Source organism: Hylobates moloch, unplaced genomic scaffold (genome assembly GCF_009828535.3).
Source record: "Hylobates moloch isolate HMO894 unplaced genomic scaffold, HMol_V3 SCAFFOLD_173, whole genome shotgun sequence".
Lineage (NCBI taxonomy): Eukaryota > Metazoa > Chordata > Mammalia > Primates > Hylobatidae > Hylobates > Hylobates moloch.
Genome location: NW_026652448.1, coordinates 942 through 56,143, shown reverse-complemented (window position 1 = coordinate 56,143; position 55,202 = coordinate 942). Strand labels below are relative to the sequence as shown.

General features: G+C 44.6%; 1 protein-coding gene across 1 annotated transcript; it reads right to left on the bottom strand.

The window, feature by feature from the left end:
- Positions 1–3,682: 3,682 nt before the first annotated feature.
- LOC116464095 (HUWE1-associated protein modifying stress responses 1) lies at positions 3,683–30,868 on the bottom strand. The gene is made up of 4 exons (XM_032147364.2): positions 30,464–30,868; positions 29,734–29,814; positions 19,129–19,404; positions 3,683–5,725 (listed from the first exon to the last, which is right to left on the bottom strand). The coding sequence occupies exons 1-4, from the start codon at positions 30,687–30,689 to the stop codon at positions 5,481–5,483; spliced, it is 828 nt and encodes a 275-aa protein (XP_032003255.1). The 5' UTR covers positions 30,690–30,868; the 3' UTR covers positions 3,683–5,480.
- Positions 30,869–55,202: the final 24,334 nt, after the last annotated feature.

Genomic DNA, 55,202 nt, shown 5'->3' with positions numbered 1-55,202 from the left:
ACAGCAAGCACACCAGCACCCACCCCAACAGTGGCAGTGCACAGCAACCACACTAGCACCCCATACTCCCTCTACTTGGGCTAAAGAGGAGTAGCTTCCCCACTTGAGGGTTAAGTGCTAGTGAAGTATGGCAGCCTGTACTTGCCGACCTGTGGCATCTCCTGGGAGGGCACTCAACTTCAGTTCGAAAAATTAAAATCTCTCTCACATGTGAATAAGCCCCTTCCCTTAAAACTCACCACTTAGTTCGTTACCTATCCAGGCTGCAGTGAGCTATGATCGTGCCACTGCACTCCAGCCTAGGCAACAGAGTAAAACCCTGCCTCAAAGAAAAAAGAAAGGGCTAATTTTTCTTTTTCTTTTTTTAGACGGAGTCTCGCTCTGTTACCAGGCTGGAGTGCAGTGGTGCAATCTTTGCTCACCGCAACCTCTCCGCCTCCGGGGTTCAAGTGATTCTCCTGTCTCACCCTCCCGAGAAAGTGGGACTACAGGTGCGCACCACCACGCCCAGCTAATTTTTGTATTTTTAGTAGAGACGAGGTTTCACCATGTTGGCCAGGATGGTCTCAATCTCTTGACCTCGTGATCCGCCCGCCTCGGCCTCCCAGTGCTGGGATTACAGGAATGACCCACCACGCCTAGCCAAAAAGAGCTAATTTTTCAATGGCATGTTAAGAGAAGCTAGTAGCCACAATCCAGAGTTCTCCAGGGCTCTGCTGATGGGAGAATTATAAATGGAGATGTAGATGTATCCAACTTCCAAGGAACACAAGTCACTAACATTCACATTTTTAAATTTATTTTTCTATTTTTTCTATTTATTTCACAGATGATAAAACTGAGCCCAGAGAGGCAAACAGACCTAGGTTCCCAGACCTGGTAGTAGTCAGCATTCAAACCCACGTGATATCAAGCAAAAAGTCTTCCTTCATACGAGCAGGTAAAATAACAGATTAAAACTGAAAGGTCACTTCTGCCAAAGGAAGTATGAATACCTAACACTGGCTATGATGTAAGGGAACAGGTGCTCTTACTTTCTGATGGAAGTATTAACTGGTACCTTGCAGAAGGTACTTTGGCAAGACCCATCAGTATTTTATAGATGAATTCCTTTGACCCAGATGGTTCATCTGCAGAAATTTGTCATAGAGAAATTTAAAAAATAGGCCAGGCGCAGTGTCTCATGCCTGTAATCCCAGTACTTGGGGAGGCCAAGGCGGGCAGATCACTTAAGGTCAGGAATTCAAGACTAGCCTGGCCAACATGGTGAAATGCCGTCTCTACTAAAAATTAAAAATTAAAAATTAAATTAGCTGGGCGTGGTGGCGCACACCTGTAGTTCTAGGCAGGAGAATAGCTTGAACCTGGGGGAGGCAGACCTGGGATCGCACCACGGCACTCCAGCGACAGAGACTCCGTCTCAAAAAACAAGAAAAAGAAAAAACTTCACTGCTGCATTACTAATTATAAAAAATCTGTAACCTGCATCAAGGCTCATCTGTACAAGGGAATACTATTCTGTCATAAGATTTCACCATATTTGAAACCCCGTATCTAACAAAAATACAAAAATTAGCCAGGTGTGGTGACAGGTGCCTGTAATACCAGCTACTCAGGAGGCTGAGGCATGAAAATTGTTTGAACCCAGGAGGCAGAGGTTGCGGTGAGCCAAGATCACACCACTGCACTCCAGCCTGGGTGACAGAGTGAAACTCTGTCACACACACACACAAAAAAGATTTCACCATATTAATTCTAATGTATAAAAGACCTGTATATACTATAAGCTGCTGTGTGGCTTGATTTTTGCTGTTTTAAATCTTTTTTTTTAAGCACTAAATAAAAAGAGGGGCCATTGAAAATTTGACTTGCCACGTCACAGGCTGTCTACTGAACTTCACAAGGAGCCTGCAGGTCCCATTATAGGAAGTAAAACCCTGGATCTTATCCCATCAAACCCAACAGTACAACACATGGTCTGACAGCCAGCCTGAGTGCTCGGGCCTGCTCCTCTCTCAAATGCTGCCCCCACTAAAACATCACACACCTCAAATATTCCAAAGGGAGGCTAGAAGCTGGCCTTATGGGGTAAGGTCATCTAAACCATCAAAGCCCACAACTTTCAAGAAGGGGTAGCAGGCACCATAAACAATTATAACTTTAAACAAGGGGTTCCTCTGGAAGGACCTTTCTAGTCACTTCATTCCACAAGTCCAGAATGTATCTCTGAAGATTCCCATCCTCACCATAACTAAATACCTCAGCCATCAATCTAATGAATGAAGCGCCAGGTTATAACATACTACATGAAGGAAAATGCAATGGATTCATCTGCTAATATAGTCACCACTAGAGGTAGTAGCCAGGCCAAAAACTTATTCATTCTGTTCATAATTTTCTAAAATTATGGCTCCATTTCAAAATCATCTCTTGGCGTCTTGCACTGGCCTCTGAGGTTGACTAGCTCTCTGGGTTGGATGTTGGCCATCCCTCTCACTATAAAGGAAGTTAGCCAGTTTTCACTGTTGAATGGAAATCTTCAGGCCCAAAGCCACAATTATTCGAGTTTAATGAGTTCCAGTAGCCCTTAGAAAAAAACATTTAGAAAGCTAATTCTTTTTTAAAAGCCTAAACTTCATTTGATTGCATCAAAAAGTTATTCAGATGTGATGACCAAAACAAAACTGCAGACAAGCCCCAATGGTTTTTTTGTTTTTATTCATTTTATGATTAAGGTGTGTATCACTACTCCAGCTGGGTAAACCACATTGAAGAATCTGACTGCAGGTCTTTAGATTCAGCCAAATGCTTTCCATTAATTTTGCTCTATAAAATATTAAACATTGTAATACTTCAGCCATGCTCAGAACGCTGCAGTCTAAGGATGAATTTCAACTTGCCCATGCCAAGTTAGGGCAACAGGAGCAGAACTAAGGAGCTATGACGTCTAAAAGAATCAGAGAATCTGGCTTAAGTCGAAGAGAGGTTCTGTTCCCCCAAACTAAACTGTCTAGTTTTTAAATCCACCCTTAACTGTTCAAGAAACTGAAAAAGTCAACTTGTTTTTAAAGTACCACACAGGTATGCAATCTTCCATGATTTGTTTTGCATCTAAACTAGCACGGGGAAACACTTGAAAAATCTAGCTGTCAGAAGTTTTTCCTAAGAGAAATCGTTACGCTTCTACTGCTGAGCTTCATGTTTATTCTGTGTTTGGGGGAAAGGAGAGAGCAATGGGACAGAGAAGGGAAAAGTTGCAACTGGGTGACAAATGCATTAGGTGCATTTGAAAGTAAATGCAATGGAAAAAAGTAACAAATGCTAAAGTTTTGTAAAAGTTTAATGAAGCCAATAAGGCATATAAATTGTGTTCTGGCAGACATTAAGACCTGCTTTCTCTTACCAAAGAAAATGGCACATGTTTTATCAAAATTTGACAATTCAGAGTAAAGGGTACTGAGATTAAGCTTCAGAGCACCAACTTAAACAAAACAACCAAAAAATTGTTATCCAACGTGGAAAGAGGAACGAGAACCAAGGCATAAAGGGGAATTAAATATGTGTTCCTCCATCTCAAAATCCTTTTAGGAATAGGAGTTCTGGCCACTTGTGAGCAACACATTGCACCACCAAACCCCAATTCCAGAATCTAAATTTACAACGATAGAAAAACAAAGGTAACTCCAAATGCATGTCTTGTATATTCCAAAGGGAAGCTTGAAAGTATTCATAATACATAGGCTTGTCTAAGGTAATATGACAGATTGCTATAATTCTTCCTGCTATTATAGTCAAACAAAAAATGATCCACTTTTGCAAAGATTTAGAAATATCTTTCATTCCTAGTTTTAGTATGGAATTCACTTTTTTAAATAAGGGCTACATCTATAATGAATACAGAACTTCAATTCACACAACATTTCTAACATTCCATTCACATCCCACCCAGTCAATGAATGAATATTTATGGTTAACTCAGCAAAGTTTCTTCACAGAAAGGTATTATTAAATGGCTGAAGAAATTGCAAACTTTAACAAAGTGCTGTGAGTAATTACTGGAAAAACCCTTACACTGATTTGCAATGGTCTTCTAAGGATAAAAATAGGAAGTAACTGATACTGGACTACAAGTTTGCAAGGAAACATTTTTCACTGTCCTACTTGATATATAATATAATAATATGATAGAATAAATTACAGTACCTGGCAGGCTGACATCAGTTCTTCATCTAAAAAAACACTATCATTCAGTTCAGGATATTAAAAATGAAGATGAAACATGCTCTAAAACATTGTAGCTACAAGAGGTCTTATATTTACTCAAAAGAGGAATCTATTGAGAACTTTTATTTAGGTCTACCTAACAGCTAGAGAATCTCCATGCGATTCCATCTTTTCCAGAATGAGATTCCAAACTCAACTTTTTAGGAGAGGGATTGGAGGGACAGGGAGAGTTGGGTTTTGCTATTTTAAGTTGCAATCACATTATTAGCAGATAAAAGAGAGCTTTGTCGTCTTCCACCCATTCCAATGGAAACTGCACTAAGCAGGGACTCCATGAAAAATGTAAAATGATAGACTAGAAAACCTACTCCACCATCCATCTCCCTCTCCCTCTAATACTGAACCAAAAAGGAAGCCCATTCTCAAAGTTCATGACCGCTCTACTTTAGGTCACCTCGAATGCAGTCTACATGTTTACATTTACCATAAGGAAAGTACCCTGCATGGGAAGTAGTGTTTGTCTTAAAACTGAGTACTTTAGGCCTACAGGGTTAATCTGGGGGCAGTTTAATAATAATATTGCTACTTTAGAGCACTAACACACACAAAGTGAATCCAATAAAGCTCTGTGCATTGATTCAATATTTAGTATTAATTGCATGACCATCATAGCACCTCTTTACATCACACAATCACCAGAATTAGAAACTGCTTTGAAAACTAAAAACAGGGCACGGTCCAATAATTAGAATTGCACACTGTTACTATATAGAAACCAGGTGCATGGTACAGTGCAGCTGCAAAAATGGAAGCCAAATCATGTTTTTAGACAATTTTAGGAACCTGGCAATACTGCTGAAGCAAAATACTCAACGCAGCAGGAAATGGACCCTCAAAAAAAGAAAAAAAGCATTCTATAACCAAATAAACATCCGATATTTCCTTTCCCTTTGAGAATAAATACAGTTAAGGTCACTTTTAGCCTTGGAACGGATATATGTTTGCCTATGATGATCTTGTTAACGACTACACAATATCTGATGTCCTCTGCTAGGATTATAGTTTTAAGAAAGCCATAATTACAAGGGAATCTACTATAAATACCTAGAACTTCCTTTTATGGCAACCACTATAGAATTCACTTGTCTTAAACAGTGAACAAGGGAAGATGGCCTCATGTTTCCTTTGCAATTACAGTATATGTTGAGGATCAAGTGGCTTTCAAGCAGCATGGTGGGTGTGAAAATGTTTGCAGTTTAGATCATTCTGTTGCGTTTATGGGTTGGTGAGTCTGTAATGACATCGCCACACTGGGCTGAGGTACGCTTTCTAGTTCCACCATTGTCCAAGTGGAGTGCCATTTCTTCTGATATGAAAGTGTTCAAATCGACATCATGGAGTCCATTTCTCCTTCGACTAGCATTCGATCCACTGCTTACATGTGTAGGAGAGCCTGGGGTACTCGAACGCACGCTTATACTAGCCATTGCACCACTAAGACCTAGGAAGAAGAAAAAAGGTTTTAGAGTTGCTCAATTATTTAACCCTTTTGAAAGCAACCCACTTACTTTCCATGTTGTCACAATGTCAAAGCATGTCTGCCTATTTTCTTTATAAGGGATTACTAGTAAGCAATTAAGTTTTATTCTGGAAAAACATATCATCTGGCCTTGACATATACTTTATTGGTAATACTACCAATATCTACAATATTGGTAACTACCAATTACTAAAAGTTACTATGTGTCAACCACCGTGCTAGGTGTACAAATATCTCATGAAATTCTCCCATCTATGAGGTAGGTACTGCACAAAATTTACAGATAAGGACAGGAGACATTTGCTTTAAAGACAAGACATTTTTGGTTACCCAAAGTTACCATTCCAACAGACCCCTCTGATGAGTGTGTATGTGTGTGATGTTTTCAGGAGAGCCAGAAATCACTTCCAGGCCCAGCTGGGCTTGTTCCAACATCCCCTCTAGATAAGGTGATCACATAACTTGTCATTCAAAACAGTATTACTGTTGAACCCGAAAAGAGTCACTGTTAAAATTTCTACTGGGACATCAGGTACAAAGTCAGTCTGCCCTGGACAAATCAGGCTACGTGATCACCTAAGGCCTGGCATGTATTTGGTAGATGTCCTTCAGGACAGCCTCAATCATGATCCTCTCTCTCATCCTTCAGGGAAGTGGGGAGGGGAGAGGGTTGTGAAGAATCCTGCTGCTTTGTTTTCAACATTAAGAGTTACTGAATCCAGGGCCAGGCGCAGTGGCTCACACCTGTAATCTCAGCACTTTGGGAGGCCGAGGCGGGCAGATCTCTTGAGGTCAGGAGTTCACGACCAGCCTGGCCAACATGGTGAAAACCCGTCTCTACTAAAAAATATAAAAATTAGCCGGGCGTGGTGGCAGGCGCCTGTAATCCCAGCCACTCGGGAGGCTGAGGAGGAGAATTGCTTGAACCTGGGAGGCAGTGGTTGCAAAGAACCGAGGTTGCACTCCAGCCTGGGTGACAAGAGCAAAACTCCGTCTCAAAAACAAAAGAAAGTTACTTTACTGAATCCAGAACATACCCAGCACTCATGGATACTCATTCCTTTCCTTAAACTCTTACACAGTTAAGGAGCCAAACTTACATTCCACTCCTAAATGTTCAGGATAAACCTGTGAAAGGTATGAGTCAGGCCAGGAAACACCAACCACAGTGTTGCATTTTTAAAAACCTACCGTCACTGGCAGTGATCTTCTGCCTTAGGAATTTCCCCTTCCACTATTCTCGCCTCACCTAGGGATCTGTTATTGCTTGACTATCAATTAATTTTCAAAGGATAGGACTTATAAGATTTTCAAGTAAGCTTAGAGGTTTCATTTGACAGGGGCCCATTCTTTCTAATAATGAACTCCCTAAATATGTAGTTTAAATTTGAATTTTAAGTTGAAAAGTCTCTGCCTCCTATCACATCAATCTATTACATTCCCCTGGACGTTTTCCTCCACCAAATATTCTGTGAATGTTCTCAAATCCACGGCCTGCACTATCATCGCACGTGCTGACAATGTCCTGCGGGCCACACCTCCCTTCTGAGGTGCTCAACTCAGCACTCTAGGTGCCCCCCATTCCTTTCTGCACTGATCCAACCAATCCCCTGGCTGCTCTCCCTGCAGAAGACACATCCTCCCTTCCCGCTGGTGGTCAGAGGAAATCAAACTGTCCCTCTTTAGCCTCTCAACCTTTCCAAGTAGCACCTATTAAAAAATAGAAGCATTAACATGAGAATACTTCCTGCATCAGGTACTATGTCAATTACTTCCTATGACACCTATAATATCTCCATTCTGCAGATGAAAATCCAAGTTTGAAAGTTAATTCATCCAAGGTCAACAGGTAGTAAACAAGAGCTAGGACTCCCACTCAAGTGTAATCTATATTCCTATTCGATTATTCTGATCCTCTTCTAAGCCTAGAGTATTTTACCAAAAGGTAGCTTCAGGTCGGTCCTAGGGCCAGCCTGCCTCTTAGGCCTCATCTCTTTAAACGGTTTCTCTCCCTTCCCCTCCTGCCCTCTTCACTTCACCCTTAGACCGAATCCCCACTACCAACATCATGCAATTTGCAGCTCTCTGAAAGTGAGGCCTGCAACTATCTGTCTCTTCCAACGTTTGCAAATGTCTCTCTCTCCCAACATTCACTCCCTGAGTGAGCCCACCTGTTCCCCAGCACCTCCCTTCTGAGGCTCCTTCCCTGGTTCTCCTACCTCTCCATTTTATTTTCCTGCTGGCTCCTCTTTCCTCCTCCTTGAAATTGAAACTCTCTGCTCCCTCCTCAGTCGCCTTGGTGGGGTTCCCTTCTGTCCCTGAAAGGCTAGTGTCACCCTGGGTGATATCCTCAACCCCTACCTTACCCACACACGTTTCCCAAAACTGGACTAAAGAGCTCAACAGCCCTCCCAGATTTCTAACTGCCTACTGGACATCTCAAACTCAACACCATCAAAAAGGAACTTCACTTCCTCTTCCCCAACCGGCACAAGCTTACTTTTAAAAAACAAAATAAACCAAAAAAAATCTTCAGCCATCTTTCTACAGCATGGTACAATCAACCATCTCTTCCTATAGAAAATATCTTCTCATCTCCATCTAATGACCTAAGCACAGTGCCTGGCACTTATGAATTCTGAAAAAGAATAATACGTCAAAGTCCTACCCCCTCATGTTGAAATCCACTGAAATCAAAGGCTCAACTGTTGATGTTTATTCACCTCTCCAACACCAGGAAATAAACCCAGATGGTTCTCTTCACTTAAATCATTGCCATCAAGTTTAAAACTCAATTATCCCCATTGTTGGCTTTTTTTTTAAAGTTCTACAGCAAGACTAAACTTGAGGGGAGAGGTGTGCCTTATTTCACCTAGTGTCTCAGCCTGTAACATATTACAAGGTGCCCATGTTCTTCAAGGATAACCTTTCATACTTGTTTCATAATCCAAAAGGTAATTATAATGGCAAAATATGGGCACATTCAGCAATAAACTGGGCTACTTCAATAATTAAAATCAAGATCCCCTTTATCATTGCAAATGATAAAAAGAATTCAACAAACCCCACCCCAATGCCCTTGTTAACATAGGAGTCTCATGGCAGCATGTTTAATAAATACCTAACAACAAATATGGAAGGCTCAAAACACTATCAGAAGTGGACCAGGGATTTCAAGCAAATGTTCCTTATTGTTTCAGTTGCTATTCTCCATGAAAAAGATGTGTTAAACATCAATTTGGTCAATCTGAAAATTCCAGCAGCTTCTGGGAAATCATCTTTTTCTACTGGGTGTATGACCTGGGTGTTTAGCTTGATAACTGTAATGTGCAGTATGATCTATGACTGACTCTCATAGCAGTGAAAATATTTTCAAAGTTTGTCTACCTAATCTTCCCCAAAAAGACTTTTCACAAGGGTCAAAAATAATTAAGATTAACCACCAAAAAATGTGCATTTTGACAGCCCAAATTTTATTTTACAAACCAATGACAGCTACTAGAAGATGCTTTAGAAAACCTTAGCTAAGCCACATAAACAATCAGACCTATACAAGTACAGAAAAATCTAAACATGCTTCAGAACAAAAAAAAAAAAAAAAAAAAAAGAAAAAAAAAAACCAAGTTGTACGTCCTGAGGGCATACAACTTAATTTCTACCAAAAACATACTTTTTCAAAAGGGCTACTGGAGTATCAATTGACAAAAGCAGAACAAGTAGCATGATTAGACAGAGAAGTCTTAATTGCTTAACACAAGATAAACTCAGCAGTTTTAAAGTTTCTGTATCCATTTTAAATGATTAGTCCAGGGGTGGAAAAGATGAGGATGGTTTCGTCATACTCTGAAAAGGAAACTCCCACTGGAGCTAAAACAAATTTACAGTCCAGGTTATAAGAATCCAAGTTACATGGTAAATTATTAACTATTATTTTCATACCAAGTTCATGCTTAGGCAATAAGAAAATCCTGTTTGCAGCATTAATTACATGTAATTCAGTTTCCAGGCACATAGTTAGAGGTCACACACAGGCAGAGAAAGAACAAATGCCAGCCCAGTCATCTCACTGCCTCAGTCCAGCAGCCAGCGGCCCAGGACTTCATCTACACTATCTGCTTCCCAGCCACTTAAGCCCCGTGAGGGAAGGCAAGGCAGCTAGCCCTGGAGGTGAGAAGACACCGTTGATCCACCAGCGCAGGTGCAGGGCCCTCTGCAGATCTGTTCCACCAGTGTTATCTCCCATAGAAAACGGGATTTAAAATCACAACTTAAATAAAGTAGGTAATATCCTGACCGGGGGCCCTAAGAACCTGGCATTCTTGCATTGGAAATGAATTGCACTATTGAGATGCACAGCACTCCTTTCGCACAAAGTTGTGTTCTGAGGTGCCAGGACATCCAAGCACCTGCAGTGTCAATGTCGCATTTAAGATGTACCAGGGGAGTTCAAACATTTAAAAAAGAATTCTACTAGGAAGATTTCAGTAATTTGAAGTAGATACCACTCCCCACCCCAATCTGTAAATTATAATACTGAATTTTTATTGAAATAAAGCACACTAAATCAAACCAATTACAAAGATACATGTGTCACACCAAGAAAACATTTTCAGTTATGCTGACAGCCCCAAATGTTTTCCATTTTTCAAAGACAGTTTGTAATGTCATGGGAAAATTGCTCACGACGTTCAAATGAAAAAAGCAAGATACAGTATCATATATGCAGTATGATCTCAACTATGTAATAACTTTAATATTTATACATAGAAAAAAAGACTAGAAGAAAATGCACCAAACATTGAACTGCAGTTAATCTCTATATAGTGGGATAACAAGATATTAATTTTTTACTTCTTGAAAACTTTCAAATTTTCCAAGAAATTAATCATAAAATCAGTGAGAAAATTGAACTTGAATATCAAAACTGCTTAAACAAGGACTAAGCTGAGTAACCTGGCTTTGAGGCATGCTACATGGCCCTTTTCACTGCAATGAAAAAAATCTCCAACAAAATTTTACCACAGGTTCAAGACAATTTTGCATTACTGATGTTGGAAGCTTTATGTCCTACCTCCACAAACTTCAGCAGCTAACATCCAATCTTAATACACAGAAAATGCCAACTTCATTGAAAACTTTAATGCTATCTTGATTGCCTTAATTGTTCTTTTCAGGGGCTGGTTTGAACAAAGGGGCATAATTTACAAATTCCAGACTTCACAGAAAATTCAATTAAAGAAGATTCTTTGAAATAATTCATTTTAAGTAATTAAGAGATTGCTTTGGTGCATTGTATCTCTTACATCTTAATTTCCAAATGTTTTTTAGACACATTTTACTTTTAAACAGCTATCAACAGTTCTGTTATTTCAAGAAGATGCAGACTGCAACATTCAACAAGCATTCCTTGAGAATCTACTGTGTTCCACACACTGCTGGGAGCGTGGGTTTCCACAGAGAAGAAAGGATTCTGAAAGGCGAATGGGTACAATCCGACAGGTTGGTTCTAATTAATTCTCTGCAACAGAAAACTGCAAGACGTTTCTTTCGTACTATACCATCAAAGTTTTTTGTTTTGTTTTTTGAGACTGAATTTTGCTCTTGTTGCCCAGGCTGGAGTGCAATGGCACGATCTTGGCTCACTGCAACCTCTGCCTCCCGGGTTCAGACAATTCTCCTGCCTCAGCCTCCTGAGTAGCCAGGACTACAGGCATGCGCCACCACCCCTGGCTAAATTTTGTATTTTTAGTAGAGACGGGGTTTCTCCATGTTGGTCAGGCTGGTCTCAAACTCCTGACCTCAGGTGATCCACCCGCCTTGGCCTCCCAAAGTGCTGGGATTACAGGCGTGAGCCACAGTGCCCGGCCATACCATCCATCAGTTTTAAAATACTTAACCGAAACATTTGTGCTAGGTGTCAAGACATACTTCTAAATATTTAGCTATAGTGATGGAAGAGGTAGAAGAGTGATACCAAAGAGGTGAGACACAGAGCCAAATACAATTAAATTTCTTCTCAAAATGATTATCAATTGTCTAAGAAATTTTATCAGGAGTGATTTGTTCTCAAAAAAAATGTGGTAACTTCCTTTCTATATCACTCTGGCATGCGTAGGGCCAAAGAATGTTTTGACAAACAAAGGGTACAAAATCTGCACTTGGAGGAGGAAGAAAATCTTACTGATTTAGGCTGCCGAAAATGAGCTTTCCTTTTCTAGGGAAAAGGTAGCAGTTTTATACTTTGGACGTGATAAATTAGTTATCTGCCTTACATTCTTCTTTGTAAAACATTACTATTCAACCTTATACCCCTAAATCTGATTTCAAATGATTTTTCATACGGCCCTACATCCCGTTTCTCCAAATTCAAGAACATCGTCAAGCAACTTAAGGATTTAAGAGAATAAGAAGTTCCATGTAAGTCCACAGAAAGACTCAGTTGGGGAAAAAAAAAAGAGAACCGAGAAATGCAGCCTATTAATTCTCAAGGCGATGGACACAGTGCCTCACTCTGATTTCCTGGGTTTAGATACTTCACTGTCTACTATAATTCTATTAGGCCAGAAACTCCTTGAGGAGATTATTCGCTTTTTTGTTTCTTTAACCACCCGCCCCTACTCCTAGCCTCTAATAAACAGAGTGCTTGGTATTCACTGTGTTCAGTAAATAAAGGACAATAGTAAAAGCTGCAGAATAACAATAAGAACTCCTAACACCAAATTCACAAAGGAAGCAGAGTTTTCAAACCAAAAAGGCCTCAGCAATCAACACTAAGGAGCTGCTGCTGTCTTGTAACTCACAAAGTACTGATTAAAAAAAAAAAAAAAGTTTTTTTCCTTTATGTTTTGAAATTCTTGTATTAAAGGCTAGACTGCCTGAGCTTGCCTAAGTCCCCCTGTCTTTTAAACTTGTTTTAAACATGAAAGGAACTTACAATTGGGAAGATTAAAGCCAAAAAAGCCAATGACGTAATGGTTCCCATCGGTGCCTATTATGACACCAGACCCTGCATGCTAGAGGCCTTTGAGTCTGAAATGATGTGTAACTTTACAGAGGGACAACTCAGGCCCAGGGGGGTTAACTCCAAGCCCTGCAGTCAAGAATGTCATCAAAATCAGTTTGGGAACTAAAACCAAGTGTCTGATTTTTATGTAACAGTCTGAATCAGGGTCAGCAACTTGCAGAGACCACCTACGACATGCTACGAGTGAAAGTGGGACTTTGAATAAAGCTACCGAGTGAAGTCTGACTTGGCATCTGGCTCCGCACCCTAGGACCCATGCCATCTTCTTACTCGGGACCCTTTCACCTAACCCCCATGATGACAGCTCAGAATGAAGGGAAACCAGATTTCAATCCAACCCTTTCCAGAGATAGCACTGGGTTGGACAGGGCAACTCTGAATCTCTCCCTCCAGTGAGGAGAGAGACAATGTAACCAACTTCACTAGTCTGTCAACATGAGACAAGCTCAAGATCTTAGCAAGTAATATTTAAGTAGTCAAAGTTGTAAATGATCTGACGCCCTCCAGTGTGATAGCTGCAATTTAAAATGTGACCCTTACTACTAAACAGGGAGGCAAAAAATTATCCCAGAAGGCAAAAGCCACTGGGCCTTGAGATCCTGGGTCTATTTTTATAGCAAAATTGCCCAGGGGAAAAGAGAGTAAGTACCCACAAGACCTGGAACCAACCAGCAATTCTCCTTTTCTTAAGGCAAAGAATACTTCCAGTGTCATGGTAGGGTAGGTAACCTGCCTGGGTTCCCATTTAATATATCGCCTTGTAAGTATATCACCTTTCACAAAGGAGACTGGCTTGGAGAGGTTGAGCATAGCCTATACACAATGACTACGTACTCTTCCTAACCAGTGAACCAGGGATACAGTTGGTCATTCACCTTTAAGTCTACTAATCCAGATTAGCTTATGAGGAAAACCCCAGAAAGAGACATAAAATTCACATCATTTCCGATTAATTTTGAGAAGAAAAGCCTCAAGATCTTTCCCACCTCAACACCTAAGCCCTAGGTCTTAGTGGGGGCGATGTGGTAGACAGAAATCCCACATCTAAAAATGTAAGGGCATAGTGCTTAAGGGTATGCATTTTTAGGCCAGGCACCATGGCTCATGCCAGTATGCCCAACACTTTGGGAGGTCGAGGTTGGGGTATGGCTTGCACCCATGAGTTCGAGATCAGCTTGGACAACATGGCAAAACTCCAACTCTACAGAAAATAAAAAATCAAAAATAAGAAATATATTGAAAATTAAAAATTTTTTTAATTAAAAAAATGTGTATTTTGGAGACAGGACTGGAATTATCTATTCTACCACTTACTAACCTGCTCCATATCTTAGCCAAGTAAGGCTTTCTTCATCAACAGTGTTAATAATCCAGGGTAGGTATGAGGATTAAATGACAACCTCCTTAGTGTGATGCTTTTACAAAGTTAACACTGAAAGAGTAGGTTTAATGGTTATCACCCTAAGGTCCCATGGAAGTCTCAGTTGTTCTAATTCAAGATTACCATGTAACACCCTAGGCAAACAGGTTACATTATTCCCTCATTGTAGCTATCTGGGGATTGTAATCCTCAACCCTTTCTAGAGGTTCTGGGTCCCCACTGTGTTGTATTCACTTAGCAGACCTCTGTGATAACCCCAGTGGTAAACTCAGAATACACCTGTGTCAGGTTCTTTGCTATGTTCTGTTAAAGCCAAAAAAAAAAAAGGACCAAGACAAGGTCCCTGCTATGTGTCCCGAGGAGAATGGGACAGTCACAGAAACAAATCAAGCAGCAGAGCAAATGCATAGTTCACGGAGGCTACAGAGATTGGGAGCCCTGAAGGAAGGCTGTGTCACAGAAGTGAGGTATGAACATGTAGGGGCTGGACTTGTCAAAGAGCATAGAGGTACTCAAGAGATAAACAGTATGGCTAGGACACCTAACCAATGGTTAAGACTGGATCATAAGGGTCTGGTAATACCATGCTGAATTTGGACTTCACTATGTAGGCCCAGGGAAACTTTAAATCATGAAGTGACAAGACCAGAAAGATCACTCCAATGGTCTCATGAAAGATGGACTGGTGACAACAGCTCAGGACTGGAAAGTGAGGGCTGAAACATTAGCCCAAGAGCCCAGGCTCACCTCCTCCAGAGGGCCTGCCCTGAGCACCACACAGCCGGGCTGTGCTGTGAAACATCCCTTTCTGCTCTCAGAATACCTTCCACATACCACATTCATGACATGAATAGAAATTATCCAAATCCATATTTGCCTCAACAGGAAAAGGAATCGCTCTTTATTTATGTATTCCCAGAGACAGCACCGAATCTGCCATATAATGTGCTGAATGGCTCAATGGCTCAATGAGTCATTCTGCTGTTGGGGCAGAAGAATGAGTCCAACTTGAAACTTCATCTGAGATAAATGCCTGTGGGACACTTTGGAGATGTACACCGGAGGACAGTGGGACATGCTGTCTGGCAGTCAGGAGAGAAGGTCTAAACGAGAGGTCCAGATTTGGAAGTGAAGAGGTAGGAAACGTAATCTAGGGCAGTGACAGGGCCTGAGGACAGGTCAGGCAGGCCAATGTGGCAGAAGAGAAGCCAAGGTAAGGAGCAGCTCTAGGAAAGAAGGGATGAACAGAGGACCAATGAGAATGGCAGGCAGAGATCCATGAAGTGGTCCAGAAAATTTCTGGTCTCAAGTATGCTGTTTACATAAAAACGAGTTACCAGTTATTAGCATTAATTCAACTCCTGGGAAATTTATAATAATGTTATTTTTAAGACATAGGATAACAAAGCAAGACAGAAATCAATTTAGCACATGAATGTTTATCTCTTTAATTCCTCTGTGAGTCTAACATACATACAGATGACTAGGTCCCATAGGACACAGGAAAAAAAGCCACATGTTGCAGACAAGTGTCAAAATAAAGCACTGAATTAGTCTTTAAGCCTTGCTAACCACTAATTGAAGTAGCTTTGATAAAAACTATTTGAGGCCAGCGCAGCGGCTAACACCTGCAATCCCAGCACTTAGGGGCAGGCAGTAAGGCTGAGGCAGATCACTTGAGGTCAGGAGTTCAAGACTAGCTTGGCCAACATGGTGAAACCCCCTCTCTACTACAAATACAAAAATTAGCTGGGCGTGGTGGCAGGCGCCTATAATCCCAGCTACTCGGGAGACTGAGGCACGAGAATCACTTGAACCCAGGAGGCGGAAGTCGCAGTGAGCACTGCACTCCTGCCTGGGCTATAGAGCGAGACTCAGTCTCAAAAACAAACAAACAAACAAACAAACAAACAAAAAAAAAACAAAAAACCTATTTGATAACCATAAATGGATATGTCTTACTTTTTTTCCTTTAAATAGGGAGAGGGTTTCACCATGTTGGCCAGAGTGGTCTCAAACTCCTGACCTCAAGTGATCCACCCACCTTGGCCTCCCAAAGTGCGGGCATTTTAGGTGTGAGCCACAGCACCCGGCCAGTCGATATACTTTTGATTAAAGCTATTTACATTAGTCTCTCCCACTAAACTGGGTTCCGAGGCTTACAAGGGCAATGACTGGGGATCTCATTCACTGTCATACTCTGTCTACACGAAATATTCAGCAGGTATCAAGTCTGCCATTTTCCTTTAAATTAAGAACATAGTTATTTGGTTGGGCTGTATTTGATGGGGGTAGGGGTAAGGGGAAAAAAACTGTGGGAAAACTGTCCTCTCTTAAATATACAGGACATGAAGAAGAACTGAGTTTGCTTTGATTATAAACTCAAGCCTGCCTCAATATACCAATTCTTTTCCCATGTCCTTGTGCTCGCTAAACACATGAATTTAGACTCACCCCCAATGTAAAACTCCAAAACCTTCTATTTGGCCTAACTTAGACTTCATAAATTTGGCTAAGCAAATAATATGCAAGACTGAATTCTGACATTGTATTTACCCTAACTATGGTGTTTCCAAATACATTTTAAAAGAGCACCTTAACAGTTTTCACTTCAGACAAATCAGATAATAAGGATACCCAGTTAAAGTCACTAATCTATGTTACTAGTTAATAATGGCCCTAGTACTAGAACCATTCAAATTACTTTCTTTAAATATTCAAATTAAACTACCATTCTCCTTAATACACTGATGTTCTCACAAACCAGTAGAGCACAACTCAGTATAATTTATGTTTCTGTAGATTCTTTCAAGGGGCCTTATTACTTCACAACACTGTTTTAACCACATGAATTAGAAGTATGAACCGTAAGAGTAAGAATGCAGTCTCCAATCTATACTGGATTAGTGCTACATTATAAATTTATTGAAGGTTAAGATCATTTTTTTCCTACACAAAGCCTTATATTTAAGTTTTAAATCCTCACAACTTAAACATGTGAAAATTGTAAACAGTCCCTTCAACTGTATCATTACTTAAAATTCCCAAAGTTCAGGAAAACAATAAATCACAAGTGGAACAGATTCAATATGAGAAAATGTAGTGGGAGTTGGAGGATACAGGTTTTCGAGGGCAGAGGGGGCTGGCTTGCCCTTTTTACTATTACATACACTACTACTACGTTAAGATAACAAGCATGGTTTTTATGTTTCTTAAAACTATCTTCTAAAATATAACAGTAAAACAGAGTAAAAAGATACCTTAAGAGAAGCATGGAATGAGCCACAATCCTCTTAATAAAGGAAGAAAATCACAATACTTAAGGAGAGACAACTGCATCAAATGTCACCATGCACTAAAATTAATCTAACAAACTATGTACACCTCTAATAAATTGTTTTCCCAAACTTTAGGGGGAAAGATGTGAAACTCTCTAATTCAGCATAAACAGATCAATCCCATTTTTGCCTGAGCTTCCGAAGTTCTGACAGCCTAACTACTCCACTGTGTCAGGAACAGTGTGCAGTCTTAAAGTACTGCATCCACACAACCTGAACTTTCCTGCAATTCATGTTTTTGTTTTTAATTGTCCTACACACTATCAAGGGAAAAAACAACATTGGGGTTTCAGGGAAGAACTACAGTTTCCCAGAGAGAACAAGATCTCTACAGGTATTATAAAGTTTCAATGATTCAACGTCAATAAAGTTTCTTTATATCCCACTATTTCTTAGTACCTTACCAGGTTACTTTGTTTTAGATGACCTGTACCATGGCCCAGAAATGTTAACTTTCAACAAGACTCATGGCCAGACGCAGTGGCTCACACCTGTAATCCCAACACTTTGGGAGGCCGAGGTGGGCAGATCACCTGAGGTTGGGAGTTCGAGACCAGCCTGACCAACATGGTGAAACCATGTCTCTAAAAAATCAGCCAGGCGTGGTGGCACATGCCTGTAACCCCAGCTACTCGGGAGACTGAGGCAGGAGAATCGCTTGAACCCAGAGGCGGAGATCGCGGTGAGCCAATATCGCACCACTGCACTCCAGCCTGGGCCACAAGAGCGAAACTCCATGACCCCTCCCCCCAAAAAAAAGAAAAACAAAAAAAGGATTCATGACCTAATTACTTCTACCTGCTTAGCCATCTGCGTGATCCATGCTTCCATCATGGTTTCAAGCAAGTCTTACTATTCTGTTGCTTTTTTTCCTACAGCAGTATTAAATGCTGTCACACAGGTTAACTCTCTCAGCTCTATTTGGAAGTCTGTATCAGAGAGTAACAAGCAACAACAGACTTAATCACTGACTACATTCCCCGGGCTTCTCCAGCAATACTAAAATCCCTTAGCCAAGAGTGCCTTCTTATGACAGGTCTGGCCTGGGGAGATAGTGATCCACCTGTCCACTGGCTGCACTCTGCTGGTCCCAGCTCTTAAAGTGCAAGGGACCTGAGGGACGACATGCAGAAGGTCGAGTCTTACATGCATCCTCTCCCACCATCTACAGCAAACCAAGTAAGAAAGGTGTCAAGGGAGGTCCCAGGTCCCATGAGAACTAACCCAACAATTTCCCACCTTACTTGCCTGCCATGGACCATTAGAAATATAACAGAATTCTTAAGACACAAGAACTTCCTCTTTGACTTCAGAAGAGGAAAAACACACGTACAACATGTAAGTGTAAAGCGATAAATTCTAATCAACGCTGCAGAAAGATATGTCATTTTAACACCAATAAGCTCAAAACTAACTTTCTAAAAACATTTTCTAGGATGGGTTAGCTGACAGAAATTGCCCATGTAAGTTCTTAACTTACATTCTATTAAACATTTCTAGAGCAAGCTGTTTACTGTAAGACAAAAAACAGTATATCTGGACCTAAGCCTAAACATGAAAAATGGGTCCACAGGCACCCTCTTAACCATTTTTCCAAAGAAATATGTTTAAACGGCTTTACCATGCAGAGCTATGGCTTCCCGGAAGGGTTGCAAATCAGTCTCTACAGATGAGCTAGTTTCCGTTGAAGTAGCTCGGTTAGGGGACACTACAGTCAGTCTTGGGGGAGCTCTAGAGTTTCGTGGTGGAGGAACTTTTCCACACAGGAAGCTGATCAAATCTTCTCGACGAATAGTTCTTCTGCGTTTTTTAACCCAAGCCAACACATCCTTATTGCGTCGCTGATAGCCAATCTGAATTCCAATATCAAAACTTCGTTGATGGGTATCCACGCTTTCTGTTAGAAAAAAAGAAAAAGAGAAAGAAAACATGTATCATGATCATTAGGGCCGTATTGCATTCCCTTCTAAAGAAAACCATTTTACAAGTTAACCAAAGTGAATAATCTAAGCCCATCAGTAATATAAACTGAAATGATTTCAGTCATAATAAAAATGTTATATAACATTTAATCTTAATGGTCTAAATTCAGTGTTTACTTATCACAGTCCTGGAACTTGTCTTGTTAAAAAAAATTTTTTTAACAGAAACACAAAGATTAGTTATCTTTAATGAAACTACCTAAAATAACTTGCATCACATCATTCAACAGATGTCTAAATATTGCACATGCCTCAGGCCACGCTCATCTGCATTTACCAAGTCATTGTGGAGATGCATTCCTACTGACAGATTCAGCACCAAGAATCAGGAACAAGCTGAAGCCAGCAGCAAATGTTTTAGAAGGAAAAATTCTGACTGACGGCTCAACACTAAAACCAAATAGCACGGTGGAAAACAAAAAGCTTTATTCATTTCCCTGGGTATACTCATCCTGCTTCCAGTTCCCAACAGCTTCCTATAACTCAACCATTCCAACAGATCTCCCAGACTAGATTCTCTGTATATACTCCACCTGGGTTTTGGTAAAATTACCTCTACCTTTTAGCGGTTTCATCTAGTTGAAAAAAATAATTGAAAATTTAAGTGACTGCTATTTATTTTTAATTGAGCTGCTGTGCCAGCAGAAAATCACCAGTATGTCTTTAATGGCATTAACCAACATTGTTACTTTATCCTGGAACTTTCTGTAAAAGCAACAATACTGTGTACATTTCTCTATTACTTTTCCTGGCTTTGATTATTTCATTTTATTTTTTGAGACGGAGTCTCTCTGTCGCGCAGGCTGTACTGCGGTGGCTGGATCTCAGCTCACTGCAACCTCCGCCTCCCGGGTTCGCCTGCCTCAACCTCCTGAGTAGCTGGGATTACAGGCGCACGCCACCACGCCTGGCTAATTTTTGTATTTTTAGTAGAGACTGGGTTTCACCATATTGGTCACGCTGGTCTTCAACTCCTGACCTCGTGATCCGCCTGCCTCGGCCTCCCAAAGTGCTGGGATTACAGGCATGAGCCACTGCACCCGGCGGCTTTAATTTCTTATCTGCTACATCTACAGCAGACTGAAAGGATGGGCAATAGTCAAACAATGTAAAGCTGCGTTACAGAAAAAAATAAAATAAAAATCATCCAGACATCACAGAGGATCCCAAGCTGAATTTGCATTACTAAAGAAAATGGCAAGAGGGAAGCACAACAACCAGAACTTTATAATAAGGCCTACTCTTTAGCAGATGACAGTCTTTATTGCTAAAGACAAAGAAAAACAAGGATATTGTCCACAGATCTTTTCTCTTAAAAAAATAATCAAAGTAGGACCTGGGATGTCAAAAAGAAAAAAAAAAAAAAACTTTAAAATAAAAAGGACCAAGACTAGAATTCAACATCAATTTGGAAACCTGATAATGCTATAGAGTGCACTCATATCTTCTCCATCACAACTTTGAGAAGGTGGATTATTCTAATTTTACAAATATAAAAAGCAGCTCAAGAGTGAAGTAACTTCTCCAGTGTCTCACTACTGGTATAACGTGAATCAATAATTTTGATTTCTCACTTCTTCATAAACAAAGCATGAACTCCATTTTGAATGTAAATAGCAGTAGAGAGGGTCACCACTTTTCCCACCTCTTTAGGAAAAGATTTAGATGAGCCAACCCTAAAGGGGTGGACAAACCTAAAGATGACCTTATAATGCTGTACCTAAAACTTAAATGATTCTGAAAGATCTGGAGGCATTAAGAGAAATCAAGTCACTGAGCAACTAAACTTATCAGACCACATAAAGGATAAATGTAAAATGTGTTAACCTAGAAGCAATCACGTTTTTAAACCTATCCTACCTAGAAGAATTGCTTTTAATCAAGCTTGTAAATGAGAAAGTTTCTGTTTCTGAAGAGAATGAGGATATTTTACCCTTCCAAAGCCAAACGGAGGTAAGCCCAGACCTGGAGAAACAGAGGAAAAAAAGTCTGAAGCATAGTAAAAAGAAACAAGTCTGACACAGGCTTGGACAGCGCAAAGAAAGATGGCCGGGCATGGTGGCTCATGCCTGTAATTGTAGCACTTTGGGAGGCCAAGGTAGGTGGATCACCTGAGGTCAGGAGTTTGAGACCAGCCTGGCCAAGATGGCAAAACCCCGTCTCTACTGAAAATACAAAAATTAGCCGGGCATGGTGGCGGGCGCCTGTAATCCCAGCTATTCGGGAGGCTGAGGCAGGAGAATCACTTGAACTTGGGAAGCAGAGGTGGCAGTGAGCCAAGAATGCGCCACTTCACTCCAGCCTGGGCGAAAGAGTAAGACTCTCTCTCAAAAAAAAAAAAAAGAAAGATGAAGGAGGCATGTAAACATACACCTGGCAAACCAGACAGCAAAAAAAGAGAAGCTAAACTTGATACAAAACTCAAGGGCCAAAGGGAAGGGGCCACATGAGGTGGTTTAAAAAAAAAAACTATCCTGTGAAGAGCTTGGCCAAGTTTTGGTTTGTTCTGATTGAAGACACAAGAAGTCCAACAGTCAGATCTGCAAGGGACTAATGGTTTCATCAGATTTGAACATCGGGAAAACTCAGTAATCACTAGTGGCCTGGCTTAGATGTAAGACAGTTATGTAACAAGTTGTGAACCTCTTTAAAAAAAATTATGCAACTGACCAATTATTTCACCTCAAAAATTCTGAGATGACCAAGTCTCAACGTCAGAACCAACTATGAGTACGCTAAAAGTCATGCATTTTGCAAACACTCCCCTTGCAGACTAGAAGGTCCTAGAGGAGAAAAGCAGAAACATTTAAGGTTTTAGGTATGTTTCTGCACCACCGGGGCATAATGTAGTTTTACACTGTTAACAGTATATATTCTGAAAACCAAGTCCAATTGCCTTACCACTCAAACCCAACCTCAGTTATTTCCCGAAATACAAAGTCCCATGTAGATGGTGAAGCATTTAAAATAGAGTCCTTTTTAAATAGTTACCTGATTGAAAATAAACCTTTCTCATACCTTGAGCTAATTAGGAGACCTGTATGCTTACTGGAGAATCTTAGGCATGACTACAATTTAACATAATCCCAGGACAAACTAGTGTCCAGTGGATAATCTCATAAACACACACACGGCCTCTTGAAGGATCTCAGCCAAACACTGCTCTGAGCACACCCCAATTCTAGAAGCGTGGACTTTCGGGTACCTATCCCAGAAAAACAGCACAGAAGCTGTGGCCAGTCTTTCGTCCAACACTATTTTACCGAAACCGAAGTCACTGTGGAAAAGAGCCACATACTTGAAGGTTAGGCAAACCCCAAGGGCACTGAAATGTCAATCTAACCTTTAACCACGACACATTCATTTCCTTATTCAAAAAAGGAACTGGGCGGGCGTGGCACGGTGGCTCATCCGTGTAATCCCAGCACTTTGGGAGGTCGAGGTGGGTGGATCACTTGAAGCCAGGAGTTCGAGATTAGCGTGGCCAACATAGTGAAACCTCATCTCTACTCAAAATATAAAAATTAGCCAGGCATGGTGGCAGGCACCTGTAATCCCAGCTACTTGGGAGGCTGAGGCAGAAGAATCACTTGAGCCTGGGAGGCAGAGGTTGCAGTCAGCCAAGATTGCACCACGGCACTCCAGGCTGGGTGACATGCAAGACTCCACCTCAAAAAAAAAAAAAAAATGAACTGATTCATACACCAGTCATAGCAGGTATCCCATATTTCCCATTTTTTAAAAATGCTTTTATATAAGCATGTGAAACTGAATGCAAGAGATTTTGGAAGACAAATTCTCCCACCACAACGGGCTGGGGTGGGGGCAGACAGCAAAGAATTATATTGATTCTGAAGACCAAATAATAACTTTCTTACATAACTGCATAAAATTAATCAGATTACACTACTTACAGCTTTTTGATACACACTGATTCATGTGAATTACAGCAGGTATGGCAAGTTTGTAACAAGGAACTGAAGTTCAAAGGGCCCTGTGTCCAAAGTGCAGTAACAGAGTTCCTTCTATGACCTATTTCTTCCTCAAATGAGAAGCCATCTCTCAATTGTAGACAATCTACAAACCATAAGAGCACAACTCTACATCAAAGCAACACTTCTAAAGAAACACTACTGACTACGTGATTTTTAAACTTAAGAATTAAATTTGCACTAGCCAGTCCACTACACAGAAAAATATTTTATTCTTTTTTGGGAGGAAGGGTAGAGGCAGGATCTCACTATGTTGCCCAGGCTGCTCTCAAACTCCTAGCCTCAAGAGATCCTCTCCTCTCAGCCTCAGGTGCTGGACTACAGGTGTGAGCCCTGGCACTCCAATCAGTAAAGAAAATGTAATGTTTCTTTAGGAATGTAACAATCTAAGTCACAGCCAAAATAAAACTGTTTTCAATTGTACTCCCTAAGGAAGTGGTATCCAAAAATAAGCATACCTCCTAGCTACTTATGTATTTACTTAATTTTCACCTAGCACACAAAACAAAGGACGAGGAACCAGGGGAATAATTAATATATAATATATATATTTTGTGTGTGTGTGTGATGGAGTTTCGCTCTTGTTGCCCAGGCTGGAGTTCAATGGCATGATCTCGGCTCACCACAACCTCCGCCTCCCAGGTTCAAGCGATTCTTGTGCCTCAGCCTCCCCAGTTAGCTGGGATTACAGGCATACACCACAACGCCAAGCAAATTTTGTATTTTTAGTAGAGACAGGGTTTCTCCACGTTGGTCAGGCTGGTCTCAAACTCCCGACCTCAGGTGATCCATCTGCCTCGGCCTCCCAAAGTGCTAGGATTACAGGCGTGAGGCCCCGCGCCCAGCCCTGGGGGAGAATCTTAACACTGTCTGTTGCCTGCCTGGCATCCAATCCTTGTCCTCCCCTGCCTAAAAGCACTCCAAGTTTTTGTTTAGATAGCAACCAAGTTCTGAGAGAAGCTCCCTCTACATTTGCTCAAGGGGTTGTGGCTTAGGCCTAAACTCATCTGCATAACCCTATGTACCCCTATTAATGGTTGTGGGTAAGCAAGTGACAGCGTTATGGCCAAGAGATGACAGAAGTCATTTTTAGGCTCTTCTAAGCTTCACTGAGTGGCCCTGAGATGTGAGCCACAAGCCATTCTGCCAACATAATGAAGTCAGCCTGATGAGTGCACACAGGGTAGAACAGAGCAGGGGAGCCTAGGCCGCTCAATTAAGTCAATCCTACTGTGGCCTTTTAAGTCAGAGGAGCCAATACATGTCCATACAGCTAAAGCCAGCCCAACTTGTCTTTTCTGATACTTGCAACCAACACATCCTTTCACAGAAAAACTACACACAGGCTGGGTATGGTGGCTCACAGTTGTAATCCCGGCACTTTGGCAGGCTGAGGCAGGTGGATTGCCTGAGCTCAGGAGACCAGCCTGGGCAACATGGCAAAATCTCATCTCTACCAAAAATACAAAAACTTAGCTGGGCATGGTGATGGGTGCCTCTGGTCCCAGCTACTCAGTGGCTGAGGTGGGAGGATCACTTGAGCCTGGAAGGTGGAGGTTGCAGTGAGCTGAGACACCACCACTGCACTCCCACCTGGGTGACAAAGACCAAGACCCTGTCTCAAAAAAAAAAAAAAAAAAAAGAGCCAGGCGCGGTGGCTCACGCCTGTAATCCCAGCATTATGGGAGGCCAAGGCAGGCGGATCACCTGATGTCAGGAGTTCAAGACCAGCCTGGCCAACATGGTGTGAAACCCCATCTCTACCAAAAATACAAAAAGTAGCCTGGTGTGGTGGCAGGAGCCTGTAACCCCAGCTACTGGGGAAGCTGAGGCAGGACAATCGCTTGAACCCAGGATGCAGAAGTTGCAGTGAGCCGAGATCACGCCACTGCACTCCAGCCTGGGGGACAAGAGTGAGACTTTGTCTCCAAAAAAGGAAAAAAATAAGAGCAACACACACAAAAAAGCAGTCTTCTATAAAAATCTACAATCTACAAACAGTATTATGAATAACCGAGGCTACTGCTTCTGACAAAGCTAAAATTTTTTAATTAAAAAAAAAATTTTAAGACATAGGATCTCACTATATTGCCCCAAGCAGTCCTCCTGCCTCACCCTCCCAAAGTGCTGGGATTACAAGCATGAAAAGTTAAATAGAATTTAATGCTTAGGGTTTTTCACTGTAATCCACACTAAGGTATTTTGAACAAAGTCTCAAACTCAGTAACAATTTTTTGTAGCCAAGTGAGTCACAAACCAGCTCCAGTCTCCAGGTAGAATATGACTTCTGGCCATTTGTTTCTAAGTCACCTGCCACTTGGCCTACACATTAACAGTTATGCTCAATTCTCCTTTAGTTTACGAGTCCAAAATGGCCACACTGAAGTGAGACATATAAGGAGTGCTTGGCATCAAGATGTATCAAAAATGAGGACTTAAGGGCATCAAACTATTTTTCCCACCTGTCAATTCTACTTACATTTACTCCAATTAGGGAAAGAAGATGAAAAAGGAAGTGCACACCAGAGTTTATTCCCACACAAGAAAAAATTTTTAAAAAGACAGAAAATAAACTACTATTACTTCCCTTCATTTTAAGCACTGCCCACATTGAGACAAATCCAAAAAATACTTAAAACTTGACCACCAACACAACGAATGCCAGAGCACTCACTATGCCAGGCACAAAGCTAAGAGCTTGTGGCCGGGTGCGGTGGCTCACGCCTGGAATCCCAGCACTTTGGGAGGCCGAGGCGGGGGGATCACGAGGTCAGGAGATCGAGACCGTCCTGGCTAACGTGGTGAAACTCCATCTCTACTAAAAAAAAAAAAAAAATACAAAAAATTAGCCGAGCGTGGTTGCAGGTGCCTGTAGACCCAGCTACTCGGGAGGCTGAGGCAGGAGGAGAATGGCCTGAACCCGGGAGGCGGAGCCTACAGTGAGCTGAGCTCACACCACTGCACTCCAGCCTGGGCGACAGAGCAAGACTCCACCTCAAAAAAAAAACAAAAAAAAAAAACACAAAAAAAAACCTAAAAGCTTGTACTAGAATTTGCGGTAGTTACCCCTATTTAAGTTAATTAAGTCAAGGAGCACAATGGTGAATTAACACCTGGCTTCACTGTCTCCAGGACCATAAAGGTAAGAAGTAACAGAGCCAAGATCTGAACTCAGGCAATGTAGCAGTAGACTCCAACTCACAATGACACTAGGTAAACATCAACCCTAGCTAGATTAAAATGATTTTTTACTCCCCTTCTTTAGTTCCAGGTATCAAAAAATATACTGATCTAAGGATACTACTGAATATTGAAGAAACACCATCCTCTTTCCATTTATCAAATCAAAAACCAGCAATCAGTATTTTGGCTTCCTTCCTTTTTCGGAAAGGGGAAGACAAGTCTGACCCTACTATTTACAGTAGAAGGAACCACCCACTCCATTTTATTGAATTCTGTCCTTGCTGAAGTTCAACTTACATTTACATTATCTTCCAAATCCTTCTAGCCACATTCCAACCAAATCAATTAACTCAATTTTCAACTTTTCAAAAGCCCACTGACAACTAAAAGGGACCCTCTGCTGGGTTTTTAATCTCAATCCTGACCTTCTTAGTGAAGGTCAGGATTGAGATAAACACCTAATGAACTTCTTGGTAGTTATCAAGAAGCTGGTAGGAGTGCCAAATTGTCCCCAGGCTCCACAATAAGCCATTTTTACCTTGTCAGACATTATACAAAATACAGGAATGCTGCCTGCTGCCCACTGCCCACTTAGAAGTATCCACCAAATTTTCCCCCCTTAAATTATACTTAAATATTTAATCAGAACTATAACCAATATCATTTAAATTTAGTACTACTTACTGCTGTATGCACTTGTGACACCACCTTGCTAATTTTATTGTTTCTATTTAAGGTAACCAATTATTCCTACAGCTGTATGCCTGTTCTCTAAAGACCACACCCTGTAAAGAAGAAAAAGTGTGAGGCTATCCAGAGTATTATCCACACACTCCTTGAACCAAACATGAAAACGTTACTACACTATCAAATTCCACAAGACACAACTTACCATTTTCTATTAGGAAAAAGATGTGTTTTCATTGTACAGAAACAAGGTTCAAAATAAAAATAGTTCAGACTAACAATCAAGCATTTACAATAATCCAAGAATCATATGTGATGTTTTCTAAAAATAAAATTAATGTTCCTCTTTAAGTTTTCTGAGCAGAAAAACTAACAAATTGTAAACATTTTTAAATGAAGTAATCAAATTAAGGGTTATTTCAGAGTTCAACTGCTGAACCCATCTTCTTACACCAAAAGTTAGCACTAAAGAAAACTGCTAGGTTAGTCCTAAAGGGACACATTCTACAAGCACAAAACAGCACCAAAGCCAGAGGACACTCACATTTTATACTGCCTAGGCTAAGAACCTGGCACATAAAAACACTAAAAATGTGTTGCCTTCCCCTTCAAGCACAAACCAATACCAACAAAAGCAAAAGAATAAACCACGGTACTGCCACACCACAGAGTAATACTCGCCAATCAAAAGGCACTGAACTATGCACACCTGCAATGCGAACTCGATGGGTGAATCTTATCATAGTAACTGGAACCAGCCAGACACAATAGGCTACAAGGACTCCACGGTTCTATTTAGGACATGATGGAGAAGAAAAAACAGCAATCAAATCAGTGGACTGCCAGGGACTGGGGTGAGGGTGATAGATATATTCTACTTGTTAAAAAAAAAAAAAAATCAAAGTATATATCCTAAAACAGTGATTTTACTGAATGTAAATTACACTCCCAGAAACCTTTTTTTAATTAAATATTATTTCAAAATTCCCTTTTTGGACAAAACCAAGAGCCATTCCAAAATGTTCAAGACCGTCAGCACTGATAGATGTTGAAGCAATTTACTCAGTCTCAATTTAAGAAACAGCTATATAAAATCAAAGCTAACCACTGGGGCACTATTTAACCACGTTTTCCTTTTTTTCGGTAAGACTGGACTATTATTATTATAGTTCCTCATTCCCTAAAGTTAGCGTTTCTTTTCACCACTTTGTTACCAGTTCTCAAATTACTGTCCCAAAAAACTATAGTCTACTCAAGAAATCTCACAATAAGAGATATTTTTCCTACAAGATGCTGCGGCACATTCTTATGCAAAAATTAACAACTTGAGAGTCAAGCAGCACCTTCATAGCCCGTTTCAACCTATATATGGCCTAAATATATACGGCAAAAATACCAATACTGGTACTTTTGAAATGCACAAAATTCCATTACTGTTCTGAGCAACTCTTACAAGTCTGAAAACATTTAATTACATATTTCTTAAGATTAACAAAGTCAAACCCTTTTTCCATAAAAACCTTGCCAAAAAAAAAAAAAATCAACCCCAAATTTCTCAATCTTCAAAACCAGTAAGGCACAAAATGTAAACTCACCGTTACCAAGAAAGCACAACGGTCAAGAACGTTTACTTACATACCTTCATGTCATCACAAAGGGAGGGGGATTAACTCCAGAAAAAAACCACCATAAAACACAAACCTTTCGACTCAAAACTCTGAACAGAATTCCTGCCAGCAAATAATCAGATACAGGATCGTTTTGACAGAAAACACTTGATCAAATTGCTAGAGAAGAGCAGCACGTTAACATGCGCGCAGATGACTCCGATTAGCAAGCTTTCCAACACTTCAAAACTATACTGACTGCCACGCTCTCAAATGCCTAACTCAAGAATCTTTTCCATAAAGTTCGTCCCACCTCCGATTGTAGTACAAAAAACATCAACTCTTTTCTTCACTCAATGTCTTTTCCAGTGGGAAGCAAGGCTCAGCCGTCTTCCAGCTCAACGCTTTTCAACCTGAGCACTACTGACTTTAGGGGCAGGGTAATTCTTCGCTGAAAGGGGGCCGAGGGCGGGGGGTATCTTGGGCACTGCAGGACCTTCAGCAAACTCCATCCACTGGGTGCCAACAACAGCCCCTTCTAGGAGAAGCCAACCGAAAACGTCCCCAGGCGTTGCCCTCTGTCCCGGGGAGCCGAGGGAGGTGTCAAAATCGCCTCCGGTGGATCTAGCTAGAGCACCGCCGGGATTCTCAAGTTGCAAGGTATTCAAGGTTAGCAGCTGGGCTGGGGAGCACAAAACACACTTGGAACGCAGGGCAAACACCCTGACGCAGGCAGCCCTTCCCTGAATCGGCAATGCAGCAAGGTTATCTTTACCTTTGTAGAGGTTGGTGACGGCGGTGGCTGCGTTTTGGAAGGGGACCCAGAGAGAAAGTCCTGGCTGCTGACACACTCGGTCTGAAAAGCAAGCCAAAAAACAACAACAAAAAAAAACAAAAAGAAAAAAGAAACACACATAGAAAGAGAAAGAAACAGAACAAGAATGTTATTTGGGCGTCAAACACTCCGGAACGGCCATATTAGGTTTCGCCATTTTGTTCAAGGGTTTCGGGATCCCAAACCCAGTGTGACGACCAGGGGGCAGGCGGGTCGCGGCGGGGAGAAGGGGATGCCGCAGAGCTCAGGGGCACAGATCAGGAACGAGCCGCGGCGCAGGGAGGCGCCCCCCTGGCAGTCCCCGCCCCGAGGCCGGCTCAGGGCACAATGGGGCCGCCCCGCCGTCTCCCTTCGCCATTTTGTGAGGGGGGCTCCTCCCCTCCCCTCCCCGGGCCGAGGGGGGACACCGAGTGGCCAGGCCCGGAGAGCGGGGACCCTCGGACCACCCCAAAGCCGGGCTCCCCCCACGCGGCTCTGGCTTGCCCCTCCAACCCCGGGCCTCCCTCCCGCGGCGCCATCTTGCGGGGAGGGGGCTGCAGGGCCCCGGAGCCACCGGCCGGGATCCCCGAGGCCGCCGCTATCAGGGCCCCCCGAAGCGGCCGCTGAGCCGACCAGGCCTGGCCCGGGCGGCGGCGGCCAAGCGGTACCAAGATGGCGGCGGCGGCCTCACCTTTGTAGAGCTGGGCCACGGCGGTGGCCGAGTTCTGGAAGAGGTGCCACAGCTTCTGCTGCTTGTGCTCGGGCTGCGCGGCGGCCGCCGCCTCCTCCTGCAGCTCGGGGGGCAGCTGCTCGTCCTGCTCGGCCTCGGCCAGGCACTGCCGCTCCCACTTGGAGAACCAGTGCTCGGGTCCGTGCTCCTGGATCTCGGCCTCGCCCTCCTCCTTCCGCTCCTCCATCCTCCGCGGCCTCCCGCGGCCTCGCCGCCACCGCCGCCGCGTCCTCCTCAGGCGGGGCCCCCGCGGGAGCGTCGTCGTCAAGCGGCCCAGCGGCAGGGCCTGGCGGCTGGCGGCGCCTCCTCCTTTCAGCGGCCCAGGCCTCCTGCACCCCGACAGCCGGCGAGCCCCGCCCCGCGGCCCCCTGCAACCAGGGACGACCCCCGCCCCAAGCCTTCCCACCCCGGGGCCCGGCCGAAGGTCGCCGCGGACCAGATGATCGCTGCCGCCCCTCGCCTCACCCGCCGCAGCCTAACGCCCCCCCATGGCGCTGCGGCCTCCCCACTGCCGCCGCCGCCGCCGGTGACCGCCGAGCCCTCCACGCAGCTCGCCCCGCACCGCCGAGCCCACACCAAGACTGAGCAACGTCGCCGTCGTCGCCGCCACCGAGGACGGCTCTGCGACTGCTGGTCCCCGCCCTACCCCGCCCACACGCTGACTGGAGAAGCACCGCCCACTGGGCTCGAGCTCCCCTGCCCGGTTGAGGCGTGGTCGCTCTAAGGGCCCCTATTAGTCGGATCCGACCTGTTCCGCGTGGCGGCTTCTGAGGACAGCGTCGTGATTGGTTCTTCGGCCTGTCTGCCTGACGTAACCAATTGGCTGGGGGAAGGGAGTGAATGTCAGGAAAGATGAAGAAGGAGGAGGGGGAGGAGCTGACAGTGGTTGCGTCCGAGCCAAGGGGGCGGGTGGGGGGGGGGGGGGGGAGCTAGAAGGGATGCGCATGCGCACTTGCTCGCTGCCCCCCCGCTCAGGGGCGCTGAGTGGGGATCACGTGACCAGGCCCAGCGACCGCACCCCGCGGGAGCTTTTCCGGCGTTTACAGGCCCTGGGGGATGCAAAATCGAGTACGGCTCCTGTGCCGCGGATACTGAGAGGTGTAGTGGGTGGTAGCGTGCTTACTCCAGCCCCTGGGGCTCCCAAAGGGAGGAGAGTAGTAGAGAAAGTGAATAAAACGCCCAACTCGTGTCCAAGTTTGCAAAACGCCTTCCTATTCTTTTGAGAACCCCACTTTCTTTTTTTTTTTTTGAGACGGCGTCTTGCTACGTTGTCGAGGTCTACACTCCTGGCCTCAAGCGATCCTCCAGCCTCGGCCTCCCAAGGCGCTGGGATTACAGGCTTGAGCCACCGCGCCCCGCCCAGAGTCCCATTTCTTAGACGGGCAAATCGAGCGTCACAGCCAAAGAAAAACTAACGAGTTGCGAAGTCGGCTCAGCTGCCCCTGCGCCCTGGCGTCCCCTGGGGACGTCGCGCCTTCCCGGTGGGCAGGACCTCGACGGCCGCCCGCGGAGCCAAGGATAACCCGGAGGCCAACGCTGCCCGGTGCCCGCACGCGTCTGCGCCTTCGCGCGCGCGGCGGCCCCCGCACCTGTCCCGAAAAGCACACTCCCGGGCCACGTGCACGCCCCGCGTCACGTACCGGCCCCTGCCTCCCCCGGCCGGAACCCGCGTGGCGGTGCCGAGCGCTGCGCCAGCCCCTGCTCCCCCGCAGTGCGCGATAGCTGGACGCCCCTGCGGCTGCGCGCCCCCCTCCCCTGCCGAGGCTTTCTCCAGGGTCTGAGGCCCGGGAGAAGGCAGCAACGCAGACAGGCGGTGACCGCACAGAGGCAAAACCCACTATCCCCACCTACATGCCCACGGCAGGCACCAGCCAGCCTGGAGCGGCGGAGGGGGCCGGCCAGGGGCAGCGTCGCCCGCAGCCTGCGATAGTGCGCTTGCACAGAGCAAGGCGGCTTTGGAAGAAAATCTGACCCCCTCACCGTGGCCCGCAAACCCCTGCAGGATCTGGCCCTGGCGCCTCTCGCACAATCCCCTACTTGGCTTGTACCTTGCGCACTCCCCGCTTTCCCCCCCTCGCCTGGACGCTCGCACACTGGCCTGCCTTATTTCCCTGGGACACTAGGCTCTTTCCTGCCCCAGTCTGCTCTCTCTGGAAGCTCTTCCTCCTCCTCTTTCCTCAGATAGCTCCTGTTTAGGAAGCCTACTAGGACAAGCCTAAAGTAGCACACTTCAGACTCTCTCGTATTGCCTGGTTATATTATTTCATAACATCAATCACTATCTAAAATTCTAAATTAGGCCCGGCGCGGTGGTTAAAAAACAGATTTCCAATTGTAGGGAAGAATATAAAGTGAAAAGCAAACAAAAATCATTCTACCTACCTCATTCTACATCTTCCCAATCCTATTCCCAGGAAATAAGTTGTGACCTTTGAAAACGGAGTTATGTGTACGTCAAGTGTGTGTGTGTGTGTGTGTACCTATATACAAGTATGTCCCTTTTTCAGGAAAAAAAAATGATTTTATGTGTACTATCCTACAAGCCTTTTTTCCTTAACGTAATTTGGATGTCTCCACATTGGGGCCTAAAGACTTATTTATTCTTTTAAAATATTGCAAAGAATTTCATTGTATGGATTCACTATAAAGTATTTAACAGGGCCCCTATTGATACAAATTTAGGTTGTGACCAGTCTTTGGCTATTATAAACAATGCCATAATGAACATCTTGTACATACATACTACAGTGAACATCCTTGCATGTATACATATGTGTATTGAATATAGATCCTCAGAAATAGTATTTTAGAGTCACAAGGTATATGAGTTAAATATTTTATGAGGCTAGGCATGGTAGCTTACACCGATAATCTCAACAACTTAGGAAGCCAAGACGGGAGGATTGCTTGAGCTCAAGAGTTCAAGACCAGCCTAGGCGACATATTGAAATCCAGTCTCTACAAAAAAATACAAAACACAGCCAGGCATGGCGGCACACACGTGTAGTTCCAGCTACTCAGGAGGCTGAGGCGGGAGGACTGCTTGAGCCCCGAAGGCATAGGTTGCAGTGAGCCGAGATAGTGCCACTACACTCCAGCCTGGGTGACAGAGTGAGACCCCATCTCAATCAATCAATCAATAAAACTGCCTGCTGAGTGTAGGACCAATGGTTGTTGATATGTCAATTTCTGCATTTCTGCATTCGTGGTAGCACGTGGGAAGTCCAGGCCTGCACACGTAGGTATGACAAAGAAGAGAACACAACTGGACCATTTCGCTGCCTGCAGGCCCTGCTTCAAAAGCCACACACCACTTTGGACAGTCCAAAGGTTTCGAGTTTTTACAGAATGAAGGCTGCTCTTCTTCTCCTTCATGTAATTCAGACGCTGTTCCAGAAGCGTCTGGCCTTTTCTTGTAAGAACATAATATTTCAGCCATAGATACAAGAAAGAATGATATTGAATTGCATAAACGCTGGCTCTATAATAAATATTTGTCAGTTAGCAAAGACAGTCTAAAGAAAAAGGAATAAATATTGAAAAGCATCACCTATCTGCTTGATTTCCATGACCCTGAGCTTTATTTTAACCTCTAAGAGTTTCTTTTTTGTTGTTGTTTCTTTTTTTTTTGTTTTGAGACGGAGTCTTTCTCTGTCCCCCAGGCTGGAGTGCAGTGGCTCGATCTCGGCTCACCGCAACCTCCACCTCCTGGGTTCACGCCATTCTGCTGCCTCAGCCTCCCGAGTAGCTGGGAATACAGGCGCCCGCCAACACGCCCGGCTAATTTTTTGTGTTTTTAGTAGAGACGGGGTTTCACCGTGTTAGCCAGGATGGTCTCGATCTCCTGACCTCGTGATCCGCCCGCCTCAGCCTCCCAAAGTGCTGGGATTACAGGCTTGAGCCACCGCGCCCGGCTATTGTTGTTGTTTCGAGACAAAATCTCGCTCTGTCGCCCAGGCTGGAGTGCAGTGGCGTGATCTCAGCTCACTGCAACCTCCGCCTCCTGGGTACAAGCCATTCTCCTGCCTCAGCCTTCCAAGTAGCTGGGACCAGCGGTGTGCACCACCATGCTCAGATAATTTTTTGTATTTTTTGTAGAGATCGTTTTGCAATGTTGCCCAGGTTGGTCTCCAGTTCCTGGGCTTAAGCAGTTCTCCCACCTCAGCCTCCCAGGTAGCTGGGACTACAGGCACATGCTACCATGCCTGGCTAAATGTTGTATTTTTTGTAAAGACGGGGTTTTGCAGTGTTGCCCAGGCTGGTTTCCAACTCCTGGACTCAAGCAATCCTCCTGCCTCAGCCTCCCAAAGTGCTGGAATTATAGGTGTGAACTACTGCACCCAACCCACCTCGAAGAGTTTCTGATTTCTGAATTGATAGTCTTAGAGCACTTGAGCTATTATTCAAACGCTTATTATCTTCTTATTCATGTGTACCTTATAATCAATGCCACTTGGAATGGAGGAAATGTCAAATGACAATGCACGATACATATTATGACCAGCAGTCGGCAAATGGAAGACCTTGTCAATGTGGAGATTCTCTCCAATGCCGCCTACTCCTCAGTTTAAAGATCAAACCTCATAAGCCGGGAGCGGTGGCTCACGCCTGTAATCCCAGCACTTTTGGGAGGCCAAGGCAGGCAAATCACCTGAGGTCAGGAATTCGAGACCAGCCTGGCCAACATGAAGAAACCCCATCTATGCTAATAACAAAAAATTAGTGGGGCGTGGTGGTGCATGTCTGTAATCCCAGCTACTCAGGAGGCTGAGGCAGGAGAATGGCTTGAACCCAGGAGACAGAGGTTGCAGTGAGCTGAGATTGCGCCACTGCACTCCAGCCTGGGCAACAGAGCAAGAATCTGTCTCATTTGAAAAAAAAAAGAAGGGCCGGGCTCGGTGGCTCACGCCTATAATCCCAGCACTTTGGGAGGCTGAGGCGGGTGAATCACCTGAGGCCAGGCATTCGAGACCAGCCTGGCCAACATGGTGAAACTCCGTATCTACTAAAAATATAAAAATTAGCTGGGTGTGGTGGTGCATGTCTGTAATCCCAGCTACTTGGGAGGCTGAGGCAGGAGAATTGCTTGAACCCAGGAAGGGGAGGTTGCAGTGAGCTGAGATCACGTCACTGAACTCCAGCCTGGGCGACAAAGTGAGACTTCGTCTCAAAAAAAAAAAAAAAAATCAAACCTTATGAGATTCTGAATCAAGTAATCTATCTGCCCTTAATGATATTAGAATTATTCACATTTCAAACAGCAGATGTTTATATAATTATAAGAATAGCCATAAAAATGTGCTACATTCCTTTTATATATGCTTTCTTTTTTAGCAGTTGTCAAATTATAAGAGTAATACACAGTTACGTTAAAAAGTTAAAAATACTCTCGCCGGGCGCGGCGGCTCACGCCTGTAATCCCAGCACTTTGGGAGGCCGAGGCGGGCGGATCACGAGGTCAGGAAATCAAGACCATCCTGGCTAACACGGTGAAACCTTGTCTCTACTAAAAATACAAAAAATTAGCAGGGCGTGGCGGCAGGCGCCTGCAGTCCCAGCTACTCGGGAGGCTGAGGCAGGAGAATGGTGTGAACCCGGGAGGCGGAGCTTGCAGTGAGCCAAGATCGTGCCGCTGCACTCCAGCCTGGGTGACAAAGCGAGACTCCATCTCAAAATAAAATAAAATAAAAATAGACCAGGAGCGGTTGCTCAGGCCACACTTTGGGAGGCTGAGGCAGGAGATCACTTGCATCCAGAAGTTTGAGACCAGCCTGGGAAATATAGAGAGACCCAGTCGGTACACAAAAATAAAAAAATTAGCCAGGCGTGGTGGTGCTCACCTGTACTCCCAGCTACTTGAGAGGCTGAGGCAGGAGAATCACTTGAGCCCAGGAATTCAAAGCCAGCCTGGGCAACATAGCAAGACCCCATCTCAAATAAATAAATAAAAATAAAGACTATGGCAAGGCACGGTGGCTCACGCCTGTAATCCCAGCACTTTGGGAGGCTAAGACGGGCAGATTGCAAGGTCAAGAGATCCAGACCATCCTGGCCAACATGGTGAAACCCCGTCTCTACTAAAAATACAAAAATTAGCTGGGCATGGTGGCACACGCCTATAATCCCAGCTACTCAGGAGGCTGAGACAGGAGAATCGCTTGAACCGGGAGGCAGAGGTTGCAGTGAGCTGATATCACTCCACTGCACTCCAGCCTGGCAACAGAGCTAAACTCTGTTTCACAATAAAATAAAATAAAGACTATAACAATGAAGGAACCATGGGAATTCGAATGTCCTTACTTTGAAACAGATTCTCTTCACATACATTTATTGATATATAATTCACATAGCCTACAGTTCACACGTTAAAGTATATGATTCAGTGGTTTTTAGTATATTCAGAGTTATGCAATCATCACCACTATCTAATTACAGAAGACTTTCATCACCCTTAAAAGAACCCCCTCACTAGGCTGGGTGCAGTGGCTCAGGCCTGTAATCCCAGCACTTTGGGAGGCCGAGGAGAGTGGATCACAAGGTCAGGAGATCGAGACCATCCTGGCTAACACGGTGAAACCCCGTCTCTACTAAAAATACAAAAAATTAGCCGAGCGTCGTGGTGAGCGCCTGTAGTCCCAGCTACTCGGGAGGCTGAGGCAGGAGAATGGCGTGAACCCGGGAGACGGAGCTTGCAGTGAGCCGAGACCGCGCCACTGCACTCCAGCCTGGGAGACAGAGCAAGACTCCATCTCAAAAAAAAGAAAAAAAGAACCCCCACCCCCTCATCATTAGCAGTCACTCCCCATTACCCTCCCCTGAGCCCTTGACAAGCGCTAATTACTTTCTCTCTCTTTGGATTTGCCAATACTGGACATTTAATATAAATTAGATTATAAAATATTTGGCCTTTTGTGTCTGGCTTCTTTCACCTAATATAGTTTTTCCAAGGTTCTTCCTTGACATAACATATATCAGTACTTTATTCTTTTTTTTTTTTTTTTTTGAGACGGAGTCTCGCTCTGTCACCCAGGCTGGAGTGCAGTGGCGCGATCTCGGCTCACTGCAAGCTCTGCCTCCCAGGTTCACGCCATTCTCCTGCCTCAGCCTCTCCGAGTAGCTGGGACTACAGGCGCCCGCCACCATGCCCGGCTAATTTTTTGTATTTTTAGTAGAGACGGGGTTTCACCGTGGTCTCAATCTCCTGACCTCGTGATCCGCCCGCCTCGGCCTCCCAAAGTGCTGGGATTACAAGCGTGAGCCACCGCGCCCGGCCTACTTTATTCTTTTTATGGCCAAAGAGTATTACAAATATTTCATATTTCATTGCATATATACATACACGTACCAAAATTTATCTAATCATCAGTTGGTGAACACTTAGATTACTTCCAATTTTTGACTATTATGAATAATGTGGTTATGCATATTCACATACAAGTTTTGCATGGACATATGTTTCCATTTCTCCTGGCTATACACCTAGAAGCGGAATTGCTGGGTCACAGCATAACTATATTTAACTCATTGAAAAACTGCCAACCTGTTATGCAAAATAGCTGCACTGTTTGACATTTCCACTAGCAGTGCACAGGGCTTCCAATTTCTCCACATCCTCGCCAACACTTCTTACTGTGTCTTTTTTTTTTTTTTTTTTCTTTTTGAGATGGAGTCTCGCTCTGTTGCCCAGGCTGGAGTGTAGTGGCCAGATCTCAGCTCACTGCAACCTCTGCCTCCCTGGTTCAAGCAATTCTCCTGCCTGAGGCTCCCAAGTAGCTGGAATTACAGACACTTGCCACCGTGCCTGGCTAATTTTTGTATTTTTTCAGTAGAGACGAGGTTTCACCATGTTGACCAGGCTGGTCTGAAACTCCTGACTCCTGACCTCAGGTGATCCACCTGCCCCGCCCTCCCGATGGGCTTAGATGACAGAAACAACCCGCCCCGGCACCCTTTTTTTTTTTTTTTTTTTTTTTTTGGAGACAAGGTCTTCCTCTATTTCGAAGGCTGGAGTGCAGTGGCTATTCACAGGAGCGATCCCACTACTGATCAGCATAGGAGTTTTGACCACTTTGTTTCTGCGCTGGGCACTGTCATCGTTAGGCACAGCCCATCCTCCTGCCTCAGCCTCCTGAGTAGCTGGGACCACAGACACATGCCACCACAACCAGCGCCTGTCCTTTTTATTATAGCTATCCTAGTGAGTGTGATGTAGTATCTCACTGTGGTTTTAATTTGCAATTCCCTGTTGCCTAATGATGTTGATCATTTCTTCATGTGCTGTGTCATTTGTTTATCTTCTTTGAAGAAATGTCTATTCAGGCCAGGCATGGTGGCTCATGCCTGTAATCCCAGCAATTTGGGAGGCCGAGGTGAGAGGACCACTTGAGGTCAGGAGTTTGAGACCAGCCTGGCCAACATGTTGAAACCCCATCTCTACTAAAAATACAAAAAATAGCTGGGGGTCGTGGTGTGTGCCTGTCATCCCAGCTACTAAGGAGGCTGAGGCAAGAGAATCACTTGAACCCAGGAGATAGAGGTTGCAGTGAGCCAAGACTGTGCTACTATACTCCAGCCTGGGCGACAGTGCAAGACTCTGTGTCAAAAAAAAAAATGTCTATTCATGTATTTCACTCATTTTTAATTGGGTTGTCTTTTTATTATAGAGTTGTCAGAGTTTTTATGTATTCTACACAATAGTCTCTTATCAGATAAATGATTTGCAAATATATTCTCCCATTCTGCAAATTGTCTTTTCACTGTATTGATGCTGTCCTTCGAAGCACAAAATGTTTTTAATTTTCATGCAGTACAATTTATCTATTTTGTCTTACGCTGCTTGTCATCACAGTTTTTTAAATTGGGGTAAAATGCACATAGAAAGAAATTAACTATTTCACATACATTTCAAATAATGTATGAGCCGGGTGCAGTGCCTCACATCTGTAATTCCAGCACTTTGGGAGGCTGAGGAGGATGGACCACTTGAGGCCAGGAGTTCAGGACCAGCCTGACAAACATGGTGAAACCCCGTCTCTACTAAAAACACAAAAATGAGCCAACCGTGGTGGCACACACTTGTAGTCCCAGCTACTCAGGAGGCTGAGGCATAAGAATCACTTGAACCCAGCAAGCAGAGATTGCAGTGAGCAGAGATCACGCCACTGCTGCACTCCAGGCTCAGTGGCAGAGCGAGACTCTGTCTCAAAAAAAAAAAGTTAATTTTTTTTGTTTGTTTGTTTTGAGACAGAGTCTCGCTCTGTCACCAGGGCTGGAGTGCAGTGGCACGATCTTGGCTCACTGCAACCTCCGCCTCCCTAGTTCAAGCGATTCTCCTGCCTCAGCTTCCGGAATAGCTGGGACTACAGGCTCTCGCCACCACGCCCAGCTAATTTTTGTATTTTTAGTACAGACGGGGTTTCACCATGTTGGCCAGGATGGTCTCCGTCTCTTGACCTCGTGATCTGCCCGCCTCAGCCTCCCAAAGTGCTGGGATTACAGGCGTGAGCCACCGCGCCGGGCCAAGTTAATTTTATTTTTTTTAAATGCAAGTAACATTTTTTAAAAAAGAATGCCTAGGAAAGTAGTATCGAAATATTATATTATTGCAATCTAAAGAGAGGAGAAATGAACACAATTATTGTTTATTGAATACTAACTAAGCACCTTGCACAGAATTAGGTCATCTATATCAGGGGTTTTCAACTGAGTGCAATTTTGCTCCCTCAGAGGGCGTTTGGTAAAGAATGTCTGGAGGGCCAGGTATGGTGGTTCACGCCTGTAATGCCAGCACTTTGGGAGGCTGAGGTGGATGAATCACCTGAGATCAGGAGTTCGAGAGCAGCCTGACCAACATGGAGAAACCCCATCTCTACTAAAAATACAAAATTAGCCAGGCATGGTGGCACATGCCTGTAATCCCAGCTACTCGGGAGGCTGAGGCAGGAGAATCGCTTGAACCTGGGAGGCGGAGGTTGTGGTGAGCCGATATCGCGCCATTGCACTCCAGCTTGGGCAACAAGAGTGAAACTCCATCTCAAAAAAAAAAAAAAAAAAGAATGTCTGGAGACATTTTGATTGCTATAACTTGGGGGCTGGGGGTTGCTACCACATCTAGTGGGTAGAAGCCAGGAAGGCTGCTAAACATTCAACAATGTGCATAACAGCCCCCCACAACAAAGAATTATCTGTTCCAATGCGTCACCAGTGCTGAGGGTGAGAAACCATGATCTATACGCATTATCTCGTTTTTCTTCACACTTGCCTAGTGGCAGAGTTACTGTCAATTGTCACCATTTGTAGGTGAGGAGACTGAAGCTTAGAGGGGGTAAAAAACTCATTCAAAACCCCACAGCTGGGCCGGGCACAGTGGCTCACTCCTGTAATCCCAACCCTTTGGGAGGCCGAGGCAGGTGGATCACCTGAGGTCAGGAGTTCAAGACCAGCCTGGCCAACATGGTGAAACCCCATCTCTACTAAAAAATACAAAAATTAGCCGGGCATGGTGGCGCACACCTATAGTCCCAGCTACTTGGGAGGCTGAGGCAGGAGAATCTCTTGAATCTGGGAGACGGAGGTTGTGGTGAGCTGAGGTCACGCCACTGCACTCCTGCCTGGATGACAGAGTGAGACTCTGTCTCAGAAAAAAAAAAAAAAAAAATTGGGGTCTCTGGGCCCCATTCAGAGCTCTGGAACAGAATCATCTCCAGGTATGAGGCTCTGGGGTTGTATTTTTGAAAGACCTCTGGTTTGTTGGCTGCCTACCAAGTGCAGTACCCATGTGATAAACACATCATGGGGTTGTTAAGGCTGGTTTCAGATGTGCCCGAATCAAATGTGACTTTTTTTCTCTAGCCTAGACCGTGCTTTTGATTATTTTATTTTATATTATTTGTTTTGCTTTGTTTTGTTTTGTTTTTGAGACAGAGTCTCGCTCTGTCACCCAGGCTGGACTACAGTAGCGGCTGTCTCGGCTCACTGTAACCTCCACCTCCTGGGTTAAGCAGTCCTCTCGCCTCAGCCTCCCAAGTAGCCGGGATTACAAGTATGCGCCACCATGCCTGGCTACATTTTTTTTTGTATTTTTAGTAGAGACAGTGTTTCACCACGTTGGCCAGGCCGGTCTCAAACCCCCAACCTCGAGTGATCCGCTCACTTTGGCCTCCCAAAGTGCTGGGATTACAGGTGGGAGCCACCACGCCTGGCCCTTGATTATTTTAATTACACATGAGAAGCTTCAAGAAACTCAAAGACAGAAACCAGCCAAGGAGTATCTCCATTTATTTCCTCTCAGATAATATTTAGCAATTGTCTTAGTCCATTTTGTATTGCTATAAAAGAATACCTGAGACTTGGCAATGTATAAAGAAAAGCGGTTATTTAGCTCATGGTCCTACAAGCTGAGAAGGTCAAGGGCATGGCCCTGACCTCTGGGGAGGACTTCTGTGCTGTGTCACAACATGGCAGAGAAAGTCAAAAGGGAAGTGGACATATGTGAAGAGAGGGAAACCTAAGAGGCTTCCTGGCTTTACAACAAACCACTCTCAGAGCGACTAATCCATTCCCACAGAAATCAATTCAGTTCTCACTACTGCAGAAACAGCACCAAGCCATTCATGAGGGATCTCACTCTATAACCCAACATCTCTTATTTGGCTCCTCCTCCCAACACTGCCACATTGAGGATCAAATATCTTTTTTTTTTTTTTTTTTGAGACGGAGCCTGACTCTGTCGCCCAGGCTGGAGTGCAGTGGCACAATCCTGGCTCACTGCAACCTCTGCCTCCCAGGTTCAAGCAATTCTCCCTGCCTTAGCCTCCTAACTGGGATTATAGGCACCCATCACCATGCCCAGCTAATATTTGTATTTTTAGTAGAGATGGGGTTTCTCCATGTTGGCCAGGTTGGTCTCGAACTCCTAACTTTAAGTGATCCACCTGCCTCGGCCTTCCAAAGTGCTGGGATTACAGCCTTAAGCCACTGTACCCAGGCCAGGATCTACCTTTTGAAGGTAGGAATGTCATAGAACTGGGGAACCTGTCTAGGCATGGTGGCTCACGCCTGTAATCCCAGCACTTTGAGAGGCCAAGGCGGGTGGATTACCTGAGGTCAGGAGTTCGAGACCAGCCTGACCAACATGGTGAAATCCCATCTCTACTAAAAATACAAAATTAGCCAGGCGTGGTGGCGCATGCCTGTAATCCCAGCTACTCAGTTGGCTTTGGCAGCAGAATTGCTTGAAGCAAGGAGGCGGAAGTTGCAATGAGCCGGGAGATTTTTAGTAGAGATGGGGTTTCTCCATGTTGGTCAGGCTGGTCTCCAACTCCTGACCTCAGGTGATCTGCCCGCCTCGGCCTCCCAAAGTGCTGGGATTACAGGCATGAGCTACCAAGCCCAGCCTAGGGCCCCTTTTTAAATATCTCCCCTGGGGCAGAAATGGCAAGCTCAAAATTGAATGCAGTCACTACTCACTTCATTTGTTCTTCTGATCAAATTTGTTTCTTTCTAAAGTCTTGTTTTATTTATTTTTATGACTTTTTAATGCTTTATTTATTTATTTTATTTATTTATTTTTTTGAGACGGAGTCCCACTCTGTTGCTCAGGCTGGAGTGCAGTGGCACGATCTCGGCTCACTGCAACCTTTGCCTCCTGGATTCAAGCAATTCTCCTGCCTCAGCCTCCCGAGTAGCTGGGATTACAGGCACACACCACCAAGGCCGGCTAATGTTTTTTTTACTTTTAAGAGAGATGGGGTTTCACCATGTTGGCTAGGCTGATCTCGAACTCCTGACGTCAGGTACTCTGCCCTGGGATTACAGGCATGAGCCACTGTGCCTGGCCCGACTTTTTTTATTTTATAGAGATGGGGTTGCAGTGTGTTGCCCAAGTCTGGTCTCCAACCCCTAGGTTCAAGCAATCCGCCGAACTTGGCCTCCCAAAGAGCTGGGATTACAGGTGTGAGCCACCATGCTGGGCCCTAAACTCTTCTTTTGAATAAAAGCACAGATAGCAAACAAAGTTAAATTTTAAATAAAGAGGTTTTTTTTTAACAGAAATCAAAAGGCTTATATGTTCTTCTCCCCTTGTTATGAAATGCACCTTACCTTGGGCAAGCAAATTCTACCTGTCCTAAAAGCAATAGGAAATACTGCTAGTCTCTTCTCTATCAGACAGAAAAACTTTTACCCAGAAATGTTAAATAGGCCAGACATGGTGGCTCATGCCTATAATCCCACTGCTTTGGGAGGCCAAGGTGGGAGGATCACTTGAGCCCAAGAGTTAAAGACCAGCCTGGGCAACATGGTGAGACCCCTGCCTCTATAAAAAAATGTTAAAAATGTTTCTTTTAACTTAGTTTTTTAATTTAAATTTTTAACCTAATGAAGAATAGTAGATTTTCCTAATGGAGGAAATACTAGATTTTCCTAAGAGTGTCTCAAAAGTGAGCATGTAATGAGATAATATATACATAATAGAGTCCACTAGCTCCCTTCCTAATATCCATTCCCCCATTATTCTTTGCTAGCAGAGTCTGAATTTTATTCAAGTGAGCAATGTGCCCATCTTAAGGACTACACTTCCCAGCCTCCCTTGCAGCTAAGGGAGGATGATGAAATAATAAGAGGAAGTCATTGGGTGGGGCTTCCAGGAAAGCTATTTAAAGGGAAATGACTTAGCTTGCCTCTGGCTCTTGCTACTTCCTTCTTCCCGCCGTCGGGAACACAAGCAAAACATTGAGGGCTGCAGCAGCCATCTTTGACCATGAAGTAACCTTAAGAAAGGAAGCCACGTTCTAAGAATGGTGGAGAAGAACGGAGGAAGTGCATGATGAATTTGTCAACATCCCTGGACTACCTATTGCTGGACTTTTTTAAGTAGAGAAAAATAAACCTCTAGTTTATATAAGCAACTGTGGTCATGTCTCTGTACGAACTAAACACAATTTATTCATCCTTATAATATGTAAAGCTTGAGAACTAAATTCTGATTTTTTTTTATCTTGCCCAAATTCCTATCTAAGGGGTCTGCAGAGTCATGCCCTACAAACTGTAAATTCTCATCAGATGGGTTTTATTTAATCCTATATATGTCTTGACTTACTTTTCAACCTGACTCTGGCATAACATGAGGAGACAAGGAAGAAAATCAAAATATTTTACCCCCAAAGCATGTTTTTTTGTCACATTTTGAAATGGCCCTGCAACCCGTCCTTTGTCGGGGGGAACATTCACATCTGTAAAGAATCCCTATTAACATAGCTAGACCTTTTCCTTCCAGGCCCCTCTAATTCTGAATAGAGTAAGTGAGAGTCTAGTACCTTTTAAAGTTTCTGAAAAGGAAACGTGTTATCTATTGTTTCTAAGGGCAGCTGCTATGAGACTTGAAAAGAACCTTGGTCTCCATGATCTGTTTTTATTTTATTTTATTTTTTCCTTTGAGGTGGAGTCTTACTCTGTTGCCCAGGCTGGAGTGCAATGGCTCGATCTCGGCTCACTGCAACCTCCGCCTCCCAGGTTCAAGCAATGCTCCCTCCTCAGACTTCCAAGTAGCTGGGAGTACAGGCGCACACAACCATGCCTGGCTAATTTTTGTATTTTTAGTAGAGATGGGGTTTCACCATGTTGGCCAGACTGGTCTCAAACTCCTGACCTCAGGTTATCCACCTGCCTCGGCCTCCCAAAGTGTTGGGATTACAGGCGTGAGCCACTGTGCCCAGCCCACAATGTTTTATCTTAAGCTGAACGTTTCCTTTCTATTGATACCAGGTCCTTAGACAAAAACTCAACCAGTTGTCAACCAGAAAATGTTTAAATTTACCTATAGCCTGAAAGCACCACCCCCCCCGCCCCAACTTCAAATTGTCCCACCTTTCTGGAACAACTCAGTGTATTCCTTAAATGTATTTGATTTATGTCTCATTCCTCCCTAAAATACGTAAAACCAAGCTGCAGCCCAACCACCTTAGGCACATGTTCTCATGACCTCCTGAGGGCTGTCATGGGTCATGGTCACTCATATTTGGCTCAGATAAATCTCTTTAAGTATTTTACAGAGTTTAACTCTATTTATCGACAAGCTCTTGGTAATTTGCAGATTTCTCAATACACGTGATGTTTCGTAGTTTGAGATCTGCGGTTGTTCCTCATTTTTGCTTTCGTCTTGCTTTTACCCACTGTGTTTATGCACCTTTTCTCCATTACATCCTTGTGTCCCTTCTGAAGCTGGTCCTTAGCCTAGAACAGTAGCTGCAAGTTGCTGCCTGTTATCAGATGGTACTCAGCGTAAGAATGTGATCACTCATCCTGATTCTGCTATCTGAGGGCTGAATCACAGGCAATTAAATGCATTTTCAGAAAGACTGCCTGTGGCCTTGCCCGACTTGCGGCCACTCTGTGGGTGGTTCTCTGAGCCTGGATTGGAGGCAGACCCTGGGCTGGAGATGTGCTTCATTCAGCACGATGACAGTGTCATGGAGGAAGGTGCCACCTATAGACTGTGTCTCAGGTCTCTTGCTCCTGATGACTAAACAGTTCCCCAGTTTTCCTGAAACTGTGTTCTAAAAGTCGTACGGCTCTGAAAACAAAGACTCAGATTCATGGGTCAACCCAGGTATCACATGAGGATCAGCTTCTTGACGAGCCAAGACATCTATACGATAGAGCTACACTCTCTGACCACAACCTGTTTACAAAAATAGCAGTAACACAGGCTCTCGTATTCAAATACAGACTTTGGTTCTGGAGGTCTGGGAGTATGCATTAATTAATTAATTAAATTTATTTGTTTATTTTTGAGACAGGGTCTCACTGTGTCACCCAGGCTGTACTGCAGTGGAGCAATCATAGCTCACTGCAGCCTTGAACCCTTGGGGTCAAGCAATCCTCCTGCTGTAGCCTCCAGAGTCTTAGGACGAGAGACTTGGGCCACCATACCCAGCTAATTTTTTGTTTTAATTTTCTGTAGATATGGGGTCTCCCTATGTCACCCAGGCTGGACTCAAACTTCTGGCCTCAAGCCATCCTCCTGTCTTGGCCTCCCAAAGTGCCGGGATTACAGGCATGAGTCACCTTGCCCAACTCAATGGTTTCCTTTTTTTCCTTTTTTTTTTTTTTTGTTTCTTTCTTTTTTAAGACAGGGTCTCACCCAGGCTGGTGTGCAGTGGCATGATCTCAGCTCACTGCAGCCTGAACCTCCCGTGCTCGAGTGATCTTCCCACCACAACCTGCTGAGTAGCTGGGACCACAGGAATGTACAACAATGCCTGGTTCATTTCTTATTTTCTGTAAAGGTGAGGTCTTGCTATGTTGCCAGGTTGTTCTCGAACTCCTACACTCAAGCCATCTGCCCACCTTGGCCTCCCAAAGTGCTGGGTTTACAGTCGTGGGCCACCACACCTGGCAGTGGTTTCTAATACATATCTAATCCCGCTGCTCTCCATTCGAATTTTAGCAGTTTTCCTTCCAGTCTTTTATTATTTTATTTTTTGAGACGAAGTCTTGCTCTGTCACCCAGGCTGGAGTGCAGTGGCGTGATCTCAGCTCACTGCAACCTCCACCTCCCGGGTTCAAGTGATTCTCCTGCCTCAGCCTCCCGTGTAGCTGGGATTACAGGTGTGCACCACGACACCCAGCTAATTTTTGTATTTTGTTAGACACAGGGTTTCACCACGTTGGCCAGGCTGGTCTCGAACTCCTCCTCAGGTGATCTGCCTGCCTTGGCCTCCCAACATGCTGGGATTACAGGCATGAGCCACTGCCCCTGGCCACCTTTCAGTCTTTTATATTAACAGAAGTATTTCCAGTGCTGTGCTAGCGCCAGCTCCCATGGGCTTGGATAGGCAGCTGTGCATGTCTCTATTCTGCTCCTCCTTCAGTGACATCACAAGGTAGCTTGAAATCAGCCATGGTGGGAGTATTTACACCACAGAAATTGGCAAATGCTACTCTATAAATCAGGGATTTTCTTTGCACAGAGTCAGTTGTTAAACATTTACCAGCACACCACTGATTTTATTATCATCAGGTTTACCCTGTCATTCCCCTCTCCCCTATTTCACTTCTCCAACTATTTCATTTTCCCCTACAGTATACCAGGAGCTTCATCCTAGTAAAGGAAGACAGACGATACATAAGAAAACTTGGAAACAAACAAGATCGTTGTAAGTAGCGATATAAAGTAGGGAGAAAATTAAAACAGGTGATATGTTGAATAGACTCCTCTTGCCCTTTTATCTCCCACATCATGTCATAAACATTTCCCTAAGTTCTAAAAAGGTCTCAGCTGGATGCAGAGGCTTGTTTCTGTAATCCCAACACTCCAGGGGGCCAAGGTGAGAGGATCGCTTCAGCCTAGGAGTTCAAGACCAGCCTGAGCAACATAGCAAGATCCCATCTCTATAAATAAACAAACAAATAGATAAACAAATAGAAATGTTACAAAGTTTTAAGGCACATTCTTCTCAATGACTGCATAATATTTATTCCTTGTAAGAATGTTCTACTTTGCCGGGCGCGGTGGCTCACGCTTGTAATCCCAGCACTTTGGGAGGCCGAGGCGGGCGGATCACGAGGTCAGGAGATCGAGACCACGGTGAAACCCCGTCTCTACTAAAAATACAAAAAATTAGCCGGGCGTGGTGGCGGGCGCCTGTAGTCCCAGCTACTCGGAGAGGCTGAGGCAGGAGAATGGCGTGAACCCAGGAGGCGGAGCTTGCAGTGAGCCGAGATCGCGCCACTGCACTCCAGCCTGGGTGACAGAGCGAGACTCCGTCTCAAAAAAAAAAAAAAAAAAAAAAAAAAAAAGAATGTTCTACTTTATTTAAGCAGCCCCCTGGAGTTCAGAACTGCTCAACCTCAGCACTGTTGATATTTTGGACCAAAATAATTATTTGTTGTTGGGGACTGGGCTAAGCACTGTAAGCTGTTTAGCAGCATCCCTGGCTTCTACCCACTAGATGCTGGTAATACTCACCCCACCCAGCTTCTTCCGGTAATGACAACCAAAAATGTCTTCTGGGGCGACAAAATCACCCCAGTTGAAGATCACTGCTATAATTGGACATTTACCACTTTTTTTATTGCTGTTGTTCGTTTTTTGTTTTTGTTTTGAGACAGGGTCTCATTCTGTTGTCCATGCTGGAGTGCACTGGTGCCTTCTCGGCTCACTGCAACCTTCGCTTCCCAGGCTCAAGCGATCCTCCAGCTTCAGCCTTCTGCGTAGCTGGGACTATGGGCGCCCACCACCACGCCCAGCCAATTTTAGCATTTTTTTGTAGAGATGGGGTCTCACTATGTCACCCAGGCTGGTCTTAAACTCCTGGGCTCAAGTGCTTCGCCTGCCTTGGCCTCCAAAAGTGCTAGGATTACAGACATGAGCCATGGCAACCAGCCCATTGATCACTTTATTACTTATAATAATTATTATTATTTTTGAGATGGAGTCTCACTCTGTCACCAAGGTTGGAGTGCAATGGCGTGGTCTCGGCTCACTGCAACCTCTTCCTCCCCGGTTCAAGCAATTCTCCTGCCTCAGCCCTCTGAATAGCTGGGACTACAGGTGCGTGCCCCCACACCTGGTTAATTTTTGTATTTTTAGTAGAGACGGGGTTTCACTATGTTGGCCAGGCTGGTCTCAAACTTCTGACCTCATGATCCGCCCACCTTGGCCACCTAAAGTGTTGGGATTACAGGCGTGAGCCACCATGCCCGGCCTCATTTACCACTTTAAACTGGCAAAAATAGGCCAGGCATGGTGACTCCTGCCTGTAATCCCAGCACTTTGGGAGGCTGAGTCAGGGGGATTGCTTGAGACCAGGAGTTCAAGACCAGTCTGAGTGACACAGTGAGACCCCCCATCTCTGCAAAAAATTTAAAAATTAGCCAGGTGTGGTGTCTCACACCTGTAGGCCCAGTTACTTGGCAGGCTGAGGCAGGAGGGTCTCTTGAGTCCAGGAGTTCTAGCTGCAGTGAGCTATGATGGCGACAATGCACTCCAGCCTGGGCAATAGAGTGAGACCACATCTCTTTAAAAAATAAATAAATAAACTGGGCCGGGCACAGTGGCTCACGCCTGTAATCCCCATCTCTACAAAAATTACAAAAATTAGGGCGTGGTGGCACTTGCCTGTAATCCCAGCTACCCAGGAGGCTGAGGCAGAAGAATCGCTGGAACCCGGGAGGCAGAGGCTGCAGCAAGCCGAGGTCTCACCACTGCACTCCAGCCTGGGTGACAAGAGCGAGACTCTGTCTCGAAAAAATAAAAAATAAAATAAGCTGGCAAAAATAAGGTTCTGATAGGAAACCTTGTTTTGTATGGGAAATGAGGGTCTCAGAGTGTGGCCCCAGGACCAGCAGCTTCAGCACCATCTGAGATCTTGTTAGAAATAAAAATACTCGCCGGGCGCGGTGGCTCAAGCCTGTAATCCCAGCACTTTGGGAGGCTGAGGCGGGCGGATCACGAGGTCAGGAGATCGAGACCATCGTGGCTAACACGGTGAAACCCCGTCTCTACTAAAAACACAAAAAATTAGCCGGGCGTGTTGGCGGGCGCCTGTATTCCCAGCTACTCGGGAGGCTGAGGCAGGAGAATGGCGTGAACCCAGGAGGTGGAGGTTGCGGTGAGCCGAGATCGCGCCACTGCACTCCAGCCTGGGGGACAGAGAAAGACTCCGTCTCAAAAAAAAAGAAAAAAAAAAAGAAATAAAAATACTCAGGGCCAGATACGGTGGCTCATTGCTGTAATCCCAGCACTTTGGGGAGCCAAGGCATGCGGATCATCTGAGGTCAGGGGTTCAAGACCAGGCTCGCCAATATGGTGAAACCCTGTCTCTACTAAAAATACAAAATTTAGCAGGGTATAGTGGCAGATGCCTGTAATCCCAGCTACTCCGGAGCCTGAGGCAGGAGAATCACTTGAAACCCGAGGGTGGAGGTTGCAGTGGGCCAAGATCGTGCCACTGCACTCCCGCCTGGGTGACAGACCAAGACTCCGTCTCAAAAAAAAAAAAGAAAAGGAAAAAGAAAAAACAAGAAAATACTCAGGACTTCTCCAGCTACCTGGAATCAGATTCTCCAGGGTTGGGACCCGGCAATCTTGTAACACACCCTCCAGGGGATTCTGATGCAGGCTCCCATTTGATAACCACTATATGAGGGGGCTTAGAAGTCGGTTTCAGAAATGAAAATCATATTTGAGGTTGGTTAGGTCCTGCAATATCTGGTTGTGGTTGCATCATAATGACTTTTTCCCCTCTGGCTGACTCATGGCAGATCTAGGTGATTAGTGCAAATTAGCTGTGTTCAGGTGTGCTTTTGACTTAAGTACCACCTTTCAGCTCAGGATTACCAAACACCACTTATTTTTATCCAGGGAGGCTCTAAGAGGCTCCGGGGCCAGCGAGAAAGTTAAGAATAGAAAGCAAATGGATCGTCTGACTGGGCTCTAACCACCACGTTGTGATTCACCATGGCATGTAAACCTTGGTTCTTTAAATAAAGAACATTTGGGTCTTTTCAGAAACTGAAAACCACAGACTACAAAGCCAACCCAAAATGTACTGCTCACAGCTACATCTCATGCTTGTTGCCATCTTGTGAAATGTGCTACCATGAATTCAGCTGAGAATATGAACTGTTTTCCTTGTCGGGGCTTAAGACATGCTACCCCAAAATATGGTACCTTGGCATTTGAAAAAAACAGCAGAAGCAGGAAGGTCCCTCTCATCTTCCTTTTGCCTTCTCCCTTCAAGCAAAAAAGCCATAAAACACAAAAAGGATTCTCTGATCTTCCTTTAGAACAGATCGTAAGACCTGTCAGAGGTACGCACCCTGTACCTGGAGGAAAGAAACATCCTTGTCTCTGAAGACACGGGGAACAACATGAAGAAAAACGCCTTGCCAACTTCCAGCCAGTTTATTCCCATTAGGTCATAGCCCCGGTGTCCAGTTATCCTTCTCCTTGACTGTCCACTCTTCATCAAACCTAAGCATAAAATAGACAGGTTTCTGACCAGGTGCGGTGGCTAATGGCTATGATCCTAGCACTTTGGGAAGTCAAGCTGGGTAGATCTCTTGAGTCAAGAGCTCAAGACCAGCCTGGCCAACGTAGTGAAACTTCGTCTCTACAAATAGTACAAAAATTGGCCAGGCATGGTAGCTCATGCCTGTAATCCTGGCACTTTGGGAGGCTGAGGCGGGCAGATCACTTGAGGTCAGGACTTCAAGACTACCGTGGACAACATGGCAAAATCCTGTCTCTACTAAAAATACAAAAATTAGCCAGGCATGGTGGCATGCACATGTAATCCTAGCTACTAGGGAGGCTCAGGCAGGAGAATTGCTTGAACCCAGGAGATGGAGGTTGCAGTGAACCGAGATCACGACATTGTACTCCAGCCTGGGCAACAGAGTAAGATTCTATCTCGGGGGAAAAAAAAAAAAGTACAAAAATTATCCAGGTGTGATGGCGCACACCTGTGGTCCCAGCTACTTGGGAGGCTGAGGTGAGAGGATTGCTTGAGCCTGGGAGACGGAGGTTACAGTCAGCTGAGATTGCACCATTGCACTCCAGCCTGGGGGACAAAACAAGACTGTCTTAAAACACACACACACACACACACACACACACCACACACACACACACCACACACACACACACACACACACACACACACACACACAGGTTTTCCTGTTTCTGGATCTTCATTTCTGAAGGTTCTCATGCCACATTAAACTTATATTAAATGCATGTGTTAATCTGTCTTTCATTGTGGGGACTCAGCCATGGACCTAGCAATGGGTGAGGAAAGATCTTTCCTTCCCTACATCTCCCATGGTTCCTAAATGGGGTTTGTCCTTGCCTATTGCAGAAACAAAAGGAACACTGGTCTAGTGGTTCTCCATTGTGGCATCACTGTCCCATTCAAGCTGACACTGTAAACAGAGAGTGGGTGTTGGGTTGTCACGGTGATGTGATTTCTGGCATCCAGTGGGTGGCTGCCAGCATTGCTCGCCATCTTATAGTGTGCAGGTGAGAATGTAAAATGGTACAATCATTTTCAAAAATAATTTGAGTTGGCCGGGCACGGTGGCTCACGCCTGTAATCCTAGCACTTTGAGAGGCAGAGGCAGGCAGATCACCTGAGGTCAGGAGTTCAAGACTAGCCTGGCCAATATGGTGAAACGCCATCTCTACTAAAAATACAAAAAAATTAGCCAGTTGTGGTGGTGGGCACCTGTAGTCCCAGCTACTCCGGAGGCCGAGGCAGGAGAATTGCTTGAACCCAGTAGGCAGAGGTTGCAGTGAGTCGAGATCGTGCCGCTACACTCCAGCCTGAGCAACAGAGTGACACTATCTCAAAATAAGAAAAAGAAAAAAAATTATTCAAGAGTTAGTTAAAAATTCAACATATACTTACCGTATGGTTCAGCCATTCCATTCCTGGATATTTACCAAAGAATGCCTATGTCGTATTTGCACCTGAACGTTCATATCAGCCCTATGCATAATCACCAAAAAGTGGAAACGACCCGAATGTCCAGATGAACAGATAAACAGGCTATGATTCATTCACACAGTCAACAACTTACTCCTCAGCCATCAAAAGGAGTAAACTATGAGTACACAATACAACATAGATGAGGCCGGGTGCGGTGGCTCACACCTGTAATCCTAGCACTTTGGGAGGCCAAGGCGGGTGGATCACCTGAGGTCAGGAGTTAGAGTCCAGCCTGGCTAACATGCTGAAATACCATCTCTACTAAAAATACAAAAATTAGCCAGGTGTGGTGGTGGACACCTGTAATTCCAGCTACTCAGGAGGCTGAGGCAGGAGAATCGCTTGAACCCGAGAGGCAGAAGTTACAGAGAGCCGAGATTGTGTCACTGCACTGCAGCTTGGGCCATAGGGCGCATGGAGAGAGACTCCATCTAAAAAAAATATATATATATATATAGAGAGAGAGAGAGAGAGACAGAGAGAGAGAGATGAAACTGAAAATAATTATGCTGGTGAAAAAAGCCAGACACAAAAGAATACATGCATTATAATTCATTCCCTTCACATAAAATTATAGAAAATGCAAACTAATCAGTCTATAGTCACAGAAAAAAAACAGATCAAACCATTTGCCTGGGGATGTGTGGAAGGGCCAGGGGGAAGTGAAGGAGGGATTCAATTCCATTTGAATTCCCCTTGGGGTGACAAGGAAACAGGTTGGGTAATAGCCGTGTTAATTAGCCCTCCCAAGGGCAGCTCACAACCTGGCAGCTGGCTCTTTAGGGCAGAGGGAGAGTGCAGAAGAGAGTGTCCGAGAGACGGAAACTACCATTGCTCATAATCCACTCTCAGGGGTGACATCCATCACTTCTGCTGTATCCGATTCATTTGAGATAAGTCAGTCAATCCAATGCACACTTGAGGGCTGGGTGTTACACAACGGAATGAATTCCAAGAGGCGTTGGGTCTTTGGGAGCTCTCTTAGAGGCTGCCCATCTCAAGTAACAAATGGGAACATGCAGAAGTATGAAAGCAGACACATGCAGTGTTCTCCCGCTCTGCCCAAATGAGGGCACATTAATAGTGGCCTGGCAGGTCAGAACAACTTCACAAGGACATTTTCTTTCCTGCTTAGAAAAAAATACCATCGGCCAGGTGCGGTGGCTCACGCCTGTAATCCCAGAACTTTGGGAGGCCAAGACGGGTGGATCACCTGAGGTCAGGAGTTCAAGACCAGCCTGACCAACATGGAGAAACCCGTCTCTACTAAAAACACAAAATTAGCCGGGAGTGGTGGCGCATGCCTATAATCACAGCTACTCGGGAGGCTGAGGCAGGAGAATCACTTGAACCCGGGAGGCGGAGGTTGCGGTGAGCTGAGATTGCGCCACTGCACTCCAGCCTGAGCAACAAGGCTGGAACTCCGTCTCAAAAAAAAAATAACACCATCGGCCAGGCACGGTGGCTCACGCCTGTAATCCCAGCACTTTAGGAGGCCAAGGTGGGCAGATCACCTGAGGCCAGGAGTTCAAGGCCACACTGACCAACATGGTGAAACTCCATCTCTACTAAAAATACAAAAATTAGCCACGCGTAGTGGTGGGCTCCTGTAATCCCAGCTACTTGGGAGGCAGAGACAGGAGAATTGCTTGAACCCAGGAGGCAGAGATTGCAGTGAGCCAAAATTGTACCACTGCACTCCAGCCTGGACAACAGAGCAAGATTCCATCTAAAAAAATAAAAATAAAAATAAAAAATAGCATCAACCAGGAGCTGTGCCTCACGCCTGTAATCCTAGCACTTGGGAGGCCAAGGCGGGCAGATCACTTGAGTTCAGGAGTTTGAAACCAGGCTGACCAACATAGTGCAACCCTGTCTCTACTAAAAATATTTTAAAAACTAGTCGGGCGGCTGGGCACAGTGGTTCACGCCTGTAATCCCAGCACTCTGGGAGGCCGAGGTGGGCGGATCACCTGAGGTCGAGAGTTCGAGAGCAGCCTGACCAACATGGAGAAACCCCGTCTCTACTAAAAATGCAAAAATAGCCAGGCGTGGTGGCGCATGCCAGTAATCACAGCTACTCGGGAGGCTGAGGCAGGAGAATCGCTTGAACCCAGGAGGCAGAGGTTGTAGTGAGCTGAGATCTTGCCATTGCACTCCAGCTTGGGCAACAAGAGTGAAACTCTGTCTCAAAAAAAAAAAAAAAA

Bases quoted from the DNA above. Each gene is read 5' to 3' on its own strand.
- LOC116464095 (XM_032147364.2), bottom strand. From the start codon at position 30,689: ATGGAGGAGCGGAAGGAGGAGGGCGAGGCCGAGATCCAGGAGCACGGA. The intron at 29,815-30,463 runs GTGAGGCCGCCG...CTTGCTTTTCAG, and splicing joins CGTGGCCCAGCTCTACAAAG to ACCGAGTGTGTCAGCAGCCA. The intron at 5,726-19,128 runs GTAAAGCCGTTT...TCTTCTTCCTAG, and splicing joins GGAAGCCATAGCTCTGCATG to GTCTTAGTGGTGCAATGGCT.